This window comes from Prionailurus viverrinus, unplaced genomic scaffold (assembly GCF_022837055.1).
Source record: "Prionailurus viverrinus isolate Anna unplaced genomic scaffold, UM_Priviv_1.0 scaffold_35, whole genome shotgun sequence".
Taxonomy (NCBI): Eukaryota; Metazoa; Chordata; class Mammalia; order Carnivora; family Felidae; genus Prionailurus; species Prionailurus viverrinus.
The window spans coordinates 7128903-7199651 of record NW_025927605.1 but is presented as its reverse complement, the minus strand read 5'-3'; the positions used below and the strand labels follow the sequence as shown (position 1 = coordinate 7199651).

The 70749-nt window shown below is 48.1% G+C and overlaps 1 protein-coding gene across 5 annotated transcripts; it reads right to left on the bottom strand.

Annotated features, from left to right (window-relative positions):
- Positions 1 to 40828: 40828 nt before the first annotated feature.
- Positions 40829 to 69289, bottom strand: CALCOCO2 (calcium binding and coiled-coil domain 2). Of its 5 annotated transcripts, XM_047845873.1 has the most exons (16): positions 69206 to 69230; positions 67967 to 68059; positions 60221 to 60410; positions 55124 to 55226; positions 54831 to 54964; positions 52764 to 52889; positions 50390 to 50478; positions 49977 to 50046; positions 48913 to 49035; positions 48543 to 48632; positions 47152 to 47310; positions 46779 to 46841; positions 45893 to 45988; positions 43686 to 43821; positions 42382 to 42410; positions 40829 to 41853 (listed from the first exon to the last, which is right to left on the bottom strand). In XM_047845873.1, exons 3-16 carry the CDS (start codon positions 60398 to 60400, stop codon positions 41677 to 41679), a joined length of 1575 nt encoding a protein of 524 aa, XP_047701829.1. In that variant the 5' UTR covers positions 60401 to 60410; positions 67967 to 68059; positions 69206 to 69230; the 3' UTR covers positions 40829 to 41676. The 5 variants fall into 5 exon arrangements, 4 of the variants coding, with proteins under 4 accessions (XP_047701829.1, XP_047701830.1, XP_047701831.1 ...); XM_047845874.1 differs by lacking the exon at positions 67967 to 68059 and having other exon boundaries at positions 69206 to 69289; XM_047845875.1 differs by lacking the exons at positions 67967 to 68059; positions 69206 to 69230 and adding an exon at positions 68763 to 68875.
- Positions 69290 to 70749: the final 1460 nt, after the last annotated feature.

The following is a 70749-nucleotide window of genomic DNA, read 5'->3' as shown; positions in this document are numbered from 1 at the left end:
TTTTTAAAAAACACCAAAAAAAAAAAAAAAAAAAAAGTTGCTGGGAAACCTCAAATCCGGACCTGGCATTTTGGGGTTAGACTAGCTGTCTTGAAGGAGGCCAAAAAACTGTGGGAACCCTGAGAGGATTGCTGTGTAGACAGACATGCTGTTGATATAGTGGCAAAGAGCAAACTTGTGGATAACAAGCCAGGAGATCTCTCTTTCCAAAGGCATTTCTGAGTCTTCAAACCCACCTTCTCTCAAGATCTTCCCTCTTCCCCCTCAAGCCCAGTTCCTCCCTCGTTAGGAATTCAATTTTTCAGCCTGGACGAATAATACCAGTTTCTGCCCTAGACAAGCACGAAACCAGCAGGAAAATAAGTACGCAAACAGGCAATTAAGATCAAGAGCGTCTTAATGGGCATCACAAGGAAACTACCCACAAAATCCAAAGAAGGGAGAGACTAACTTCATCTGGCCAGAACCAAGGAAGGTCTTGGTTGAAGAAAAGAAAAAAAAAAAAAAAAAAAAAGATTTCTGGGCTGAGTTCTTTGAATAAATACAAGTTAGATATGTCAGGGGAGAGGGTGAGAATGTACAAGGTTATTCCAGGCAGAGTGAACAACACGTAGAAAAACACGGGGAGGGGCGCCTGGGTGGCGCAGTCGGTTAAGCGTCTGACTTCAGCCAGGTCACGATCTCGCGGTCCGTGAGTTCGAGCCCCGCGTCGGGCTCTGGGCTGATGGCTCAGAGCCTGGAGCCTGTTTCCGATTCTGTGTCTCCCTCTGTCTCTGCCCCTCCCCCGTTCATGCTCTGTCTCTCTCTGTCCCAAAAATAAATAAACGTTGAAAAAAAATTTAAAAAAAAAAAACAAAACACGGGGAGAGTTGGGGCAGCCGGTCTGAGACCAGTCAGCCACGGCCAGAACATAGTGCAAACACGCCTGCGACATTTCGACTTCTGGCACCGTGGCTGGATGAAATATTCTGAAAATCCTCCTGCCACACCTATAGATGCTACCTGAGGATGAAATAGAACAAATATATTTTTAACGTGCATGGCCTTGCTTTTGACGGCTAAAGTAAAATGCGTCCTCTATCATATCAAATTACCAATTTTCCACAGTCCGAAAAAACCAAAAAAAACACCTCCTCTCCCAAATGACCCTGCTGGTGATGATATATTCTGTGACGGCAATAGGAACAAATATAAAAGGAGGGGTTTTTCGGGGGGAGGGGGAAGGATGACTCATGGTGATAAATGCTAGCTTTTAAATGCATAGCTGGGCTCACAAGAAAGTAAGGAAAGTCTGTAGGGACCCAAAACAAAGCAGGAACGTAAAACCATAGCAGTAAACATGTAATGTTAAAGTGAAGCAGCCATGGCTGGGGATATGGTGCAGTAGAGAAAGAGGTGTCAGTCGCAGGAATTAAGTGGCTTGAGTTTGAATCCTCCAAGGGGACAGAAGAGTTTGGTGCCTGCGTGAGAAAGGGGGTTGGAATTGAAATTTCCAAATAAAGCTAAGACCCTCAAAAGGCTACACCCTTTGAAGGGTGGACTTAAAACACACACACACACACACACACAACACACACACACACCCAGAGAGGTAACAAGGAAGATTTTCTACCTGCTTCTGGCTCTGGGTGAAAACACACACACACACACACACACACACACACACACGGGCACCTGGATGGCTCGGTCAGTTAAGGGTCTGATTTCAGCTCAGGTCATGATCTCACGGCTTGTGAGTTCGAGCCCTGCGTTGGGCTCTGTGCTGACCGCTCAGAGCCTGGAGCCTGCTTCAGGTACTGTGTCCCTCTCTCTCTGCCTCTCCCCCACTCATGCTGTCCCTCTCTCTCTCTGTCTCAAAAATAAAGTCATTAAAAAAGAAAATAAAACACACAGAAAACTTTCCCGAGAATTTGTAACTACAAGATGATTTTTTGTGTTGATTTTGAATTCAAGCCTATACCCTGTTGGGTGCCTGGCTGGCTCAGTGGATAGAGTGTGTGAATCTTTTTTTTTTTAAGTTTATCTTGGTAGAGAGACACACACACAGGAGGGGCAGAGAGAGAGGGAGGGAGAGAGAATCCCAAGCAGGCTCTGCGTTGTCAGCACAGAGCCTGATGTGGGGCTCAAAATCATGAGCTGTGAGATTGACCTGAGCCGAAACCAAGAGTCAGTCAATGCCTAACTGACTGAGCCCCCCAGGAGCCCCGAGCATGTGACTCTTAATCTTGGGGTCGTGAGTTCAAGCCCCATGTTGGGTGTAGAGATTACATAAACAAACAAACAAACAAACAAATAAATGCACAATTAAAAAAAATTAATACCCTGTTGTCTAGGAACGTCCAAGATAAGGAATTGGCATTAAAAGTGGTTCTGGGGGTGCCTGGGTGGCTCAACCAGTTGAGTGACGACTTTGGCTCAGGTCATGATCTCACGGTTAGTGAGTTTGAGCCCCGCATTGGGCTCGCTGCTCTCAGCGCAGAGCCCGCTTTGGATCCTTTGTCTCCCTCTCTCTCTGCCCCTTCCTTGCTCAAGCATACACGCACATGCTCTCTCTCTCTCTCTTTCTCTCTCAAAAATAAATAAAACATTAAAAAAAAAAAGTAGTCTGGACCAGGGATGCCCTTGGGCTGAAACAGTGTAAAACTTCTCTGAACCCATGCAAGATTCCCACAATAACTGAAAAGTGATCTGCATAAAGAAATAATTCACAATGAGCAAGGATGAACAAACGTAGCAAACAGCAAGAATTTCGGATAACATAATTTTTCAGATGACAACTCAACTATAAAAGAGGCAGTAAGGTACAGTGGTTTGAGGTATAGGTTCTAAAGTAGCCCTGCCTAGATTATACTCCAAGTGCTGTATTTACTATCCGGGTGACCTTGGGTAAGTTAGATTAGCTTCTCTGTGCCTCCATTTCCTTATTCAGGGATGTTATGAAAAGAAATGAGTTAATAATATTGTCTAATACAGTGCTTGGCATATAGTGTCACTGATGCCTTTGTTGTTTAAAATTAAGTATGTTTACATACTTTTAAATGCTTTTTAAAGTACTCAGAACAGGGGCGCCTGGGTGGCGCAGTTGGTTAAGCGTCCGACTTCAGCCAGGTCACGATCTCGCGGTCCGTGAGTTCGAGCCCAGCGTCAGGCTCTGGGCAGATGGCTCGGAGCCTGGAGCCTGTTTCCAATTCTGTGTCTCCCTCTGTCTCTGCCCCTCCCCCGTTCATGCTCTGTCTCTCTCTGTCCCAAAAATAAAAAACGTTGAAAAAAAAAAGTAGTCAGAACATAAGGAATAATAATAACAAAGAGATCAAAATGGTATAAAAAAGAACTCACAGATTTGAAAAAGAAATAAATAGAACTTTAAAAACTACAGAGGTGCCTGGCTGGCTCAGCCAGTGGAGTGTGTGACTCTTGATCTTGGGTTTGTGAGTTCGAGCCCCACATCAGATACAGAGATTGCCTAAAACAAATTCTTAAAAAAAAAAAAGAAAAAAGAAAAATTCAGCAATTGAAAAAAAAAATGGATAGGTTAAACAAGAGATTAATAACAGCTGAAGGAAAAATTAGCAAATTGGAAAATAGATCTGAGGAAAATGTTCAGAATGAACCACAGAGAAATAAAAGAACAAAAATATGAAAAAGAGTTTAAGAAACATGAAGGGCCAAATGAGAGCTAACATTCACCTAATTAGAATATTAGAAGGAAAGAATAGAGAGAATGGGAAAGAGACAATATTTTAAAATATTGTGGCTGAGAAATTTTCAGACTGATGAAATACATGAATCCTGTGGTTAAGGAATCTCAACAAATCCCAAATAGGATAAGTATAAAAAAAGAAAAATCCACACCTATTCTCATTTTAGTGAAACTACAGGCCACTCTACAAAGAGAAGATATTAAATCTTCGATTAAATCCTTACCACAGAAGGAGGAAGAAACTTATTTAGAATGGAAAATTTCACCGAGAAGGTAACATGTGAACAAAGATTTGAAGGAGAAGAGTAAGATATAAGGATATCTGGGGGACAAGTCTTCCAAAAAACAAGTGCAACAGCCCTGTGGTTAAAGACTCCGTGCTTTCTAGCCTGAACAGCTGGGGTGATGGATTTGCCATCAAATGGGGTAAGTTTTGACTGTGATCAGAGCATTTGTTTTTTTGAAAGCAGGATAGGATCTCCATTTTACCCTATTAAGTTTGAGGTAATGATTCCAGTGAAGACGAGTAGACTTTTGACTATATGAGTCTGGAATCCTGAAGGAGTCTGGGTTTGAAATATCGATCTGGGAGTCATCAGTAAATAGTTGGCATTTAACACCCTGAGACTGGATGAGATCATCAAAGAAAGAATGTATCGCACCTGGAAGTATCTTAGCGAAACTGTGAAAAGACCTAGACAAAGAGAGAATCTTGAAAACAGCAAGAGGAAAGCAACTCATCATGGGTAAGAGTCCCCAATAAGATTTACAGCTGATTTCTCACCTGAAACTATTGAGGCCAGAAGACAGTGGGATGACATATTCAAAGCACTGAAAGAAAAGGACCGTCAGCCAAGAATTCTATATCTAGCAAAACTATCCTTCAACAACCATAGGAGAAATTGAGGCATTCCCAGATAAACAAAAATTGAGTCAATTGATCACTAGCAGAACTGCCCTACAAGCAATATTATAGGGAATCCTTCCGGCTGAAATGGTAGGACACTAGACAGTAACCCAGATCCACAGGAAGGAATAGAGAGTTCTAGCAAATGTCAACACACTAGTAAATATAAAAGACAATATAAATATGTTTTTGTTTATAACTCTTTTCTCTTCTATCTGATTTAAAAGGCAATTACATAAAGCAATAATTATAAAGCTGTGTTAGCGGGGTTTATAATATCTAAAGATGTAATTTGTATAACAATAATAGTAAAAAGGAGAGTGGAGGGAATGAAGCTATATTTGAGTAAAGGTTTTGTATACAATCGAAATTAAGTTTGTATTAATATGAACTATATTGCTTTTTTTTAATTTTTAAAGAATGTTTAGTTTTGAATGAGTGTGAGAGAATGCAAGCAGGGGGAGGGGCAGAGAGAGAGGGGGGACAGAGGATCCAAAGCAGGCTCTGCTCATAGCAGAGCCCAACATGGGGCTTGAGCTCCGAACCACAAGACCATGACCTGAGTCGAAGTTGGACACTTAACCTACTGAGCCACCCAGGCGCCCCTGGAGTAGACTATTTTAAACGTTTATTTATTTTTGGGACAGAGAGAGACAGAGCATGAACGGGGGAGGGGCAGAGAGAGAGGGAGACACAGCATCTGAAACAGGCTCCAGGCTCCGAGCCATCAGCCCAGAGCCCGACGCGGGGCTCGAACTCACGGACCGCGAGATCGTGACCTGGCTGAAGTCGGACGCTTAACCGACTGCGCCACCCAGGCGCCCCTGGAGTAGACTATTTTAAATTAAGCTGTTAATTGTAATCCCTAGGGCAGCCACTAAGTAATAACTCAAAAAATACAGTATAAGAAACAAGAGAAATGGGGCGCCTGGGTGGCGCAGTCGGTTAAGCGTCCGACTTCAGCCAGGTCACGATCTTGCGGTCTGTGAGTTCGAGCCCCGCGTCGGGCTCTGGGCTGACGGCTCAGAGCCTGGAGCCTGTTTCCGATTCTGTGTCTCCCTCTCTCTCTGCCCTTCCCCCGTTCATGCTCTGTCTCTCTCTGTCCCAAAAATAAATAAACGTTGAAAAAAAAAATTAAAAAAAAAAAAAAAAAAAGAAACAAGAGAATTACAATGATATACGAGAGGGGTGCCTGGGTGGCTCAGTTGGTTAAGTGTCTGACTCCTAGTTTTGGCTCAGGTCATAAGCTCATGGTTTGTGAGTTTGAGCCCTAAATTGGGCTCTGCACTGGTGGCTAGGAGCCTGCTTGAGATTCTCTCTCTCTCTATCTCTCTCTCTCCCCCTCCCCTGCTCTCACTGTCTCTCTCTCTCTTTCTCTCTCAACATGAACGATAAACTTAAAAAATAAAATAAAATAAAATCACATACTAGAAATATCTACTTGACACACACACACACAAATCACAAATATGTGGGAATTAAACACATGCTCCTAAATAACCAATGTATCAAAGAAGAAATCATGAGGGAAATTAAAAACTACCGTAAGATGAATGAAAATGAAAACATAATGTACCAAATTTTATAGGATGCAGCTTAAGGCTGTACTTATGGGTAACTTTATACCTGTAAACACCTATATTTAAAAAAGAGGCAAGATCTCCAACCAATAACCTGCTCTTCCACCTTAAGAAACTAGAAAAGAGAAGAAAACTAAACCCAGAGCAGGCAGAAGGAAGGAAATAATAAAGATAACATGAAAATAAATGAAATGGGAAATAGACGGTAAATAAAATCAACAAAACTAAAAATTGATTCTTTGACGAGATTGACAATATAGAAATAAAATGGATTATAAGGAAATACTATGAACAGTTATATTCCAACAAATTACAGGACTTAGATGACATGGGCAAATTCCTAGAAAGACACAAACTACTGAAACTGACTTAAGAAGAAATAGAAAATCTCAACAGATCTATAACAAGAGAGCGAATCCATAATTTAAAAACTCCCCAAAAGAGCAGCTCAGGTCCAGATGGCTTCACCAGTGAATTCTACCAAACACTTAAAGAACTAATATTAATTCTCTACAAACTCTTTATGTATGTATTTTTATTTATTAAAATTTTTTTTTAACGTTTATTCATTTTTGAGAGACAGAGAGCAGCAGGGGTGGGGCAGAGAGAGAGGGAGACACAGAATTTCAAGCAGGCTCCAGGCTCTGAGCTGTCAGCACAGAGCCCAACATGGGGCTTGAACTCACAGAATGTGAGATCAGACCTGAGCCGAAGTCGGATGCTCAACTGGCTGAGCCACCCAGGCGCCCCTAATGTTTATTTATTTTTGAGAGAGAGAGAGAGAGAGAGAGAGAGAGAGAGAATGAGTGGAGTAGGGGCAGAGAAAGAGGGAGACAGAGGATCCACTCTGACAGCAGAGAATTGGATGTGGAGCTTGAACTCATGAACTGTGAGTTCATGACTTGAGCCCAAATCAAGCGTTGGATGTTTCACCCACTGAGCCACCCGGGTGCCCACAAACTCCTTTTTTAAAGTAAGCTCTCGGGGCAACTGGGTGGCTCAGTCGGTTGAGCGTCTGACTTCAGCTCAGGTCACGATCTCGCGGTCCGTGAGTTCGAGCCCCACGTCAGGCTCTGGGCTGATGGCCCAGAGCCTGGAGCCTGCTTCCGATTCTGTGTCTCCCTCTCTCTCTGCCCCTCCCCCGTTCATGCTGTGTCTCTCTCTGTCTCAAAAATAAATAAAAAAGTTTAAAAAAAAAAAAAAAAAAAATTTAAAGTAAGCTCTCTGCCCAACATGGGGCTCGAGCTCATGACCCCAAGATCAAGAGTTACATGCTCTACAGACTGAGCCAGCCAGGGCACCCTTCCTTTACAAACTCTTTAAAAATTTTTTTTTTCAACGTTTATTTATTTTTGGGACAGAGAGAGACAGAGCATGAACGGGGGATGGGCAGAGAGAGAGGGAGACACAGAATCGGAAACAGGCTCCAGGCTCCGAGCCATCAGCCCAGAGCCCGACGCGGGGCTCGAACTCACAGACCGCGAGATCGTGACCTGGCTGAAGTCGGACGCTTAACCGACTGCGCCACCCAGGCGCCCCCAAACTCTTTAAAATATAGAAGAGCTTAAGAAGCAGCACTTCACAATCGTTCTATGAAACCGGTATTACCCTGATTCCAAAACCAGATAAAAAGATCACAAGAGAAGAAAACTACACACCAAATATCTTTTGGATGCAAGGGGCCTCAACAAAATACTAACAAACCATATCCAGCAACATTTAAACAGGATTATATGCCATAAGTGAATGGGTTTTACACTAGAAATGTAAGGTTGGTCTAAGGTACAAAAACAACGTAGGGGCGCCTGGGTGGCTCAGTCAGTGAAATGTCCGACTTTGGCTCAGGTCATGATGTCACAGCTCGTGAGTTTGAGCCTCGCATCAGGCTCTGTGCTGACAGCTCGGAACCTGGAGCCTGCTTCGGATTCTGTGTCTCCCTCTCTCTCTGCCCCTCCCTCACTCGTGGTCTCTTTCTCTCCCTCTCAAAAATAAATAAAACATTTAAAAAACCCCCAACAATGCGTATAGCATGTTAATAAAGATCAAAAACCCCACAACCATCTCCATAGATACAGAAGAAGCATTGACAAAATGCAACATACTTCCACGATAAACACATTCAGTAAACTAGAATAGAAGGGAATTTCATCAGCTTGATAAAGCCTATCTATGAAAAACTCACAGCCAACATCATACTTAATGGTGAAGGACTGGTGCTTTCCCCCCAAGAACGGAAACAGGACAAAGATTTCTGCTTTCACCACTTCTATTCAATATTATGGTTGGAGGGTATAGCCAGGGAAATTAGGAATGAAAAAGAAATAAAAGACATTCATATGAGGAAGGAAGAAGTGGGGCACCTGGGTGGCTCAGTAGGTTAAGCGTCCGACTTCAGCTCAGGTCATGGTCTCTTGGTTCATGGTTTCAAGCCCCACGTTGGGCTCTCTGAGGTTAGCGCAGAGCCTGCTTCAGATCCTCTGTCTCCGTCTCTCTGCCCACCCCACCCCCTCCCCGGTCCCTCACGCTCTCTTTCTGTGTCTCAAAAATAAATAAGCATTAAAATAAAACAAACAAACAACAAAAAAAAAGTAAAAAGTAAAACTATCTCTATTTGCAAATGACTTATCTATCATCTATCTATCTATCTATCTATCTACCTATCTGATCTCTGCATCCAACACGGGGCTCGAACTCACGACCCTGAGATCAAGAGTCACACACTTTCTGGACTGAGCTGACCAGGCACCCTGACATGATCTTTTATTTTTATTTTTCATAAACTTTTTTTTCAGTGCTAAAAGGTGTTACTGAGCCACCTAGGAGCCCCTGACATGGTCTTTTATATTCTTTTTTTTTTTTTTTAATTTTTTTTTCAACTTTTTTTATTTATTTTTGGGACAGAGAGAGACAGAGCATGAACGGGGGAGGGGCAGAGAGAGAGGGAGACACAGAATCGGAAACAGGCTCCAGGCTCCGAGCCATTGGCCCAGAGCCTGACGCGGGGCTCGAACTCCCGGACCGCAAGATCGTGACCTGGCTGAAGTCCGACGCCCAACCGACTGTGCCACCCAGGCGCCCCGGTCTTTTATATTCTTGAAGAATTCTCCTGAATCTACTAGAATAAGTTCAGCAAGGTGGCAGAACACAAGATAAATATACAAAAATTAATTGTCTTTCCATACACTAGCAATGAACAATCTAAAAAATGAAATTAAGAAAACAATTGCATTTGTAATAGCATCCAAAAGAATAAAGTTACTGAGAATAAACTTAACAAATTAAGTATAAGACTTGTACACTGAAAAGTACAAAAGTTATTGAAAGAAATTAGAAATAAATTAAAGACTTACATAAGTGGAAAGGTATTCCAGGCTTATGGGATTGGAAAACTTAACACTGTTAAGAGGACAATGCTCCCAAGTTGATTTACAGATTCAGCGCGATCCCTATCCAAATCCCAGCTGACTTCTTTGCAGAAATTGAAGAGTTGATGCCAAAATTCGAATGCAAATGCAAGGCACCCACAACAGCAAAAACAATCTTGAAAAAGAAGAACAAAGGTGGAAGACTCATACCTCCTAATTTAAAAAGTTACTACAGGGGCGCCTGGGTGGCTCAGTCGGTTAAGCGGCCGACTTCAGCTCAGGTCAAGGTCTCGCGGTCCGTGAGCTCAAGCCCCGCATCCGGCTCTGGGCTGATGGCTCAGAGCCTGGAGCCTGCTTCCGATTCTGTGTCTCCCTCTCTCTCTGCCCCTTCCCCATTCATGCTCTGTCTCTCTGTCTCAAAAACAAATAAACGTTAAAAAAAAAATTAAAAAGTTACTACAAACTACAATACTCAGGACAGTATGGTACTAACATAAGGATAGATGACAGATCAATGTAAAAGAAGAGTCCAGAACTAAATCCTTACATTTACAGTCGATTCATTTTCAACAAGGGTTCGAAGACAACTCAATGGAGGAAAGAATACCAGTGTCAACAAACAGTGCTGGGGAAACAATATCCACATCCTAAAGGATAAAGCTGGACCCCTACCTCCCACCGGCTACAAAAATTAGTTCAAAATGCAGAACAGATCTAAACGTAACAGCTAAAACCGCAATAATTCTGAGAATAAGAAAAATAGGTATAAATCTTCCTGACCTTGGGTACACCATATTTTCTTAGGACACCAAAAACACCAGTGACAAAAGAAAAAGTTAGATAAATTGGATGTAATTAACATTAAAACCTTTTGTGTTTCAAAGGATACCGTCAAGACAGCGAGAGGACAACCCGGGGCGCCCAGCTGGCCCAGACAGTAGAGCATGTGGTTCTTGATCTCGGGGTGGTGAGTTCGAGCCACATTGGGCATAGAGCTCACACACACACACACACACACACACACACAAATGATGGTGAGAGGACAACCCACAGAGTGCAAGAAAATGTTTGCAAGTCATATATGTTTGATAAGGGACTTATGTCAAAATATATGAACAACTCTTATAACTCAGTAATAAAAACGAAGCCAAATTAAACATAGGCAAAAGAAGCGCACCTGGGTGCCTCAGTCGGTTAAGCATCCAATGCTCGATTTGGGCTCAGGCCATGATCTCACAGTTTGTGAGCTTGAGACCTGCATCAGGCTCTGTGCTGACAGGGCAGAGCCTGCTTGGGATTCTCTCTGTCTCTCTCTTTCTGGCCCCCCCCCCACCCCCCATTCTCTCTCTCTCAAAATAAATAAATAAACATTAAAAAAAGAAACTATTTTAAAAAATAGGCAAAAGATCTGAAGAGACATCTTCCCTTCAAAAACATACGCATGGGGGCTCCTGAGTGGCTCAGTCGGTTAAGCATCCGATTTCAGCTCAGGTCATGATCTCACAGTTTGTGAGTTTGAGCCTCGCATCAGGCTCTGTGCTGACAGCTCGGAACCTGGAGCCTGCTTCTGATTCTGTGTCTCATTCTCTCTCTGCCCCTCCCTCACTTGTGCTCTGTCTCTCTAAAATAAATAAAAAATGTAAAAAAAAAAACCAACCCATATGCATGGCCAATAAGCACACGAGAAGGTGCTCTCAGTCGTTAGCCATTAGGGAAATGCAAATCAAAACTACCGTCAGGGGCGCCTGGATGGCTGTCAGTTGGGTGTCCGACGTTGCCTCAGGTCACGATCTCCCCGCCCGTGGGTTCAAGCCCCATATTGGGTTCTGTGCTGACCGCTCGGAGCCTGGAGCCTGCTTCAGATTCTAGGTCTCCCTCTCTCTCTGCCCCTCGCCCACGCACGCTCTGTCTCTCAAAAAGAAAAAGAAACATTAAACAGGTTTAAACAAATAAAAAATTAAATTTAAAAATAAATAAGTAGGGGCGCCTGGGTGGCGCAGTCGGTTAAGCGACCGACTTCAGCCAGGTCACGATCTCGCGGTCCGGGAGTTCGAGCCCCGCGTTGGGCTCTGGGCTGATGGCTCGGAGCCTGGAGCCTGTTTCCGATTCTGTGTCTCCCTCTCTCTCTGCCCCCCTCCGTTCATGCTCTGTCTCTCTCTGTCCCAAAAATAAATAAACATTGAAAAAAAAATTAAAATAAATAAATAAGTAAACAAATAGCATGCATATTTGAAAAAAATATATATACTCTTTGATCAAGGTTGAAAAAAGAATGAGTGTAGACTGAGAAATTCATGGCGGGAGCTTGAGCCACTCCAGTATCGAGAGTCCAGAGAAATGAGAACTTACAAAGACGAAGGACAAGGAACGGCTAGTGAAGTAGAATAATTAAAGCAAAGCGTTGTCTTGAAAGTCAAACGAAGAAAGGGTTTCAAGGAGGGAGTGATCAAACTAGGTGGGTTCTAGACTTGACTTTTTTTTTTTTTTTAATTTCAGTAGGCGTCACACCCAAGCACCGAGGCCGTGCCGAGCTTGAACTCTGAGATCAAGACATGCGCTGAGATCAAGAGTGGGATGCTTAACCCGCTAAACTACCCAGACACCCCTAGACTTGACTTCCTAGACTTGACTTCTGAATGTAGCAGCCTACAGGCCGTTGGTGAATTTTGCAAGAGAAATTCAGCGGATCCCCGGGTGTGAAAGCTGACGGGGGGCGGGGGGGGGTGGTGGTGGTGGTTTAAGAACATAGTGCTTTGTCACCGTTTCATCTGGCTATTTAACTAAAACTTGCTTTGAAAATTGGCAATGAAAGAAAAATAAATGCGCATTTATCTTGTCTTTCAAGTAGGAAATGTATTTTAGGAGAGTCAAACAGACCAGCTGATAAGGAAAAACTTTATTGAATAACCTAGAACTTGAACATCATCACTTTGCAAATTCTCTGAAATTAAGATTCAAGCAAGGATTGGTGTGAAACCATCGGGAGAACCGGAAGACAGGAAATCGAACATTCACGTAGTGCCAAAGCCACAACATAATGATAGATTACTTTCCAGGCACAAGAGGGGAGTGTTATTTACAAGGGACAGATTATGCTGTCCTCACCTTGACCCTGGGTCCAACAGTGTTGTCATAAGTGGTGTCCCCAGAGGCTGTGTGAGATGAGACTCAGTATGGGGTATACGTCATTGATCATGTATCTACTCAGAGTCATTTATCTGGAAACCGTTAAGTCTTTACCTCTAACTTTCGGTTTATAAGAAATCCGGGTGATAGAGGAAGAGTCGAAAAGTACCAGAAGACAGGACCTGTGGGCTAATGCCTTCAACAAGTTAGTGTCCTGAAAAAGGGAGATTGTGCTGGTAGAGCAGATGCAACGTGTGGCCATGGTTTGAATCCTGATATGGACACACCAGGTATAAGAGGCGTTTTGCGGGCTGCCTGGGGGGCTCAGTTGAGTGTCCGACTTCAGCTCAGGTCATGATCTCTCAGTTCGTGAGTTCAAGCCCCACGTCAGGCTCGCTGCTGTCAGCACGGAGTCCGCTTCAGATACTCTGTCCTCCTCTCTCTGCCCCTCCTCTGCTCTGTCTCTAAAATAAACATGGAGGGGCGCCTGGGTGGCTCGGTCAGTTAAGCATCCGACTTCGGCTCAGGTCATGATCTCACGGTCTGTGGGTTCGAGCCCCGCGTTGGGCTCTGTGCTGACAGCTCAGAGCCTGGAGCCTGTTTCAGATTCTGTGTCTCCCTCTCTCTGTGACCCTCCCCTGTTCATGCTCTGTCTCTCTCTGTCTCAAAAATAAATAAACGTTAAAAAAAAAAAATTAAAAAAAAAATAAATAAACATGGAAAAGAAATCTTTGAAAAAATTTTTTAAAAATAAAAGGCGTTTGGGGGATTATTGGAAACTTTTTATTATGGTTTAGCTATGAGGTGGGATGAAAAGTTTTTGATTTGGAAAGGCAGAGATGACTGATTAATAAAAAAAGAGGTTATAAAATAGTATGTATGGTATGATCTCATGTTGATTAACAAACCCATACATTAAAAAAATATATATGTATCTAAAAGATCCAGGTATACTGGAGTACCAAATGATTAACACGGGTACTCCCAGTGTGGTTAGAATATGTTTCCATTTTGTACTATTATTACTTTTTGAAGTGTATTCATCCATTTTTGAGCGAGAGTGGCAGGGGCAGACAGAGAAGGGGAGAGAGAGAAAATCCCCTTCTCTCTGTTAGGGCGGAGTCCAGACTGGGGTCGTGGGGCTCGATCTCATGAACCGTGAGATCATGACCCTAGGCAAAACCAAGAGTTGGACGCCCAACCCACGGAGCCACCCAGGTGTCCTCCATTTTATTATTTTTGCTTACCTATATTTTCTAATTTTCTGCAATGCTCATGTGCGTCTTTTGAAATAGGAGCAGGTTATTTTAAAACATAACACTGAACATAAAACACCAAAAAAATTGAAAATGAGGGGCGCCTGGGTGGCGCAGTTGGTTAAGCGTCCGACTTCAACCAGGTCACGATCTCGCAGTCCGTGAGTTGGAGCCCCGCGTCAGGCTCTGGGCTGATGGCTCGGAGCCTGGGGCCTGTTTCCAATTCTGTGTCTCCCTCTCTCTCTGCCCCTCCCCCGTTCATGCTCTGTCTCTCTCTGTCCCAAAAATAAATAAACGTTGAAAAAAAAAATTAAAAAAAAAAAAAAAGAAAATGAGAAAAATAAGTGAATGGGGAGAGAGGACTACATACCCTTTTTTTTACCGGAAAAGGGAAGAGAGAAATGAGGCTGCAGCTAGTGGAAGAAGTGAGGCCAACTGAATTTTTCTTTAAGATAGAAAAAATAGGGGCGCCTGGGTGGCGCAGTCGGTTAAGCGTCCGACTTCAGCCAGGTCACGATCTCGCGGTCCGTGAGTTCGAGCCCCGCTTTGGGCTCTGGGCTGATGGCTCAGAGCCTGGAGCCTGTTTTCCGATTCTGTGTCTCCCTCTCTCTCTGCCCCTCCCCCGTTCATGCTCTGTCTCTCTCTGTCCCAAAAATAAATAAACGTTGAAAAAAAAAAAAAATTTAAAGATAGAAAAAATAGCAGGGACGCCCGGGTGGCTCAGTCGGTTAAGCGTCCGGTTTCGGCTCAGGTCATGATCTCACGGTTCGTGGCTTCGAGCCCTGCGTCGGCCTCTGTGCTGACAGCTCAGAGCCTGGAACCACCTTCAGATTCTGTGTTTCCCTCTCTCTCTGCCCCTCCCCTACTCGCACTCTGTCTCTCTCTCTCTCTTAAAAATAAAGATTAAAAAAAATTTTTTTTAAAGATAGAAAAAATAGCACCATGACTTTATGCTGATTGGAATAAACCAACAGAGATGCAAAAAAAAAAAAAAAAAAAAATTGATGATAGGGGCACCTGGGTGGCTCAGTCAGTTAAGCGTCCGATTCTTGATTTCAGCTCAGGTCACGAACTCATGGTTTGTGAGTTCGAGCCCCGCATGGGGCTCTGCGCTGACCGTGTGAAGTCTGCTTGGGATTCCCTCACCCTCTCCCTCTGCCCCTCCCCAGCTCACAGTCTTTCTCTCTCTCTTTCTCTCAAAATAAATAAACAAACATTTAAAAGAGAAAACAAACTGTATGCATCTAATAATATGCAGGTAATGTGACCACTGACAGAATTATAGGGAGAAGCTCAGAAATTCATCAGTACGGTGGGGGGCTTACCACGTCTCTGTAATAGACACATCTAACAGACCCGTAATCAACTAAGGATAAGAAGGTTTGAATGCACGATTAACTGCCTTCAGTTATTCAATTTACAAAGAACTCTGCCCTCAGTGATCAGAGAGCATGCATTCTTTGCGAGCACGTGTGGAAAACTTATAAAATTCGACCCCCTACTGAGCCACAAAATAAGCTTCCATAAAATACCAAAGAGTCAATATCACACAGACCACATTCTCAGACCACAGTGTAATTAAATAAGAGGTCAAGACATTAAAATCTATGCATGTAGACATTAAAAAAAAAACCCGCCACTCTCAAATATGACTTGGAGTCATACCAAGAATTAAAGGGTAGCATCTAGAAAAGGGTAAGAGAACACCCATAACCAGGACGACACCCCCAACGGGCTCCACTCTATTCCAGGCCGTGTTGTCTAGGGCGTGTGTGCATTTTTGTGCGAACACACACACACATCTTTCTCCCAGTATAGCTTGAGATGAGGCCACTGAGCATGACCCCCATCCCCTCAAGGACAACTGCAACTTATCATTTTCCCAAAGTTACAATCATCCACATCCAGGTAATTTGCAAAGCAACACCGTGAGGCAGCTATGCCCCCAGGAAAACTTTGCCCCTCCCTTAACGACCCTAGAAGAATCTAAACTGGGGATCTTTCCCAGGATCAGGGCTATTAGCAGAGATGAATGTTATCTGAGGAACCCATCTGTCTGGCAGGGCAAACATTTGTTTACCAAGCATTTACCTTTCTTTACCTTCCCGGGAAGTCCCAGATCCTCACCCCTTCCCCTTGGTTTGCAGTGACATATATACCTCACTTTGCCTGACTTTCTTTGGAATCTCCATGTCTGTGTGGATTCCCCACGCATACCCTGCCAAACTTGATTTTCTCCTGTTAATCTGTCTCATGTCAATTTGATTCTTAGTCCAGCTAGAGGGACGCTTGAAGGGGACAAGAATTCTTGTTCTTGGACATTCACTCGGGCTTCCTTCTGTGCAGTGAGGCTCTCCCCTGGTGTGAGGATCAGGACAGACTCATGGACACTTGGTTCATTTGTGCAGCCATAGTGCCAAGACCTTTTGGAGCACCTGGCTTTATTGTATTTTGTTTTAGCCACAACTTACCTCTTCATCAGTCATTACCTGTGCGGAGACTTATTCCGAGTTCCAGCCCAGTTCCTCCCTCTCTTACGATTTAAAAAAGGTCAGATGGTACAATCTATGTCTAAATCAGTTTTGCATCTCCGGAGCGCCTGGGTGGCTCAGTCGGTTGAGCGTCCGACTTCGGCTCAGATCATGGTCTCACGGACCGTGGGTTCCAGCCCCGCGTCGGGCTCTGTGCTGACAGCTCGGAGTCTGGAACCTGCTTCCGGTTCTGTGTCTCCCTCTCTCTCTGCCCGCTCGTGCCCTCTCTCTCAAAAATAAATAAAAACATTACAAAAAAACTTTTTAACTCAGTTTTGCCTCTCCCAGCATGTGGCTGATGAAGATACGTTCATCTGATTTTTTTGTAAAGAATTTACTGTGTTAAAATCCATGTAACATAAAATTTACCACGTTGGGGCGCCTGGTGGCTCAGTCAGTTAAACGTCTGACTCTTGATTTCGGCTGAGGTCATGATCTCATGGTTGTGAGATTGAGCCCCACGTGGGGCTCTTCCTGGAGTGTAGAGTCTGCTTGGGATTCTCTCTCTTTCTCTCTCTTTCTCTCTCTCTCTCTTTCTCTGCCCCTCCTGTGGCTGCATCTTTCTCTCTCAAAATAAAATAAAACTTAAAAAAGTTTACCATCTTACAGGGCGCCTGGGTGGCGCAGTCGGTTAAGCGTCCAACTTCAGCCAGGTCACGATCTCGAGGTCCATGAGTTCGAGCCCCGAGTCAGGCTCTGGGCTGATGGCTCGGAGCCTGGAGCCTGTTTCCAATTCTGTGTCTCCTTCTTTCTCCCCCCTCCCCCGTTCATGCTCTGTCTCTCTCTGTCCCAAAAGTAAATAAAAAAACGTTGAAAAAAAAAAAAAGTTTACCATCTTAACCATTTTTTAGTGTATTTATTTATTTTGAGAGAGAGAATAACAGCTACCCTTAAGGAAAGCGTTTCGTGGGAAAGGTCTATGAAAGCACCGTGCTTGGCCATTGGTCCAGAGGCTGTGCTGTATCTTGCTGAACGAGTCCATACAGGCAAATGACAGAACCAGCAAATCTCACGGGTGCCGTCGTGTAACTAACTCTCTGGGCAGTGGAGTGAATTCCTCGGTCCCTGTGATCTACCTGCTTGGATGATTGCTCTTGTACAGCCGGCGTCCTTCAAGGCTGTCCCAAAGAAGATCAGTGGGTAGGGGCTCCTACGTAAACATTGGTTTACGGGGATTTGTTCCGACTGAGCCCTCCATATCCTAGTATTGCCGGTACCCTTTTGACGTGGATGGAGCCTTCCAGAAACATTGGTTTAGGAAGATCTCAGGTCTCTATTTGCCAGAATGATATATTTTTTCTGGTGCTACAATTCGCATAGAAACCTTGCTGGCCCGAGCATCCTATTTGTGGGTGTCTGATATGAAGCCCAAACCAGAAATCTTATCTTTCTTTGACTATTCCCAGGCCTGGTAAAGAGTCAGGACTAGGCTTGCCTCGGGTGCTCTGCTCATCTATTTCAATTCCTCTCCAGTTAAGGGTCTTGGCGCCAGGGCGTGAACGGTGAGTAGTGGGGGGTGGGAGGGCCTGATGGGAGCACTGCTCCTCCAATCGGCCTTGGAAGGTTAACCCTGCGCTTTTGCATTCCACAGCTCTGTGGCCTTTAAAATTTTTTAAGTGTTTATTTATTTTTTTTTTTTTTGAGAGAGAGAGACAAAGCATGAGCAGGGGAGGGGCAGAGAGAGAGAGAGAGAGAGAGAGGGAGACACAGAATCCAAAGCAGGCTCCAGGCTCTGAGCTGTCAGCATAGACCCCAAGGCGGGGCTCGAATTCATGAACCGCGAGATCGTGAGCTGAGCCGAAGTCGGACGCTTAACCGACTGAACCACCCAGGCGCCCCTCTGTGGGCTTTTAAAAAGGAGGCAATTTCAGGAGCGCCTGGTTAGCTCAGTTGGCTAAGCGTCCAACTCTGGATTTCTGCTCAGCTCGTGATCTCCTGGTTCATGGGATCGAGCCCCATGTTGGGCTCCGTGCTCACAGCGCCGTTAGTACGGAGCCTGCTTGGGATTCACTCTCTCTGTCTTTCTATTCCTCTGCCTCTCTCTGCCCTGCTTGCTCTCTCTCCAAATAAATAAACTAAACTAAAAAAAAAAAAAAAAAAAAAAGACTAAAAGGGAGGCAATTTCACATCTGTCCAGCAGAGGGGGCTCAATGGAAGATACTTCAGAGAGACCTGAGGTTTGGGGTTTTTTTTTGCTTTTTTGTTTTTTTAATACTTATTTATTTATTTTTGAGAGCAAGAGATGGAGAGCGAGAGGGAGAGGATCCCAAGCAGGCTCTGAGCTGTCAGCTCAGGTCCGGACATGGGGCTTGATCCCACAAACTGTGAGATCATGACCTGAACCCAAACCAAGAGTCCACTGCTTAACTAACCGAGCCACCCAGGCGCTCCTGTTTCTATTTCTTTTTTTTTTTTTAATTTTTAAAAAATCTTTATTATTTCTTTTTGAGAGAGAGAGAGAGAGCGAGCAGGGGAGGGGCAGAGAGAGAGGGAGACACACAATCCGAAGCAGGCTCCGGGCTCTGAGCTGTCAGCATAGACCCCGAGGTGGGGCTGGAACCCATGAACCATGAGATCATGACCTGACCGAAGTTGGACGCTTCACCGACTGAACCACCCAGGCGCACCCCACCCCTCTGCCACCCCACCATTTCCATTTCTTCAACAAAGCTGGTTTCTCTAACACCCTACATTCAATCCCAGGAAACCAGGCTGGTTCTGCCTCCAGACTACATCCAGGGTCTGGCTACTTCTCCACACCAACAGGGCTACTGCTCTGGCCCCAGCCTCCTCCATTTTCTCTTCTGGATCACTGCAGACAACCCCTAACACTTGCTCTGCTTTTCCTTGGTTCCTTATCATAAATCCCCCACCCCCACCAGCAGCCCCAGAGATCCTTTCAAGATACAGGTTCATTATGTCACTCCTCTGCTCAAAATCCCACGATGGCGGGGCGCCTGGGTGGCGCAGTCAGTTAAGCGGCCGACTTCAGCCGGGTCACGATCTCGCGGTCCGTGAGTTCGAGCCCCGCGTCAGGCTCTGGGCTGATGGCTCGGAGCCTGGAGCCTGTTTCCGATTCTGTGTCTCCCTCTCTCTCTGCCCCTCCCCTGTTCATGCTCTGTCTCTCTCTGTCCCAAAAAAAAAAAAAAAAAAAAAAAAAATCCCACGATGGCTTCCCATTTCTTTCAGAACTTGGTCGGCCATGACCTGCCTGACCTCTCCTACGACTCTCCCCCTAGCGCTTCCCTCCTGTTGCTTGACCATCCTGGGCACGTTCTTGCTCTGCCCCGTTATGTCCACGGAGCTCGCTGCCTGTTTTCCGCGTCTCTGTTCCAAGCTTGCCTTTTCCATGACTCTTGCCCTGAGCATCCCACTGAAAATTGCAACCCTTACTTCCCAATCTCCCCAAACTCCTTACCTGGTTCCGTTAGTTCCTTTATAGGACTCAGCACCTTCCGACACACTGTTTTATTCTGACCGCAACGAATTGTAGCCGTCGTGGTAACAAACAGCGAGTTGTTTGTGCTGTTTCCTGTTTATCGCCTCTCACCTTCCTACGGTTGGAGCTCCTCGAGGGCGGGGACCTTGGTGTGCCTGTTGGGTTCACGGCGCCGTTCAAAGGAAAACCACAGGCCCAAAATGGCGTTCCTTGGGCCAAGCCGAGTCACCAACCCAGGCCTTCATACTTAGTCTCGTGGCAGCTCCAACCTCCCTCAGAAATGTCAGTCAGGAATTTTCTGATAGCACCCATGAGGTCATCTGGTACGGGCGGGCCTTCCCCATCCCCCAGAGGAAGAGAAAGTCATGTGCATAAGACCCTTTTCGCTTCCCACGCTTCCCAGTGAGGGAAAGTGACCTTGCCCTGGAAAAGCCCTTTTTTTTTTTGATTTTGCTTGTACCTTCCTCGCCCCGCCCTCCTTCTATAAAGACCTTCGATTTTGTACCGCTGTTTGGAGTGGCCCCCTCCTGGCGAGGTGGATCCTGGCACAATCGTGAATCGTTTAACAAAGTCAACTAGACCTTCAAATTTACTTGGTTTATTTTATTTTATTTTTTGTTTATTTTATTAAAAAAACTGTAATGTTTATTTATTTTTGAGAGACAGAGAAAGGCAGAGCGTGAGTAGGGGAGGGGCAGAGGGAGCGGGAGAGAGAGAATCCCAAGCAGGCTCCACGCTGTCAACCCAGGGCCCAACGCAGGGCTCCATCCCCCGATCATGACCTGAGCTGAAATCAAGAATCAGACCCTCCACCGACTGAGCGGCCCAGGCACCCCAACGATTTAAAAAGTTTCTTTAAGATGTTTCTTTACTTTTGAGAGAGAGTGTGCATACAAGCAGGGGAGGGGCAGAGAGAGAGGGGGACGGACGATCCGAAGCAGGCTCTGTGCTGACAGCCGAGAACCCACACACCGTGAGATCATGACCTGAGCCAAACTCGGTCACTTAACCAACTGAGCCCCCCAGGTGTCCCAGGATTTTTTTTTTTTTAAGTAATCTCTACACCCAACACGGGGCTCGAACTTACAACCCCGAGATCAAGCGTCACATGCTCTGAGATCTGAGCCAGCCAGACGCCCCAACGTTTACAGTTTGTGACAAATAACTATGACTCCCAGCTGAGCCATGTAGTTTCTTAGGATGACATTTCTTTTCTCCTGCAATTTTCTGTGTTGCCTGGAATTAATCGTCTCACTTCTTCACTTGTTTCATTTTCTTTGTAGCTGCGACTAACCCTTCCCTCCCCTCCAATTGACTCTTCATCGTGTTTCTCCCCAAGGGCAAGGCTGTCCTCCCAGAAGCCCTTCACCTGCCTGCTGCATCTAGCCGGGGGCTCTGCTGTCGCACTGTCGTCTTCACTCTCCTGTGTCACTCTCCTGTGTGGAACGCCCCGCCCCCTGCTCCTCTTTGCGGCAGAGTATTTCCCTTACCCAAAAGGAAGGTTTTTACACGTACACACTCTTTTGCACTTTGCTTTTCTCACTGACTACGTCCTGGCCGTTGCTGTGTATCAGTTCAGCGCAAATGTCCTCTGTCTTTTGTTACCGCCGCACAGGACTCCACTGTTATGGATGTGCTGTGATTTCCCTGTTTTTGTTTTTGAGACAGAGAGAGAGAGCACGAGCAGGGGAGAGGGGCAGAGGGAGAGAGAGAGAATCTTTTTTTTTTTTTTCAACGTTTATTTATTTTTGGGACAGAGAGAGACAGAGCATGAATGGGGGAAGGGCAGAGAGAGAGGGAGACACAGAATCGGAAACAGGCTCCAGGCTCCGAGCCGTCAGCCCAGAGCCCGACGCGGGGCTCGAACTCACAGACCGCGAGATCGTGACCTGGCTGAAGTCGGCCGCTCAACCGACTGCGCCACCCAGGCGCCCCAGGGAGAGAGAGAGAATCTTAAGCAGGCTCCATGCCTAGAGCAGAGCCCGACTTGGAGCTCGATCCCACCACCGTGAGACCTTGACCTGAGCCGAAATCAAGAGCCCGATGCTTACCCGATTGAGACCCCCCGGGTGCCCCTGTTCTGTGATTTCTTTAGCCAGTCTCCCGCGTTTGGGCATTTACGTTGTTTCTAAAACTCTGCTACTATAAATGATGCCGGAAAGCCTCGTGTGTATGTTTTTTCCCATATTGTTGGCGAGGGTGATAGTCGGGGGAAATTCTAGAAGTGGGATTGCCAGGTCTTGTTTGTTGGGCATTTCCCAGTCCTCCAACACAGGGGCCGTTTTGGACTTCCAACAGCTAGGGGAAAACCTTACTCACTTCGGACCCCAAACGTGCTGGAATGTTCCCCACAGCAACCAATTCTCCAAGTCTCCGTTCACCGACGAAGGGTCCTACCACTCACTCACATCTGTTCTGACCCCCAACTCCCCAGTTGGTGCGGACCCCACGGGTTGAGGGCTCGGTCCCACAAAACTAGCCCCCCCCCTTCAGATACCCATCTCTAGTCCACGCCTCCCACCCTTCTGACCCAGCCAGCTGTGTATTGGGGGTTCCCGGGCCTCAGGTTTGATAATTTCCTAGAAGGGCTCATAGAACTCAGGGAAACACAACCCTTTGTACCGCTGGTTTATTATGAAGGATACAACGCAGGAACGGTTAGATGGGGGGGGGGGGGGTACGGGGCAAAGCATGTGGGAAGAGGGGTGAAGCTTCCGCACCCTCTCCAGGCTCAGCGGGCCCCTCCGTGTGTTCACCAACCTGGAAGTTCCCCAAACCCCTCTGCTTAGGGCTTTAATGCAGCTTCCGTTACATAGGCACCGTCCGTTAAATCGCGGGCCATTGGTGATTAATTTAATCCCCACACTAGGCTCTCTCCCCAGACGTAGGGGTGGGTGGGATTCCATCCCGAGGTTGGTCCCTCTGACAGTCAATCCCATCCTCCCAAGAGTCACCTCATCAGCATAAACTCAGCACAAACTCCTTTCACACCTCCCGCTCAGGACATTCCCAGGGTTTTAGGAGCTCAGGGTTCAGAACCTGCGGCAGAGACCAAATATACATTTCTCATTATGTCACAGCCGCCACGTGGGAGAGGACCTGTTTCCTTCCCGCAGAGCCTCGCCAACAGACTACGGGGTCAAGCCTTTGAATTTCTGCCAGTCTGATAAATGAGAACTATGATGACGGCGTGGGTTTCATTTGCATTTCTCAATGCGTGGATTGAACGTATTTTCAGATCTTTAAAGGCCATTTGCAGATCCTTTTCGGTGTGTGAGTCAAGCGTGTCCTCGTGCCTTTGTGCGCTTTTCTTTTCTTTTTTTTTTTTCGTTTTAATTTTAATTTTTAAAAATTTACATCCAAATTAGCATATCGTGCCACAATGATTTCAGGAGTAGATGCCTTAATGCCTCTTCCCCATGTAGCCCATCCCCCCTCCCACAGCCCCTCCAGGACCCCTCTGTCTGTTCTCCATCTTTATGAGTCTCTTCTGTTTTGTCCCCCTCCCTGTTTTTATATGATTTTTGCTTCCCTTCCCTTATGTTCCTCTGTTTTGTCTCTTAAAGTCCGCATACGGGTGAAGTTATATGATTTTTGTCTTTCTCTCACTGACTAATTTCGCTCAGCAGAATACCCTCCGGTTCCATCCACGCAGTTGCAAATGGCAAGATTTTATTCTTTTCCATTGCCGAGTGATACTCCATTGTATATATATACACCTTCTTTATCCATTCATCCATCGATGGACATTTGGGCTCTTTCCATACTTTGGCTATCGTGGATAGTGCTGCTATAAACATGGGGGTGCACGTGTCCCTTCGAAACAGCACGCCTGTATCCCTTGGGTAAATGCCTAGCAGTGCAATTGCTGGGTCGTAGGGTAGTTCTCTTTTTAGTTCTTTGAGGCACCTCCGTACTGTTTTCCAGAGTGGCTGCACCAGCTTGCATTCCCAGTGAGCTTTTCTTTTTTTTTCAACGTTTATTTTTTTTTTTTTATTTTTGGGACAGAGAGAGACAGAGCATGAACGGGGGAGGGGCAGAGAGAGAGAGAGGGAGACACAGAATCGGAAGCAGGCTCCAGGCTCCGAGCCATCAGCCCAGAGCCCGACGCGGGGCTCGAACTCCCGGACCGCGAGATCGTGACCTGGCTGAAGTCGGACCATTAACCGACTGCGCCACCCAGGCGCCCCCCCAGTGAGCTTTTCTAACAGGGAAGGATCGTGGCAGAAAAAGATGCTGTCTAGGGGCCCACGTACCCTAATGTTTATAGCAGCGCTTTCAACAATAGCCAAATTATGGAAAGAGCCTTAAATGTCCATCAAGTGATGAATGGAGAAAGAAAATGTGGTTTATATATACAATGGAGTACTACTTGGCAATGAGAAAGAATGAAATCCGGCCATGTGTAGCAACGTGGATGGAACCGGAGGGTATTATGCTAAGTGAAGTCAGTCAGAGAAGGACAGATATCATATGTTTTCACTCATATGTGGATCTTGAGAAACTTAACAGAAGACCATGGGGGGAGGGAAGGGGAAAAAAACAGTTACAAAGAGAGAGGGAGGGAGGCAAACTGTAAGAGATTCTTAAATACAGAGAACAAACTGAGGGTTGATGGGGATGGGGGAGAGAAAGGAAAGTGGGTGATGGGCATTGAGGAGGGCACTTGTTGGGATGAACACTGGGTGTTGTATGGAAGCCAATTTGGCAATAAATTACAGTAAAAAAAAAAAAAAAAAAAAAAGACGCTGTCTTTGTTAAAGGTGCAGGCTCAGTTGCTTTAACGAAGAGGCCCACAGCGTAGCAGTGTGGTCAGACCAAGATCATTTCTTTCTCTCTCTCTCCTTCTCAATCTGCCCCCTGATATATGAAATGACTAGTATGCTATTATTATAGAAAGGAAACTGGGGTAGAGAGCAGTCAGTTAATTTGTCTGGAATCTCCCGGCAATAATGAGGGAGCCAGGACAGCCTGTTTCTGAGCAATACTCTTTTTTTTTTTTTTTTAATTTTTTTTTTCAACGTTTATTTATTTTTGGGGACAGAGCGAGACAGAGCATGAACGGGGGAGGGGCAGAGAGAGAGAGAGGGAGACACAGCATCGGAAACAGGCTCCAGGCTCCGAGCCGTCCGCCCAGAGCCCGACGCGGGGCTCGAACCCACGGACCGCGAGATCGTGACCCGGCCGAAGTCGGCCGCTTCACCGACTGCGCCGCCCAGGCGCCCCTGAGCAATACTCGCAAGTCGCTATTTTATTCTGCTTTCTGGATCATGTTTGGGTATTTCGAGATCTTGTTTTGCTTCCTGAGACCAGAATTGCCTTTCTTCTACCACATAAATCTGTGTTTCAACTTTCAGACATATGACGCTCATACACTTTTGCGGAAATGTTGTCATGTTTCCCAGTAAAGGACTGCCTTCCCGCAGAGGCGCTGTCTTGTGGACCACTCGGTCACCTTCCAGTTCCCACACGGCCTGGCTGTTTGGTGGCTGAGACTCCTGTCCTCCTCCCTTCCCTGTGCGTCCTTATAATAACCCCCACTACCCAAATAACTTCAGTGTGGCTCAGGTCCTCGATACTTGCAAGATCCAGAGCTCGCCTCCTTGTGTGTGAGGCTGGGGGTCTGGCCTTTGTCTCGTGCGTGTTGATGTGCCATGAAGTGATCTGGGCTGGGGGAAGCCAGGAGCAGCCCCGTGACTCAGAAGCATCCTTAGGTAGCAGGCGGAGGAGAGGAGAAATAAGGAAGCCCATGCGAGACCTTAAGAGTGGGAGGAGGCAGCAGATTCTAGGGACGTTTGGGAATTTGGGAAGTGACAGGTCACAAGGAAGTGGAGAGAAGTCTAGGGTGGCCTTCGGGTTTCCTGGGTGGGTTGGATGGTGTCATCAGTCAAGTTAGAGAGAAGGGATGCCAGGGTGGAGCAGAGAAGACATTCTTTTTGGGGGTGCTGGATTTAGGCTCCTGAAGCACCTCTGGGTGCAGGTGTCTCATGGGCAGCTGTGTGTGAGCTTGTGAAGCTCAGACGAGAGAGGTCTAGAGGCAGATTTGGGAGGCATGGGGTATGGGGGAGAGCCACGACTAAGAAGTGGGAGTTAATGTGGAAGTTGAGAGGGTCAAGAATGGAATGGAGGGTCAAGAATGGAGGGGCGCGCGGGTGGCTTAGTCGGCGGTTCAGCCGGTTAAGCGTCTGACTCCTGGTTTCCGTTCAGGTCATGATCTTGCGGTTCATGGGATCGAGCCCCAAGTCGGGTGACAGCATGGAGGCTGCTTGAGATTCTCTCTCTCTGCCCCTCCTCAGCTCATACATGTGCACTTGCTCTCTCTCTCTCTCTCTCAAAATAAATAAATAAACATTAAAAAAAGAAAAAAGTGAACTCTTGGGACCTCATCAAAATAAAAAGCTTCTGGGGCACCTGGGTGGCTCAGTCGGTTAAGTGGCCGACTTTGGCTCAGGTCATGATTTCGCGGTCCGTGAGTTCGAGCCCCGCGTCGGGCTCTGTGCTGACCGCTCAGAGCCTGGAGCCTGTTTCAGATTCTGTGTCTACCTCTCTCTGACCCTCCCCCATTCATGCTCTGTCTCTCTCTGTCTCAAAAATAAACGTTAAAAAAAATAAAAAATAAATAAAAAATAAACAAAATAAAAAGCTTCTGCATAGCAAAGGAAACGATCAGCCGAACTAAAAGGCAACCAAAGGAATGGGAGAAGATATGTGCAAATGACATATCAGGTAAGGGTTAGTATCCAAAATCTATAAAGAATTTATCAAACTCAACACCCAAAAAACAAATAATCCGGTGGAGAAATGGGCAAAAGGCATGAACAGACACTTCTCCAAAGAAGACATCCAGATGACTAACAGACACATGAAAAGATGTTCAACGTCACTCATCATCAGGGAAAATACAAATCAAAACCACAATGAGATACCACCTCGCACCCGTCAGAATGGCTCACATTAACAACTCAGGCAACAACAGATGTTGGCGAGGATGCGAAGAAAGAGGATGCCTTTTGCATCGTTGGTGGCAATGCAAGCTGGGGCAGCCGCTCTGGAAAACAGTATGGAGGCTCCTCAAAAAACTAAAAATAGAACTACCCTACGACCCAGCAATTGCACTACTAGGCATTTATCCACGGGATACAGGTGTGCTGTTTCAAAGGGACACATGCACCCCCATGTTTATAGCAGCACTATCCACAATAGCCAAAGTATGGAAAGAGCCCAAATGTCCACCGGTGGATGAATAGATAAAGAAGATGTGGTATATATATATACACAATGGAATACTACTTGGCAGTGAAAAAGAATGAAATCTTGGCGTTTGCCACACGTGGATGGAACTAGAGTATGTTATGCTAAGCGAAATAAGTCAGAGAAAAACAAATATCTTGTGACTTCGCTCATGTGTGGAATTCAAGGTACACAACAGATGAACATAAGGGAAGGGAAGCAAAATTAATTTAAAAAAAAGAGAGAGAGGGAGACAAACCATACCTAAGAGACTCTGAAATACAGAGCATAAGCTGAGGGTTGTTGTGGGGGGGGGATGGGCTAAATGGGCCATTGGCGACAGGAGGGCCTTTGTTGGGATGAGCACTGGGTGTTATAAGTAAGTGATGAATCAGTAAATGCTATTCCTGAAAAGAAGAAGAAGAAGAAGAAGAAGAAGAAAGAAGAAGAAGAAGAAAAGTCGGTCAAGAATGGAATTGTGGGAGGGGCAATTGGGTGGCTCAGTCAGTTACGGATCCAACTCTTGATGTTGGCTCAGGTCGTGATCGCACAGTTCGTGAGCTCGAGTCCTGGGTTGAGCTCTGAGCCTGGGAGTCTGCTTGGGATTCTCTCTCTGCCCTTCCCCCCCCCCCCCCCTTGTTGTCTCTTTCTCTCTCAAAATAAATAAATGCACTTAAAAAAAAGGGTGGAATTGTGGGAACTCGCTGACCTTTACTGAGTTTCTGCCGGGTGCCAGGCACCAAGTTAAGGACGTCCTTTTTATGCCTTCATCTCCTTTAATCCTCAAACAACCCCAATCGGTGGTATTGTTATGATACGTGGCATTAATCATACCCCGATACGGGTGTTATTATCATAGTCCCCTTTTCAGGATGAGCACACGGGTTCTGCCTCATTAAGTGACTTGCTCGCGGTCTCGAAACAGCCTGGTGGCAGAACCGATCACCTGCCAGTCCGTTTGTACGTAGTTTACACACAAGTTACACTTAGGTGGGAGGTGCCCAGAGGGGCTCTGCTTTCCTGGTCTCACCCCTGCTCCCCCGGACCTCGCCCCTTCCGTTGGATCAGCGCTGTCCCTTTGAGACCCAGCTGCTGTGTCTAAGTATCTGATCTCATGGTCTTGGGTATGTCGGACTCCCCCGGACGTTGGGGCCGTTTGTGCGGCTGGGTCAGGCCTCCCTCTGGTTTGGCCAGAGCATCACATTTTTGTTTTTCGAATGGGAGTTTCCTCGCCATCTGCCCCACCTACCTCTCCAGATGGGTCTTGGGCTGTTCGCCCTTTGCTCATGCGCCCAGAATCCCTTTCCTCCCGGTGCTGCCTGGAAACCTCTTGCTCACCCTTCAAGGCCCAAGGTAAATGTCACCTCACCTGTGATGCCTTCCCCTGTGGTTCCAGACTTCTTCCCGTTCCCCCTGTGCTCCCACAGAACTCGGTGCGCACAGCTATTAGGGTAGTCATTGCCCCCAGCTGTAATTGCGTGTTATGTGTGTGCAGCAGCCGCTCCAAAATGGGGGTTGCCCATTTGTACCCTCTTTGTGTCACCCTTTGTTCCGAGAGCGCGTGCATGGTGTCTGGGACAGGCGGGGGCTCAGTCAATGCCAGTGAAGGAGCGGCGGGGTGGCTAATCGCCCAGGCAGGGGCCTCCCCACCTGCACCTTCCGGGCACAACCTCTAGAGGGCAGTCTCGCACCACGCGCCGCTTCTCCAGCTCCTGCCCGATGGCTGCCTTCCCGTCCTTGGCAACTGGACAGGCGCAGGTGCCCACCGCTTGTCCAAAGCCATCAGGCCACTTTGCTCTTACAAAAGACCTTTATAAGTACCTGTTTTCACTCACTGAGAGAAACCCAAAGGGTATCTTTGCTTTTATGAAAACAGCACTCGCCCAGCGTTAGTTTTGCGGTGAGCTGAGAAGTCTGTCGAGGCAGCGAGCACCCCCAGCAGCAGAGCGGCCCCGCCAAGCTCCCCGGTCCCTCCCAACCGCCCTCAGCGTCCCACCACCAAGCCTCCAGAGCTCTGCCCTGACTGTGGGCATCTGCGCTTTATCTCCATTTGTTTTGTGCCTCCGTTTGCAAGAAGTGCCCTAAGGTATCAGAAAGGCGGAAATTCTCCATATAAATTACTGCTAAGGGCGTCTTCCCTTTATGCCATTTTGGCTTACAGAAGGTTTCATAGGATCGTTCCACTTTTGGATAGTGGGGAGAAACCTGTAGATAGATAGATGACAGACAGATAGATAGATGATAGATAGACAGATAGATGATAGATAGATAGAGGATAGATAGATGATAGATAAATAGATACATAGATAGATAGATAGATAGATGATAGGTGAAAAGACCGATAAGGCGCATGTGGTCCAAATGGGCTCTGGAGTTGACAAGCTCTGGGACCCAGGATCTAACCAACCCGGTTTAGGCACTGACTAGGGGTAAAGCATGGGAAAATGCGATTGATTTCAAAATGAAAAGAGGAAATTGCAAAACGGAAACTCATAGTTAAGTAAATAAATGGCTGCCAAACAAATGGCCACAGAACACCAACCCATCAACTGCAACCCCACTTGCACAGAGTGTGGAGATAAACACATCTCACGTGGGATGTGTGAGGGCATCTTAATATTCTTGACATGAGGGAGGCGCTCCTGAAGTGTCAAGGGCCCTCCCTCCATGCCCTCGAAAAGGCCCCGGGGAGGGAGTAAACCCAACGGAGTGTTCTGCGGAGGCCCAGACTGCCCGCCAGAGGGCTCCGGGGGCTGCTCGTGAGCTCAGCCGCCGAGTGGCCGGCCGGGCCGGGGTCCCCTCTTCCTGCGAGGGCTCTACCGCCAAGCCCTGGAAGATAAGGGTCAGGAACAACGGCTGCCCCCCACTCCCATCTTGCTGGATTTTGAGGTAAGATTTAAGAGGGGTGGTATTTCCTGCACTTAAAAGTTCCTCCGCTGGGGAGATGCCGAACAGGAAGAGGTGCTGTCCCTTCAGCCTTCCAGGGGCAGAAGGGACAGGAGGCAAGAACAGAACTGAGGGTCTAGGAATTCGAGTCCGAACCGGTCGGCGTCGGGTAGGGGACACAGGTAGGCTTCTGGGAAGAGGCAGCATTTTGAGTGGGCCTTGCCGGCCGAGTCAGCATCCCACAGGCAGTAGGTGGGATGGAGCAGGACGGAGGGAGAGGGAAAGCCCAAGGCATGTCCTTCGGGCCTTACAGAATTCCTGCGGTGTTTTGGTCTCCAATTTATACACGAGGGGACTTCGTGTATTTTTGACAGAGAGAGCGGTAGCAGGGTGGCAGGGGAGGGGCAGAGAGGGAGGGAGACACGGAATCCGAAGCAGCGTCCAGGCTCTGGGCTCTCGGCACAGAGCCCGACGTGAGGCTTGAACTCGTGAACCGCAAGATCATGACCTGAGCCCAAGTGGGATGCGTAACTGACTGAGCCACCCAGGTGCCCCCACAAGGGCCACTTACTGAGCGTTCACCTCCAATGACACCCTGTGCTGAGTCCCTTACCCACATTGTCTCATTTAATCCTCTCAAGAACCCTAATGAGGGGGAGAGGTTACTGGATTCGTTTAACAGACAGGGAAACTGAAGTTCAGAGAGGTTAAGGAAGTTGCTGAAAGTCAGGATTCGAGGCTGACTTCAAACCCATGCTCTTTATGTTCTAAACTCATCGAGCTGAAGCAAAGACTGTCACGACCATTGCCAAAGGGGGACACCAAGGTGACTTGCCTAAGACTGTGGCCGGGAGGTCTGGTTCCAGGGTCTGGGCTCTGGACCACGAAGCTCTGCTGGCCCGAGTGCTCTCTGGAGACACAGGTATAGGGTTGTCAAAACTCAGGGCCAGTGACAGACCCCGTGGGGTAGAGAAGGGGCGGGACAGATGTGGCCGTGTGGGAGGCAGGGAGGGGAGGTAGGAGGGAGGGGAGGACAGACCGACCACAGGAGACACGAGGTGTTTTCCTCTGCGGTTTGCTGGCTAGGAATTCTATGCTGAGTTCCCATCAACACTACTGAATGCATAATTCCCCCCAAATATCTCTTCCTTAAAAGGTCTTTTGCTGGGGCATCTGGGTGGCTCCGTCCGTCCGTCCGTCGAATGTCTGACTTCTCCTTTCCGCTCAGGGCACGATCTCGAGGTTCGTGGGCTCGAGCCCCGCGTCAGGCTCTGTGGTGATGGCGTGCAGCCTGCTTGGGACCCTCTGTCTCCCTCTCTTTCTGCGCCTCTCCCCTGCTCTCTCTCTCGCTCTCAAAAAAAAAATAAAAATAAAAATAAACAAAGGCGTTTTGTTGAAGTGCTTTTTAATTAGCAAATACAGCCACGTTGAAATAGGGGCTCCTTTGTCTAGGGCCATACCACCCTAGATCTCGTCTGCCAGATCTCGTCTGAAACAGGGGCTCCTTTTTCCCTTGGGACCAGGGCTGCTGGTTCTCTGGAGCTTTCCTGAATGGCTCTCACGGTCCCCCAGTTCCGGTTAGGAAACCTCTTTGTTGAGAGGGCCGAGAGCAGGGCAGGGCTGTCCAGGGGCAGTGGCTGGTGTGGACGCGGTCAGAGATTGAATTGAGTGATGGGAAGGAAACCTTCCTTGGCTCTGGCTCTAAAATATGTTTGGGTTCTTTGGGACCCGTTGTAGGTTTCCTGGGTCAAAGGGGAATAAAGGCGGGTTTATGGAGGTGAAAACTGCAGGGAGACGCAAAGCGTTACTAGTTAAGCATGGGGGCTCTCAAGTTGGACTGTCTGAACTCAGATCCCAACTCCGTTACTGTATCACCTTGGGCAATTGACTCAACCTCTCTCAGCCTGGATGTCCCGTCTGTAAAATGGGTACATTAATGATCTCTTTAATCATTAATTGTTCATACGTTAACGATTCATGGTTTGTTGTGGGGATTGAAACGACCAAATACAAAGTGCTCAACACAGTGCTTACCATACACGCATTCGAAGCCTACAATTTTGCTCAAATCAAAAGGAAATATTATGCGGTAGATGGTGAACAACCACAAAAACAGCCCCATTGTGCGGGATGTATTAACAGAGACGGATGTCGGCTGCAGGAAGAATTTCCCAACAACAAAGGATGTGAAGCCGGGAGCAAACAGTAAAAGCTCCTTAGTTTCTTCCCAAGGGCGATTTTTCATCTCAGGGGTGGTCACTTCTGGAGGCTGGGGACTGGAGGGGTTGCCCTGGTGACGGGCGCTTCCTGAATCCGCGGCAGTTGATAAACAGACGCTCCGTTTGGCAATCGCCTGGGGTTTACACGCAGGAGACGGAGCGCTGGCTTTGCCAAGATGCCCATTTATAGCAGTTTCCTAGGCCCGAGTACGTTTCTGTTTTACAAGTACTCTTTGCCGCCCTGCCTAAGTCTCCCCACTGCTTAACAGTAACAGTTGATTTTCTGGGGCCGAGTGGAGGCTGTGAGCTGCAGAAACTCCCAGAAGGCAGATGGGAAGGAAGGGAGAGGTGGGGTTGGGTGGGACGGCAGGACGGGTCCCCCTGATGGGGATGGCGGACCCGGCTCTGGGCGGCTGTAGGAGGATTTGTCCTGACTTGAAGGTAGGCTGGAAAGCCTGGCAAAGAAAGAGTTACGGGGCGGGGAGGCGGGGGGAGAGACGTGGTGAGGGGAGCCCCCCCCCCACCGGCCAAGCAGTTCTTATCTTTGGGAAAGTTTCAGGGTCATTGTCATTTGCAGGGAATTTCCTGGACTATGAACTTTTATTGCAGAGAGGACGGAATGGCTGGTGAGAGGAAGTTAGGCTCAGCTCCACACCCAGCCCTCCCCCTCTCCCACAGCGGGGATTTGCTGTTTCCCCAAACAGGACAGTGTTACAAACCTAAACCCTGGTTCTAGCCCCACCCTCGGCCCCCCACTGTGTCACCTTCCCACCCACCCCCCCGCCCCCCAATCCTCATCCTCATTAAGCCTTGGTTCCCTCCGTTATAAGAAGGGATAGATAGAGGCATCTGGGCAGCTCAGTCGGTTGAGCGGTTGAGCGTTCAGACTCCTGATTTCCGCTCAGGTCGTGATCCCAGGGTCACGAGTTCGAGCCCAGCGTCTGGTTCTGCGCTGACCGCACAGAGCCTGCTTGGGATTCTCTTGCGCCCTCTCTCTCTCTCTCTCTGCCCCTCCCCTTCCCCCCTCTCAAAATAAATACACTCTAAAATAAGATAAAAAGGGCTTACAGGACTGACGTACAGGAAACACTCAATGTGTGTCGGTTTTAAATAATGTCATAATAATAAACGAGGCGTCCGGGGGTCACAGATTAGCACAGAGGGGAAAGAACAGACTGGCAGAGTCTGTCCCTGTTCTTGGAAGCTGATTAGAGCAATTGGAAAATGCCTTTGCCAGCCAATGTGGGGAGCAAAAACACAAATATTGGGAACGATTCCTAGTTAGGCTTTGCACTGTATTTCGTCACATTTCTGCATTGGTTTTTCTCTTCCTCATCTATTTTGAGATGCTGTTCAGATGAAGATGTGTCTCCCAGGGCTCCTTCATGGTGACGGTGGGAAGCAGCTAGTCGGGAAGCAGAGGGGGGCCAGCCAGACATTTGGCTAGACTCTGGGCCCACTGGCGGATACTGGGGGAATTGACCATTTACATCCAAAAGCACAGAGGGACCCGCAGGGATTGGATTGTGCGGGCTGAAGCCTGGGCAGGATCACTGAATTCAACACGAGGCGGCCAGCGTTGACCGGGTACCCGAGTGTTCAGCAATCTGAGCAGGCTTCCAGATGGAGGCGGTTCTCCTTGTAATTTAAGAGAGTTTATTAGCTCAGGCAGAAGCTAGAGGATTTAAAAAGGAAAAGAGGATACATGCTGAGCAGCATTGAGGAGGAAGCGCCTCTGCCCTGGGGGCTTGTAGAGAGCCTCTTTGGGGGGGGGCATGGGGGGGGGGGAGACCATGAGGCGGTCCGAAGTGGGAGGGCAGAGACAACACCTCCCTCCCGGACGGAGCAGATGTTGAGGATGGATGACAACGGATGTGAAATATTGACCCGGGGAAAAGCGCCTGGTGTTTGTCCAGGTCAAACAGGTGCAGCAGCTTCCGTGGGAGGAGGTGAGGAAAAGTGTCCCTGGTCAGGAGGGTCACACTCCCACAGGCTTGCAGGGGGCGGGGGGGGGGGGTGGTAGCCTCACCGAGGTCCAGAACTCAGGCCCCCCAGCTGGGGACAGGCCCTCAGGGAGGACTGGGAGAAAGATGCTTACGACGGGAATCAAGGCAGGTGCCTACTTGCATCCATGTGGACACACATGTGAATGAACGGTCTTTTTTTTTTTTTTTTTTAAGCTCATGGAAAAAACCGGATGGAAATGTGAGTGATTGTGTTTGCTTCATAGAACTATACTTGAACTTCTTAAAATGTGATTTGTTTTTTTATGTTTATTTATTAAACAATTTTTTTAAATGTTTATTTTATTTATTTATTTTTTTAACATTTATTTTTGAGACAGAGAGAGAGAGCATGAACGGGGGAGGGTCAGAGAGAGGGAGACACAGAATCTGAAACAGGCTCCAGGCTCTGAGCTGTCAGCACAGAGCCCGACGCGGGGCTTGAACTCACGGACCGTGAGATCATGACCTGAGCCGAGGTCGGCCACTTAACCGACTGAGCCACCCAGGCGCCCCTATTTTATTTTTGAGAGGGAGACAGAGTGCGAGCCGGGGAGGGGCAGAGACAGAGGGAGACGCAGAGTCGCAAGCAGGCTCCAGGCTCCGAGCGGTCAGCACAGAGCCCGACGCGGGGCTCGAACCCATGAACTGGGGGATCATGCCCTGAGCCGAAGTCAGACGCTCAACCGACTGCGCCACCCAGGCGGCCCAGAGCATATGTGGGTTTTTTAAACGGGAGAAAGTAGACGTGTTTGCATGTCTGTTCAATTCCCAGTCAAAGGTGTCTTTCCAGCCCTACCCTCCTAGTATTTGACCCTATTGGGTGAATTCCTTTTCTGAAGCTGTTTTCTCGCTGGCCTTTCAGCCTGCCACTTCTCTCCTGGCTTTTCTTCCCGTCTTGGATGACTGCCCACCCCCTATGGTTGATGTTTTTTGGGGTCCCCACTGTTTCCATCTCCCCTGCCCAGGCTAGTGCCCTCACCGTGCGGTTTCAGCGAGACTGCCCTATGTCAACAATGACTTTCGTCTCCGGCCCAGCCCTTTGCCGACACATTTCTCCCACTGCCTACTGACTGTCCCCACGGGTCCCTCAGAGTCAGCATGCTTAAAGCTGAAATTCCCAAGGGGCGCCTGGGTGGCGCAGTCGGTTAAGCGTCCGACTTCAGCCAGGTCACGATCTCGCGGTCCGGGAGTTCGAGCCCCGCGTCGGGCTCTGGGCTGATGGCTCAGAGCCTGGAGCCTGTTTCCGATTCTGTGTCTCCCTCTCTCTCTGCCCCTCCCCCGTTCATGCTCTGTCTCTCTCTGTCCCAAAAATAAATAAACGTTGAAAAAAAAAAAAAAAGCTGAAATTCCCTCCCCGCAAGCCCCTCTTTCTTCTGTGTTGTCTACCTTGGTGGCCTGGGTCAGAACCCTAGTATTTATCCTTCCCTACCGTCCGGGAGTGGGTTGAAAGGTGCCCCCTCCCCCGAAAAGAGATGTCCATGGCCCAGAACCTGTGACCGTTACCTTATATAGCTAGAGAGCACCGCCTTATATGACAAAAGATGTGATTATCTTTTATCTTGGATTATCCAGGTGCCCCCTAAATCCAGTGACAAGTGTCCTTAAGAGACGGGCAGAGAACACACACTGAGGAGGTATTGTGACCACGGAGGCAGAGATTGGAGTGAAACCACAAGTCAAGGAATGCCAGCAGCCACTGAAAGAACGGACTGTCTCCTACAGCCTCTGGGAGGAGCGTGGCCCTGCCCACACCACCTTGGGTTTGCACATCTGAGGGCTTCCAGAACCTGAACTGTGAGAGAATAACTTTCTGTTGCTTGAAGGCACCCGATTCGCGTTCATTTGTTACGGCGGCCCTAGCAAATTAATAGGCCCTCATTCCTTGGCATCTAATGGGTCACAAAAATCCTGCTGGTTTCAACTCCTTAAATAGCTCTAGTTTGGGGGGCGCCTGGGTGGCTCAGTGGGTTAAGCGTCTGATTTCATATCGGGTCATGATCTCGCCGTTTCTGAGTTCGAGCCCCGCGTCGGGCTCGGTGCGGACAGCTCGGAGCCTGGAGCCTGCTTCCGATTCTGTGTCTCCCTCTTTCTCTGCCCCTCCCCGCTTGTGCTCTGTCTCTGTCTCAAAAATAAATAAAACATTAAAAAAAAAATAGTTCTGTTTTTTTTTTTTTCCTCCCATGTCTATCTCCAATCTGGTCCAGGCCTTGGCTGCTCTCTTGAACCACTGCGGTGGGTGGTCTCCTTCAAAAATAGAGATTAAAAAGAATAATAAAAATTAAAAAAAAATAACAGAGTAGCTGAAAGACCCAGGCCTGCAGATAGCCACCATTCTACATTATGCGGTCCGGGCGGCAGAGTCAGCTTCTAGAATGAACGAGAAGTGTGGAGTCAGAGGCAGAGGAGCAGGATGAGCCGATAAGGGAAGTTAGTTCTGGGCCGCCTAGAGCTCCAGCCCCGGATGCTGGGAGTCCCGAAGCCTGGGATTCTGAGACACTCCTATACCCACCTTGCTCCCGTCTACCCTCACTCCTGCCTCCTGAGCTCCGATGAGCGTGTCAGACATGATCCACCTAGATTACAGTCTTCTGGGACAGAGGCTGGTCCCTTTTTATATTCTAGTGCTTTTGGTTCAGAGTCCTTTGCATTCTGGGCCCCTTCTCTGACTTCCCTTCTCCCTCCCCCTGTTTAGAGACCCTCAGAATACAATCTGGTTTTTGCCTGCCACTTCTGTCCCTCCACCTCTTAGGGGACATCACTAACTTAGGCTTCGATCACCCCTTCATGAACACTCTGGGCCCGCAGCCCTTACTTACGTCCTTACGTTGGTGCGATGGCTTCCCTTTTTTTCTATCCTGAAATTGCTTTCGGGGGTGGCCGTCTCTTTTCCCCGTCAGATTAGGAGACCCCCGAAACCTGAGACCCTCCGCCAGCAGTTGAAAGGGTTCCCCGAGGACAGAGGGAATGTCTTCATTAATCTCGTAGATACCTCAAGGGAAGAACTTTTCTATTTTTTAAAATCCTGGCCCTGTGCTAGTTTCTGCCCACCGTGGGTGCTCAATAAATGTTGATTGACTGAGTCAACAATAGACCGAGTCCCCAGAGTGCCATGTGCTTTCTTTCCACAGGGAGAAAGTAATAACATTAGGCAGAGCAGGCTGGATCCCTTAATATGATTATCTGAAATTTGTGGCTGGTGACTCTCTCCCCCAACTTTATTGGGGACATTCATCTCCACAGAATAGATATTCCCAGAGACCACTAATGCTGCCGGCCAAATGGTGGGCTACTATTAAATGCCCTGACCCCGTTCATCTTGATTCCATCACCACCAAAGCTGCCGCCTGCCTCCAGCCCAAGGTGGGGGGAGAACCCAATACCGTTGTGGCAGCGGGTGGTACCGAAATAAGCATACTTCGAACCAAGTTCAATAATGTGGACCCAGCTCCCTAGCTGTACTCAAGGTATTCTACTGTGAACCCGCGGATGACCTTCGCAAGCTTTTTAACCTTTGAAGAATACAACAGCTCAAGACAGAATTCGTAGAGCACACCATTCACCCATTTAGAGTGTGTAACTCAGGGGCGCCTGGGTGGCTCGGTCGGTGAAGCGTCCGACTTCGGCTCAGGTCATGATCTCACGGTTCGCGGGTTCGGGCCCCGCGTCGGGCTCTGGGCTGACCGCTCGGAGCCTGGAGCCTGCTTCGGATTCTGGGTCTCCCTCTCGCTCTCTCTGCCCCTCCCCTACTCTCATTCTGTCTTTCTCTCTCTCTTAAAAAATAAACATTAAAAAAAAAATAAAGTAATTCAATAAAATAAAGTATGTAATTATGCCACTATCTGCACAATAAATTGTATTATTTCAGAGAGAGGGAGAGAGTGCAGGGGAGACGGGCAGGAGGAGAGGGAGAGAAAGGATCCCAAGCAGGCTCCACACTCAGCACAGAGCCCGACGTGGGGGCTTGATCTCGTGACGCTGGGATCATGACCTGAGCTGAAATCAACAGCGGGACGCTCAACCGACTGAGCCACCCAGGCGCCCCTTAACTTTTATTTTATTTTAATTAATTAATTTTAATGTTTTATTTTTATGTTTGAGACAGAGACAGACAACATGAACGGGGGAGGGTCAGAGAGAGAGGGAGACACAGAATCCGAAGCAGGCTCCAGGCTCTGAGCTGTCAGCACAGAGCCCGACGCGGGGCTCGAACTCACGAACTGTGAGATGACGACCTGAGCTGAAGTGGGTCGCTCAACCGCCTGAGCCCCCACAGGCGCCCCTTAAATTTTATTTTTTTTTTTTTAATTTTTTTTTTTCAACGTTTATTTTTGGGACAGAGAGAGACAGAGCATGAACGGGGGAGGGGTAGAGAGAGGGAGACACAGAATCGGAAACAGGCTCCAGGCTCTGAGCCATCAGCCCAGAGCCTGATGCGGGGCTCGAACTCACGGACCCGTGATCGTGACCTGGCTGAAGTCGGACGCTTAACCGACTGCGCCACCCAGGCGCCCCTAAATTTTATTTTTAAGTAATCTCTATACTCAATGTGGGGCTCAAGCTTCCAACCCCGAGATCCAGAACCGCGTGCTTTACCGACTGAGCCAGCCAGGTGCCCCTCAATTCCTTTTTGCTCCCAAATAATATCTCCTCCTCTAGATAGGCCGTTATTTCACTCGCCCACTCATCAACCGATGGGCATTTGGGTTGTTTCCATGATGGGCAAGTTATTGCTCCACGTTTCAACTTCTTCCTCTACAAAAACGGGAGTTCAGAGCCGTTTCGGAGATTACTGAAAGCGTGCGTGGAATACACGAACGCGGCCCAAACGATAAAGCGCTACATGCAGGTAAAGACAATTATATTAATATTTATAGGAGGTCAACTAAGGAGAGCGCTGGGGCTCGCCTGACTTCCCCGAGTGTGCGGCCCCCTGTGGGTCACCTCAGGGGAATTAGGTGAGTGTCTCTTTGGGTTTGATCCCCAAGGAGAGTCCACTTTGCGTCTTTTTTTTTCTAGGCGGGGGACTGCAATCGCTCTCAGCCGGGGCGGCTCATCGCATTGCCATTTGTTGCTAGGAGACCAGCTTAGAGCGGGCTCGGCTCGGTGCCGTCCCCCGGCCACTGCAAGAAAACCACCCGAGATCATAGAAGGATATTTAAACATCAGGGCAGTTTCATTTCATCCCAGGGCACAGGGCTGAAGCTACAGGTGTTCTTAGGGCCCCAGGCTCTCGGACGGCCTTGCCAACACTCACGTCCCGGATTTTCACTAGCTTTCTCTTACCACGCTCTCGCACACACGTGTGCCGGGTGCCGGAAGCGTGCTAAATAGTGCAAAAACACCTTCGTAGTAAGACCAAGAGCAACTGAGTTAGGAGGGGAAACTGGTTGCCATGATGGGTACGACGCTTCTAAAACCCAGCTGGGCTCTAAATACCGTTTGCCCCCGGTAACTTCCTGCTATTTTTTTGCGGGGTCTTTTACGGCTCTAAAACGAGTGGGTGCAAGGGGGTGAGAGGGGAAAGGCTGGGGTAAGGCGTGGGTTATAGGAGAATGATTGTTTCCTTTCACCAGGAGCCGCCTGGAGCATAAGTTCGCCTTCAAATCCTTGGTAAGAGCAGCTGGGGATAACGAACAGTGGTTAAAGATGCTTTGTTTTACGTCCAGCAAAAAGGATCATTAGCACCTTTTTTTTTTTTTTTTTTTTTTTTTTTTTTTTTGGTATTCACCGATTGGGATCATGTGCACCACTGCTCTTCGCCATTCATGTGCTTAATTAAGAGCTGATGAGTGCAAACTAAAGGAAATTGCAGCTCTCCGCTGGACCTATCTGGGAAGCGGCAGAATTTCTGCAGCGAGGAAAGGGATCTGCCAGGAAAACGGTGTTACCACCTCCCCGTTACGTTTCTCTGCCGGAGTTCCTCTTAATGTCACACTGGAACCTTAAGGGGCGAAAGGCTGGGCGTCCAAGAGACAGCTCGTTGAAATGCTGATAGGGGAGGAGGAGAGGCAGGAGTACAGTTTCATGTTCGTTTTATCAAAGGAGAAATAAAGACAAGGAGCGGTGACCGGGGCAGTATAGCTGGTCTAGGGCCGAACTCCAATCGCGTCGGGAAAACCCCGGGAAGGAGGCTGGCTCAACCTTACTCGTGACATCATGTCTTACATCATTCTGAGGTTTTTGTACAAGTCTCTATGGTGACCCGCTGGTGGCCTGCCTGAGAGTCCTTTCCATTTGTTCCGTCCCTGGAGGGGGAGAGAAAATGGAATTGCTTTCTTGTAGTTCAATTAGGCAAATCTGGATGGAGGGACTAGAACCTGGTTCGCGAAGAGTGCCCGAGTCCACACCGTTCCCTTTCAAAAAGTGCACGGAAAGCCGGAACAAGAAGTCAGAGCCCTAGATTTCTCAAACTAATGCTCCGTCACCTTGCTCTCCGTCTCAAGACAAGGGCCGGGACGCTTTTGTTGACTAGTTCAGACAAATGAAGAGAAATCACTGCTGGGGCCTACAAGTCCCATAGGCCTCTTGGTCACCCTTTTCTCCTAAGCTTAGAAATAAAAGACCGCAAACTCAAATGACCAAATTGAAGTTACCCACGTCCCTGAAACAGAGGACTAGTTTATTTTTAGTATTAAAGAGATTAATAGCTCTCATTATTCTGACTTCTCCATATTCAAAACTCACCTGCTCAGAAAGTTGCAAACCCAGTTTCTAACAGGTCCTACTAATCATTACGAAAGGACTTACAACAATAAAAGTTACGTGCATAGGAAAGATCGAAGAGTAGAAAATGCCAAACAGAGGTATCCAGAGAGAAAGAAGGCCTGTGATTGAAATAATATTTTGTGTCCAGGGTTCAGGAATAAGATGCTTCTGCTGGGAGCTGTGAAACCTTTGGTCTCCAAATTGGATGACCGAGTTCTCTGCAGTGACATTTTTGCCCAGGTTAATGCCATCAGTGGGAGGAAGGGACCTGAGGAGGAGGAGGAGGAGGAGGAGGAGGAAGAAATTCTCAACCTCTGCTCAATCACCAGCCGCAGGCTTAAGACTCAGAACTGAGTGCAAAACCACTCAAGGCCTGACCTTGAAGGGCGCTGGGACAACTCGGAAAATGAATCACTTAGTGCTCGAGTCAAGCCGGTCAGTTCCGTCCCAGGGCCCTTGTGCTGGAGACCCTCGGAAGGCTGGGCACCAGAGGGGAGAGCAGGCCACGGCTAGTTATGGGATTTAAAAGGTAGTAGTAACCCACAAGGATGGAAGTAACAGCCCTCACCACATAATCAGCATGACTCCACCCTTAGGGCAGCAGGACTGAGTAAATCCCTAATAATTTCACGTTAGGCAGGGTCTTGGGTCATAACTCCAAGTAGAAGCTATAGGTTCTACTCTATCAAAATCTATGTACGGTATAGATCCAAGAGGCCGGAACACTTAGAGACTGTGGCAGAACACATGGTCTTCGAAGATCTGCTTCTCTTTTGCTGGGAAGGTCTTGTCACAAATCGGACAACTCAAACAGAGGGGCTGTGGGCGTTGCTGCTCCGAGGTGAAATCAAGAATGTCGCCAGCGAAGTCGGATTTGCAGGTGGGGCACTTCTTGACGGCGAGCTGGGAGGAAGGGCAAAGAGGTCAGCACAGAGGCAAGCTCTAGGTAACAGGGGCCACGTCCCGTGTTCTACTGGATTCTCAGCACGGAGCATAATGCTTGGCCCACGGCAGGTGCTCAGGAAACGGACGACGAACGAACCGATTCACGTTCGGAGGCCCTCCCTGGGGCTTTCTCTACCCCAGGGGTGAAAGGACCCACTAGTGCTAAAGCGGTCAAAGAGCTTCCAGCCCAGAAGGGACACGGGACATGCCCTGTGGCACCGGCTGCCTTGTTCGCATCTCCTCCCTGGTTCTGGTACCTCCGCTCACGGGTGGAGATCTACCCGCCAGAAAGCTGGCGGACGAACCGGGCTTTCTTCTCCCCGCCTCGACAGGCTCACTCGGCTTCGGGTTTTGACCCAATCGATCCAGCTGACTTCCGGAATTATCAAAACGAACCAGGCTCCCTACGCTTCTCCCATGAACTTGAGCAGGAAGGGACATTTCTCAAGGATTTGATGTGGGCACTCTCATGATTCACGTACTTACCAGGCTTGGGGCAGAACTTTCCTGGATACCTGAGGATAATAACAAAGATTTCATTCAGTGAAAGAAATACCATCCCCAGGTTCCCCGACCGTGATGCAGCAGCTGTTTTCTGTAACTCTCTTTGTCCCCCTCTCTCCCCACTGCGTCTCTTTCTCTCGCCCATGTACCATTAACTTCCGACAGAGGGGATCTAGGTCGACGATAAAGGGAAAAGAGGAAAAAATAATGAAGTGGCATTTGGGATAGCCATGCATATTGCTATACAGTCAGAAAAAACAGATAAACCTCAGTATGGGAAACACGAGATTTTAGTAAAAACAGCCACGATTTAGTAAGGAAACAACTTGAGGATGTATCTGAAGACTGAATCCGTGCAAACAGGTATTTTTAAATGTTTATTTATTTTTGGGACAGAGAGAGACAGAGCATGAACGGGGGAGGGGCAGAGAGAGAGGGAGACACAGAATCGGAAACAGGCTCCAGGCTCTGAGCCATCAGCCCAGAGCCTGACGCGGGGCTCGAACTCCCGGACCGCGAGATCGTGACCTGGCTGAAGTCGGACGCTTAACCGACTGCGCCACCCAGGCGCCCCGCAAACAGGTATTTTTAAAGGAAAGGCTTCGAGAACAGTTTTTAAAGAGGAAAACAAAGGTATACCCCTGCCTGCTGTAAAGATTTGACTGGGGCTCTTAAGAGCACACGACCGCTTTAAACTGCCCAAGAAAAGGCAAGGAGGTCTTCTCTTGCTTTTGGAGACAAAGGAGGAGAAGCTCCCTGTTCCCTCGTGCCTGGCAAGGGCACTCTGACCCCTCAGTCCTTGAGTGACAAGGCTGGTTTTCACCCCCGCTTCTGTCCTCCAAACCACCCCGGGGTCTCTGCGGTGCACGTTCCTGTTACCCTCGGTCAGGCCATCGAGGTGGCCGCCATAACTGCCCATTCCTGGGTGGCATACCCCACCTCGTGTGCTTCCATTTCCAAACCTTAATTAGCTTCCTCAGCTTTGTGTGTGTATATCTTCTACACAGAGACATTTCTCTGATTTATATATTTGGAATATAGCCACGGGACTCAATTTGTGTCTGCTGCCTCTAGGCGAATGATCTGATTTGCGTCTTCTAGATTCAGATTTATTTCTCAATTAACACTTCTCGCCTGGCAATCCTTCTATTGGGTCCTCAGCTTCTGCCCAGCAAGTCTTAACAAGGAGACTGGTCTTAATTAGCATCGCAGGCCAAAAAGAATTTTAGTGGGGGGAAAAGGATGCGGGCAGGGGCCTTCGGGCTCAAACGGCAGTTGTCTCTTACCGGAATAGGGGTTTCCATAGACGAGGGCCGGGTTTTGTCCTGCACCTCCTTGATCTGAAGTCGGCACTTGGTATGGCAAGGAGTCAAAATCCAGACCCATGTAACTCAGCAATCTGCTGTTCTCCCTCTTCAAAAGCTAGGGACAGAACGTTGGATAGAGAGACATATTGAAAGACGACGACAAAGAATGGCCACAAGCAAGTGGAGAGGGGACTGCCCGCTTGGCAAGGCTCGGGAAGGTGGGAAAGAGGTAGCTCTCGATGCACAGCGGGGCACTGGGGGGGGTCCCGGGAAACGATCATTTGTAATTCTTCTCCAGAGGAAGCAGCGGCCTCAACACACCGAAGATCTCAGTTCTTTAGACCTGAATTGAAATATACGCTGCATTTTGTTTAGATGAACTCAAAAACAGAATTTTAAGCCTCTAAATTACATACCAGCTGAGGTGGGGTACAAAAGTTGGGTGCCTACAGGAGGGCGGCAGGAGCTCTATTAAGGTTGGAGCTGTTGGATGCTATTGAGGGTAAAATGGTTCTTTTGGTCTCCGTCCCACCTTCCCAGAACGATTTTCTTACACAGTGTGAATACTCATCTGATAGGACTTTCCCGTCTTCATGTTTTATCCTTTCAGATGGATACACCAATAGAGAGAGAGAAAGAAGGACGGCAGGGAGGGAGGGAGGGAGGGAATAATGGGAAGAATGAGAGAGAAGCAGCTACGAGGAGGACAGACAGCGTTTAAAGCTCTTATAATTAGTAAACTGCCCCTTGACATCTTAAAAGGGCTTTACTATCGGTCCTTAACCAAACTTTCAAATATCAGATCTTGGGGTGCCTGGCTGGCTCAGTTGGAAGAGCACGGGACTCTTGATCTCAGGGTTGCGGGTTCGAGCCCCACAATGGGGGAAGAGATTACTTAAAAAAAAAAAAAATTAAAAGAAAAAAAAACCCAGATCTCTTTCCCTGTTGCAAATTGTGTGTCCTCCCTTCTTCCCATGAGCCTACATGGGAAAACAGAGACTGCAAAGTCAAGGTGTATTCATCTAAATCAAGAGGATGAGAATAACAAGACCGGAAACAGACTCCAAAGGTCCCTACAGTACCGAAAGGGGCATAAATGGCGTAATCAAAGCCAGAAAAGATCACTTGGAGGCACAGCCCAGGAGGGTTTCGGACAGGGGAAAGATGGAGAACCACGGGAGGTGTGGATCCAGGAGTAGAAGCCAGAATGCACGGACACCTTTGATGCAAGAGCAGGAAAGTGCCTTTGTGTGCAGCTTCTTTTTAAAAAAAAAAAAAGTTTTGGGGCGTCTGGGTGGCTCAGTCGGTTGAGCGTCCGACTTCGGCTCAGGTCATGATCTCGCGGTCCGTGAGTTCGAGCCCCGTGTCGGGCTCTGTGCTGATGGCTCAGAGCCTGGAGCCTGTTTTGGATTCTGTGTCTCCCTCTCTCCCTGCCCCTCCCCCGCTCATGCTCTGTCTCTCTCTCTCTCTCTGTCAAAAATAAACATTAAAAAAAATTTTTTTTAAATAAAAAAAAGTTTTAACTTACTGTGTTTAATAATCTCTACACCTAAGGCGGGGCTCGAACTCACAACCCCGAGATCACGAGTCCCATGCTCCTCCGACTGGGACATCCAGGCACCCCCAAGGGCAGTTTCTTTATTTAGGGCCATCATCCTCAATCAACAATAACTTGTGTTTAACTCACAGCAGAAAATAAATGTTGGTTGAATGAATGAATGAATGAATGAGGGCACGAATGAATGCACAGCATTTTCTTAAGGGCCCACCAAGGGTCCAGCGATAGTACAGACCATCACTTCTGCCCTGGTTTAGTGGCAGAAAAAAAGGAGAAAGTTGTGCTGAAGGAAAGGGGTCCCTTAACTAGCACAAAAAGGACGTAGGATATGATTCCCCAAAAACAATACCTACAATAGGTATGAAGTTAAGAGTAAAATTAATTTAGATCTTGATCAAGGCTGTTCCTTTCTTGTTGATTCCTGCCACACCAAGCAAGTTTCGGTTGGGGAACCAAGAGAGAGTTCATGGGAGGTGAGGAAACCAGATTAAATTTGCTCTCAGGAGCAATGGTCTCACCCACTGTCCCAGAAAGGGCTCTTTTATTTACCTCTTGGTCACCACATCTCCGGGTCACCCTGCTCCCTCCCCTTAAAACCTTGAGGTTTTCACCGTCCGTACACACTCACATCATTTTCTCTTTCCAATCTCTCTTTCTCTTTCTGCAGAGCATCATATATAATCTTGTTCTCACTCAGTTTTCTCGACAGGCCAGCGTTCTCGTCCTATCGATAATAAAAAACAATTAGGGTTAGGATCACATACTGTCATCTGGATCCCAAGTGGGGGAAAGCGAGGGGCCTGTAGAGGACCTGCTTTCCCAAACTGGTGGGACTCGGGGGGTGGGGGGGGCAAGGGAGCTGGGGCGCAGAGGAGGAGACGCAGGCGGTGTCGACTTACAGAGAAGTGACTTAACAAGATGCTGGGAGGCCTGGGCCGGCATCGAGATGCCGATTTCTTTTGGGTTAGGGGCAGTGTAAGCGACCAAAGATGGAAAGGGCGGTAAGCTTGGGAAGAGCCTCCAGACGGACTTATCAGGATTAGGGCTAAATGGAACCTTGTTCGACCGCACCCAGCCACGGAAATGAGCATCTCTGTCTCGAATGAACATCTCACTCAAGGCGGCGCGGGGCGCTTAGGCTGGCGAGGCCCCCTCCCAGGGAGGACGGGCCTCTGGGCTCAAGTAACACGGAGGACGAAGGAACCCTGGAAGGCATTCCTCCGCGGCCACCGGGAACCCAGGCTGAGGTCCTGGGCTTCCCAGGATGATGACCTATGTTGGAACACCCCACAACGGGTAGGCTTGCTCCCACCTCCTGCCTCCACACACACACACATGCACACGCCTCACAAAGACACTTAAGCTAGTCCTATCAGTTGCGTTTTTGTTTCTGTTTTTGGGTTTTTTTTTTTTCCAAGATTTTTTTATTTGAATGCTGGTGCCCGGACTGCCGTGTGCTTCTAGCCAGCCCTGAGGTAGTAATGCGGGAGGGACTACCCGACGACAGTGCTCACTGCTGGCTCCTGGCTCCCCATCCCCATGGGCTCTTGCTGGCTCTTCTGGTCCTGCTTCACTTCCTCAAAAGGCAGAAATAAGAAAGGACTATCTGAGTCTACGCAGACACCTGCTCGGTGGTTACAAAATCCTTCCCTGAGATCTGTGGCCTGTGGCTGAGCTGGGGGCCGAGATTTCGGGGGGGGGGGGGCCAGACTGGTTTCTGGCCGTCCACGCCTCTTTTTAGCAGGAGATTTTTTTTTTTTTTTTTTTTTTTTTTTAGAAATGTCTCTCCTGAACAAGGATGGACAGTCCTCTGGGCTCTGGGCTTGGTCTAAGCACCACAAACCTTCACACCCCTTGCTGCCTGGGCCCCTTATTTCCGTCACCTACCAGTGCAGCAGCCCTGAGTTGCCTGATCTGTTTGTGGAGGCGTTGACACTCTCTGTACTTCTCTAAGAAACAGGCTTTCCCGGCCTCTACCTTTGCCTGGAGGCGCTCCACCTCTTGTACTAACTGCTCCTCCACTGCCGTTGTCTTGTTCCTAGGCTCCTGAAGCATAAGATACACGGTCCTCATAGTTAGGGTTCCTTGGGATAGGTGGGGAATGAAGAATGGAGCGCCTGGGTCTTGGAAAACACTCCACGAAAACCCAGGGAACCCACACCCGCCACAAGGACCTTCAGACCCCTGAATGGCCACAGGTCGTTTAAACGAGCAATTCCTGGGGCGCCTGGGTGGCTCAGTCGGTTGGGCGTCCGACTTCGGCTCAGGTCATGATCTCGCGGTCCGTGAGTTCGAGCCCCGCGTCGGGCTCTGTGCTCGGAGCCTGGAGCCTGCTTTATATTCTGTGTCTCCTCCTCTCTCTGCCCCTCCCATGCTCATGCTCTGTCTCTCTCTCTGTCTCTCAATAATAAATAAGCGTTAAAAAAATTTTTTTTAAGTGGGAAATAGTCCCATGTTTAGTGGTTGGTCACCAATTCAATTTCTGAAAAACATCAGTGTGGCCAAATAAAACATTTCTCTGGGCGGCCGATTTGGTTCGGGAACAGAGTTCAGAGAACTCTGTTTTCCTCCTTAGCATGCGAAAATATATGGTCTCTCATATATACTGGGACTCCATAGTTGACCGAGTAATGACTGAGTGAATGCATGATGCCTGTGTGATAGGATTTATAAACCCAGCAGCTGGATACCCTCCAGACATCAGGATTTCTCATACCCTTCTATCAATTCAGAAAATGGGGCTTCTTGGTACCTGTCATCACCACGAGGCCTCTTTTCCAACATTCTATTCTACTATAGGAAAAGATCAGACGGTTAGGCTTTCATTACTATATTATTATAGCTCAGAATGATTTAGAATGCTAATTGCTAATATTATAGTAGTTACAACAAAATCTGTTTTGACTGCTGCCATATTCTCTAACCGTACAGCTTAGCGCTACAATTGTCAATTTGTCTGCCCCCCATAAGAACTCTTTAAGGAGGGAGTCGGGTTACTCTGGGTCGTAACCTAGTCCAAGGTTGTGTTTACCACAACCTGTCATGTGGTCACTTCCGGTATCGCTCTGCCATTCACCACGAGGCAGAAACGGCCACCTCTCTGAGACATTTTGTAAACGACAGATTCTCTGTCCTCTTCTGGGTCGAGAGCAAAACGTCCGGAGGCGAGAGCGCTATCCCCGTCTGTCTTTTTTATCCTTTCCGTCACCTGAAAACAGACCCTTCCCCTTCCTTCCCGTAGGCTCCCTCCCCCAAAAGCCACCCGAAGACAGACATGCCTTTAACGCTTGCTGTTTCTTCAGGGTGGTTGTTTCTTCCTGCTTCAGCATCTCCTCTACTGTCTGCTCCAGCTTCTTCTGGCGCTCCTTCTGCACGGAAATAGATTTCAGTTCCGCCGCTGCGGAAACACGGGCGCACGCGCACTGGGGAAGGGCCCGCTGAGCTGATGAGCGAGCCAGGATGCAGAGACAGAGGTGAGTCTGCCCTTGCTGGCTTCTGAGAACAGCCACGGGGCCCCTCATTTCAGGTGGCTTCCTCTGAGGCCTTTCCCGGAGCCGGCGATAACCCAGGGACACGACAGAGTAAAGAAAGAACAGCATACGCTTTCCCGCGAGGGCCTAAAAATGTTAGTTTCGTCCGTGACTCTACCTGCTGGGTTAGAGTGAGAAGAAGCTGGCTGTTTTCCTTGTTCAGACGCTCCAACTGCTCTTGTTTATCTTGATCTCCCTGAACGAGCTTCTCCATTTCCTTCTCTCGAGTTGACAGCTGGGCCTAAAGCAAGATGAGTGAATATAACCAAGATATGAAGGGACCACTGAAGAGGGAGACCGTGCCATTTAATGAATGCTAACACAAAGGGGTGTGTGTTCCGTAGCAACTCCCAACTGCCAGCCAGACACCCCTGGAACGTTTTCTCTTCAGCTCTGCCTTACACCCTCAGTAGCCGAGACTCGAATGGGGACAATTCAACCAGCCGCTCTGTAAGGTACAGCTTCCTCAAAACAAGAGTGATTCAGCTGCTATCTGCTTTACGTTCTAGGCTTTTGAGAAAGACTTGGCTTGCATGGATTTGACAGCTAAAAGAAAAAAGTCTGGAAACCCCTGGGAGAGCTGACAGTCCCCCATCTTTAAAAAAAGATTTTTTTTTTTTTTTTTTACATTTGTTTATTTTTGAGAGACAGAAAGAGCACAAGAGGGGAAGGGGCAGAGAGAGAAGGAGACACAGAATCCGAAGCAGGCTCCAGGCTCCGAGCTGTCAGCACAGAGCCCGACGCGGGGCTCGAACCCACAAACTGCGAGATCATGACCCGAGCCGAAGTTGGATGCTTAACCGACTAAGCCGCCCAGGCACCCCCCAGTTTTTTTTTTAACGTTTATTTTTGAGACAGAGAGAGAGAGAGAGGGAGAGCACACGCGAGCAGGGGAGGGGCAGAAAGAGAGGGAGACACAGAATCTGAAGCAGGCTCCAGGCTCTGAGCTGTCAGCACAGAGGCCGAAGCGGGGCTCGAACCCACGAACTGTGAGATCATGACCTGAGCTGAAGCTGGACGCTTAATTGACTGAGCCGTCCAGGTGTGCCTAGTCTGATGTTTTGAAAGGCACGCTTCGGGCACTCACTACGGTGCAACGTAGCTTTCTCTCTCTGGGCCACCAGGCAGGCGTGGTGGCAAGGGGAGGACAACGCACTCCGGCAAAGGTCCGGCATCACCTACCTGGAGCTGCTCCACCCTGACTCCCATCTTCTCGTTTTCTGAGGACATCTTCTGGTTTTGTTCTTTCAGTCTGCGGAGGTGAAAAACACGCTGATTGCGGGTCAGATCCCCCAGGCCTTCAATGATTTAAGGCCGCCTTGGCCCTAGGGCCGCGGAGTGAGTTTAAAACCCACTCCTCTTCCGTCCTGTTTCGGCTTCCTGACCTCCAACTGCCCGCATTCGACAACTTCACGTTAATACTGGACTTCAGGTCGTGTCTCCTTACCATTCAGATCCTAACTGTCCAACCTAGAATCATTCCTATCACTGTCCTGATGGCAGGACTGTTTTCTAGGGAGTTCTGGAGAACTGATCAGAGCCCGGCCAAGGGTGTCTACAACACGCAGCTCCTCCCGGCCGGGAACCACACTTACTGAAGCAGCTCCGTCTCCCAGCCGTCCTTCTGTGCCTTTGCTTCCTGTTCCAGCTTCTGAGCGGTGCTCTTTAGAGTTTCTAGCTCCTCCTGCAGAACGTCAAAGGAACCGACCATTTCTAAGCCATTTTTTAGTATCTCCGGCATCCAACAAATATTCACAGAACACTTACTACGTGTTAGGCACTTGCTATGTGTCATGACACAGCAGTGAATGAAACGTCCGAGTAAGGGGATTTCCGTATTAACATGTTCTCAATCTGTTCTTTCCCCAAAACGTACGCACCTTAACTTCTCTTCCCCTGGAGCTTGTATCTGTCCATTAATTCATTAAGCAAATGTTCAGTGACTGCCTAGGAAGCACTGTTCCTGCACTGCGGACACAGCAGTGGGTGAAATAAAGTGGCTTTTCTCTTTGAAAGGTGCTATCCAATACATTCATGAATGCTGCGCACGTAATTAAAAGTCAAGTAGCCACATTCAAAAAAGTAAAAAGAAACAGATACAATTAATTTTATTAACGGCATACTTAACCCAACAGGTCTAAAATATTGTTTCAATATGTAAATAAAAAGGAAATATTTGACTTTTTTTTCATACGGAGCCTTCAAAATCTGTTACATACTTTATGCTGCCGGAGTATCACAATATGCCCTGTTTCAAGTGTTCAATAGCCACCTGCGGCTAGTGGCCACCGTACTGGTCCCAGCCATTTGTTTTTTCTTCCCCAACTTCATTTTGCACTGAAGCCAAGCCAGCGTATCAATAATAACTCGCTGCTTTTATTTTTTTAATTAATTTTTTGACTCGCTGCTTTTAGCTCCAAGACTTACAAATGCATAGTCTTTTAAAAAATAATTTATGTTTATTATCTATTTTTGAGAAAGAGAGGCAGACAGAGCAGGAGCAGGGGAGGGGCAGCGAGAGAGGACGACACTGAATCTGAAGCAGGCTCCAGGCTCTGAGCTGTCAGCACAGAGCCCGACACGGGGCTTGAACCCATGAACGGAGATCATGACCTGAGCTGAAGTCGGACACTTAACTGACTGAGCCACCCAGGCGGCCCATTTTTTTTTTTTTTAATGTTTTATTCACTTATTTTGAGAGAGTGTGAGTGCATGCAAGTGGGGGAGGGGCAGAGAAAAAAAGAAAGAGAGAGAGAGAAAGAGAGAAGAATCCCAAGCAGAGACTCTTCTAACAGCACAGAGCCCAGTGCGGGGCTCGATCTCACGAACTGTGAGATCATGACCTGAGCCGAAATCAAGAATTGGACGCTTAACTGACTGATCCACACTCACACGCCCCTGAGCTGCCGGGTCATTTTAAGGAGTAAATGAAGCGATCCGCTTAATTACAGTGGCACACAGTAGGTGCTGAATATTGGCTTGTGTTATCATTACAACTAGTAGCAAGTAGGTAGGTGAGCTAACCCAAGAACCCAGACCTTCTGATTCCTTGGCTAGAACCTGGCAGGTGAGCTCCTGGCCAGACACTGATGGTCGAAAGAGAGCTTGTGAATTATATACCTACGCCACCCCTGTTACCTCACTGCCTACGATTGGCCAGATCTGTATCTTGGACCTGTCATCCACACTTCTATACCAGCCCAGGGCCGAGGACATCATGGGCACTTGTGTGACAGCGAGGTATAAAGAACAGTCTGTCTGGGAGCGAAGAGAAGTGGGTCCTAACCCAGTGGGATCACTAATTTGACCTCTTCCTCTCTCCTTTGGGCCTCGGGTTCCTCACCTGTAGATCAAGGGCTCTACAGATGGTGACTGCCAACGTCTGCGTGTTCTGGAAACTTCTAAGGCATGACCTCAGGGTAATTAGTTTATAGTCTTTAGAGGAGATTCTCCTCTTTAGCTCCTTGCGGGCTCAACTCGCATTCACCACCTGCTGTTTTGAAGGATGTTTCAAAAGAGAAGCAGCAAGGACTTAGGAGAACTTGCAACCTTGCCTTCCTCCCCTCTCCTCCCTCGATGTCCGGACCTAGCTAATCAGAGGAAATACTTTATATTCTCCGTACGAACTGGGAAGACGTCACACCGCCTGAGTTTGAATCCTGGCTCCAACCATCACTGATTAGCTGCAGGAGGGAGCACTTGCCCTTCAGGCCTCAGGTTACTCCTCTGTAAACTCGGGGTAGTAACAGTACCTATATTCCAGAGTTGCAATAAAGTAATCCACAGAAAACTTTCAACGCTGTGCCGATTCAAAAATACGAGTGTGAGGGAGTACGATCACAGGCCAGAGAGAAAGTGGTGCTGGAGAAGAGACACCACCCGCTTCTGACCTCCGTCCTCCAGGTTCGTTACACGTTTTGCTTGTTTGTTGAGTTGGTGTGCGGGTTCGTGGTGAACCAGCGGCCATACCTGCGTCTTGTGGAGCTCAGCCTGCGTGTCTGAGTTCTGCTTCTGGAGGCTGACACAGGTGTCCTTCAGCTCCTGGTTTTCTTTGCGAAGCTCCTTATTGCGCTGCTCGAGTTCCTCCACCTCACCCTACGAAAGAGCATTCGGTCAATTCGCATTCGACCTTTTGTAGCTCGACGGATAGTCAAGGGCCTCTGGCGCAACGTTCCCACAGGCTGGGATGCTGAGGGTCGGCCGGCTTCCCACTCACCATTAGGACATCTGTGAACCTCGAATGGGAACACCTCCTCAGTTGGGAGGGGAAGGGGGCCGTGTAGGCATGTCTGGATAATTGCAACACGGAGCCCGCCGTCACCAAGAAAGGCAGGCAAACAAAATGAAGACCGTAAAAAGCGAAAAAGTGGCTCATCTTTCTGGGGTGGAGGGTTGGCTCCGACCGCATCCCCGTGTTTGTCTCTGCGTGCCTTTCCCACTGCCATCACTGCTCTCCGTGGCCACTCTGCAAAGGTGACAGGCTGGGCTTCCCTTGGTGGGCTCCTTGGGAATGTGTGAGGGGACGAGAGAATAATGGCAGTGACCCAGCAGGGACTGGGGACCCAGTCAGGAAGCCCAGAGAGAGGGAGATTAAACAAACAGGTGTCAAGACCCACTAACAACACGTGTGAATCCGTCTCAAGGCTGGGACAGGATATGGGGTGCGAAGAATCCATATCAATAAAGATGCCATCTCAGTAACTGGTTTATGTTTACGTTCCGCTGACCCCATGGGTGAAGATACGCTTGACCACTCCTCCGCCTGAGTGTGTCCCAGCCCATCCAATGTGACGTCACCGGACTAAGAGATATGGAGACCAACACAAGGACTTGGAGAGGTCTCCCCAGAATTATTAAAAGTCTGGACTAGATCTATTAGGAAAGGTACATGGACTGTAAGGTGCTTGCCCAAGAAACTGCTCAAGAAAGTTTAGGATTGTAACCAAGACACATGGGGTTGGAAAGTGGTTAAGGCTTCAGTAAGAACACAAGTTAAATACGTTTCAAGAGTTTATTTTTAAGTGAGAAGCGATTCACTGTAATGACTTTTGAAAATATTTTTTTATGAACCCCAAAATATATTTCTACTTAAAAAAAAAAAACGTTAAAAGGGGGAATGACAGAAGAATGTGGATTCTTCTCGCAAATGCTTAGTATCGTTTGTCTCTCCTATTGGACGAGCTTCGGGACAGTAAGTGATTTAAATCATTCTTCCCTGCCCGCCACGGGGCTGGATGGAAAGAGGGCATCCTATGAAATAAGTGGGTGAGTAAATGAATCTAATACTCATGTGCACCTGGCCCTGGGCCAGAACTAAGAGACACAAAGAATATTTGGTGTGTGCCTCCTCAGAGGAGCAGATACATTTACTGTGGTGCTAAGATGTGATGACAAAAATTAAGCGATTGGAAAAGTGAAGGGAGTAACTGAACGCCAACGGAGTTACAGAAGTTTTAGAGAAAGGAGAAATCACTTCTTGTGATTCTGTTCAATGTTTCTACGTCATTCCTGAGTAGGTTTGAGTGGGTACAGGATACATTTCTCCCAACAGCATCTGTTAAGGCATTCAGTAAAGGCTTATTTTTTTGATTCAAATTCTACCCTATCCTGAAATTACGATTTTTTTTTTTTTTTTAATTAAAGTAGGCTCCACGCTCAACGTGGGGCTTGAACTCCTGACCCTGAGATCAAGAGTCACTTGCTCCAGGGGCTCCTGGGTGGCTCAGTCGGTTAAGCCTCCGACTTCGGCTCAGGTCACGATCTCACTGTTTGTGAGTTCGAGCCCCGTGTCGGGCTCTGTGCTGCCGACCGCTCGGAGCCTGGAGCCTGCTTCGGATTCTGTGTCTCTCGCTCTCTCTCTCTCTCTGCACCTCCCCTGCTCACGCTCTGTCTCTATCTCAAAAATAAATAAAACATTAAAAAAAATTAAAAACAACAAAAAAAAGAGTCACATGCTCCACAGCTGAGCCAGCCAGGTGTCCTGTGAAATCGCTACTCTCAATGGCGGGAAGGGCTCGAGGTGAGATGTTTACAGACCTGAGTGGTAACAACCAGGATGTCCTCTTCATTTCCTGGACGGAACTGGAAAGGGATACTTGCTCCCCGGACCACGCCGTCCTGATCCACATAGCAGAACTGGTAATACTCATCATCCTTGGGCAGGTAATAAGCTGAAAACGCAACATGATTTTTAATCCAAAATTAGGTCTGGTAAGAAAGCTGAAAATCTGGAAGTCTTTTTATCTGCCCCAGAAAGCTTAGTTAAGCTCAAGGGAATCCGTGTTGGCCGCGGTCTTCAACACCTTTGATCCGGTATTTATTTTCCTTACCTTTGAACTGGACCTCCTGCTGTTTGGCTGAGTCGCTGTTTAGGTCAACGGGCAAAGAAACCCACATGAAGGTGTAATACTCCCGGGTCGTCTTCCAACCCACCTGCAATGACAAAAGGTTCTCGTTCAGCATCTCAAACTGCTCAGGGGAGAGTCCTGATTTGGGCTATGTCTTCTCAAAATACACTTGCTTTTGATTTATGTTGAAAGTAAAATGAATTCTGTATGATAAGATCCACCCACCATTGGATCAGATCTTTTTACTAGTAAGTTTTTTTAATATTTATTTTTGAGAGAGAGAGAGAGTGTGCGAGCGGGGGGGAGGGGCAGAGAGAGAGGGAGACACAGAATCCGAAGCAGGCTCCAGGCTCCAAGCTGTCGGCACAAAGCCCGACGCGGGGCTCGAACCCACGAACCGTGAGATCATGACCTGAGCCCAAGTCGGACGCTTAACCGACTGGGCCACCCAGGCGTCCCCAGATCTTGCTTTTTGACTCAGGACAACTATATGTGGTACAAGGTCTGACACAACTAGAAACTGGCCTGCACGCCCGCACAGTCCAGAATACCTATCTCAGAAGGAAATGTAAACCGGCCGTTCCACACCCAGGACAAGAGTTCCAAAAATTATTAACACCAAGTCAGACAGAGAACGGTGAGTGACTGGGGAAAATCTGGGGTTGTGACTCTTGATCCCGCTGTCTTCTTACAACGCTTCGTAGAACTTCTTAATCAGAAAGCCCTTCTGATCTGCCTTCTCCACTGGTCAGTCCTCTCCTGTGTCCAGTCCAGTCTCGTCACCCATACTGACCTGGTTAGACTAGCACATCTTTAACATGCACTTTTTGAATAATGTGCATGTTGCGGAGTAGAGGGGCCAAAGGGTTCTGAGGTGATGAGGCCCCAGGAAACTGAGCCCAGTCTATAGAATTTTCTTTCTTCAGTGTTTTCCTTAACACGTGCTTAAGGAAGGCCTTTTGGTGCTTCTGGTAGTCATAAAGGCCCCTTCCAGGTACTGAAAGCATTAAGTCATGATATACGGATACTGTAAAACATGCCTCAGAGCAGGAAGCCGGTTAAGTGGAAAATATTCTCAGTAAAGTCGAAGGAGGGTAAAAGATGGCTCAAATCATATCGAGACGGTAAGGGCACACCGGAGAATAGAAAGGGAGCCATTGTGTCTTCAAGGGGAGAACACTCAGCAAATGAGAAGCAAAATTACATCTATTGCCGTATTTTGACCCTGCCTGAGCCCAGTGGGAAGAAGAAGAACTAAAAATAAAATTCCATTTTTATATACGAAGGAATCAGTGCAGGGTTGAAAAGGCGACACTGAACGCTCATCAGAACGTACCGGGGCATGTTTTAGTGTCTCATTAACACGCACCCCATCGCTGGAAGCAGCCCGGAGCCAGCGCGGCCTGTGGTTGGTACAGGAAGCAGGAATTTTATGGAGTCTTCATTCATATCCTGGAGTTTCTTAATGCACTGTGACCAAAATATCTGGGAAGGCCTAAGAATTACTGCGGTCTTGGAACCAGGAGACAACTTCTGGCCGCCTGTGATTTCTGGCCTCGGGTCCCCCACCTGAGTCGCGCTGGTCCGGGCGCGCTTCTCGGACCTGGGCACAGGTAAATGCCCAGGTAAAGGACAGCCCGGAGCACAGGGCCACGCGCTGAAGGCAGGAAAGCTACCACCTGCTTGAGGCTCTATCGGTGTGGGCAGCTTTTGCTTTATTGAGAAGACGAAGCATAGCGGACGCTGAAAACCAGTTCGCGAGCGCCCGCGCCGTGCCAGGAAGGCCCGGGGTCAGGGCTGGGGAGGAGCTGAGGACTATGGTCGAGACTACGCCGCAAGAAGGCTCAGTCGGTGGAACATGCGACTCTTGACCCCGAGGTTGTGAGTCTGAGCCCATGCGGCGTGGGGTTTCCTTCAGAAAGACCTCGTTGCAAGAACAAACACCGGGAGGGCTTTCCGAGGGAGAGGTGAGAGATGACACTCTACAGGCAGCTCTTCGCTCTCTAATATACCTTCTGCTGTTCGTGTGAACTCAGCAGAATAGCGCAAAGGTTTAGGCGTCCAACACACTTGTTCCCCACTTACTCACTGGGAGACCTCAGGAAGGTCAGGGTCTTGAGTCTATTCATTTTATTCACCTGTGCACAAGAGGCAACACGCCCACCTGAGGGTGCAGCTGTGCTGTCAGGATCAAAGAGCACATGCACACGCATGCACACGCATGTGCCCCCATGCACGAGACCGCATCAGGGGCCCCTGGGGGGCTCAGCCGGTGTAGCGCCCAACTTCAGCTCAGGTCATGACCTCGCAGTCTGTGGCTTTGAGCCCCACGTTGGGCTCTGGGCTGACAACTCAGAGCCTGGAGCCTGCTTCGGATTCTGTGTCTCCCTCTCTCTCTCCCCTCCCCCCTCCCCCCGCTTGTGTGCTCCCTCCCTCTCAAAAATAAATAAACGTAAAAACAAAAAAACCTCATCAGAGACATAGCACACTCTATGTTCTCAAGAAATTTGTGTTCTCCTTATGAGCCTCACAGCTGTCTTTCCAGGGGCGCCTGGGTGGCTCAGTTGGTTAAGCATCTGACTTCAGCTCAGGCCATGATCTCATGGTCTGTGAGTTCGAGTCCCGCATCGGGTGAGCTCCACTTCTCTCTCTGCCCCTCATGGGATTCTCTCTCTCTTTCTCTCTCTCTGCCCTCGTTCACTTGCATTCCTGCTCTCTCTCAGTAATAATAAAAAAAAACCTTTCAGGCTCCCGGGTAGCTGTTCAAATCAACAGCTTTATGAACGATGAATATTAGAAGCCATTCTTTGATTAACCATGCTTTCTTCATGGAGTCATGGCAATACCTCTGAGATGCATGAAGCATTCCAAATATAGATGCATTAAAAATATGCCTTTAAACATTCGTTTTTAAAAAAGCATAAGATTTTCACTTGGCTTATGGTTAAGTCCTCACTGGAAGTTGCTAAGTGCTTGGGAAATATAATCAATCTAAGCAAAACAGAAGTATGACCCTGTTGCAAAAAAAGTTACAGATCGCATTTCAAAGGCTAATTTTTTTATTGCCGATGTCTGCATTGTCCAGTACGATAGCCACTAGCCACAGGAGGCCATTTAAATTTCAATTAATTAACTTTTTTTTTCAACTTTTTTTTTTTTTTTAATTTATTTTTGGGACAGAGAGAGACAGAGCATGAATGGGGGAGGGGCAGAGCGAGAGGGAGACACAGAATCGGAAACAGGCTCCAGGCTCCGAGCCATCAGCCCAGAGCCCGACGCGGGGCTCGAACTCCCGGACCGTGAGATCGTGACCTGAGCCGAAGTCGGACGCTCAACCGACTGCGCCACCCAGGCGCCCCTCAATTAATTAACTTTTAATGAATTCACTAGTCACATCTTAAGTGCTTGACAGCCACATGGGGCTAAAGGTCATTGTCCTAGACGGTGAACGTGTAGCTGAAGGTATAGCTCCCTTGTAGAAAGTTCTACTGGCCAGCTTTGCTACATACAGGGAAGAGAGAAACAACTACTAACTTCTTTTCAAAATGGGAAACACTGATGTGTCAGTTTTCTGAACATCCTGTATTTTTTTTTTGAAGTTTATTTATTTATTTTGAGAGAGAGAGAGAGAGAGAGCATAGGGGAAGGAGAAAGAGAGAGAAAGAGAGAGAGAGAGAGAGAGAGAGACTCCCAAGCAGGCCCTGCACTTTCAGTGTGGAGCCCGACTCGGGGCTCAAACTCACAAACCGTGAGCTCATGACCTGAGCTCAAGTCAAGAGCCGGACGCTCAACCAACTAAGCCACGCAGGCGCCTCCAGAACATCCTTGAGTCTAACAGCTCAATATCCTTCGGTCTCAGGAGGCACCATGATACTTGCCAGGGTCTCTCTGGTTGTCTACTATCCCTGCTTCTAAACACCAGCTTCCATGGCCCCATCAGTTAGCTTGGAATTCCAAACAATTAAGGAAAAGTGGCTCCACGCGGGATGCGAACAAGCGCCAGTTCCTTCCCTGTGTTGTCGAGAAGGATGTCTGATTTCAGGACGAACACTGGCAAACAGGCACATGACATACTGAGATGTCAAAACAAAGGTCACTGACGTTGGAGCTCAGCGGTGTAAATTACTTAAAATTTGACCTTTAGCTCCTGTCTCTGGATATAATAGGAAGATCTGTCATTATGATGTGTGTGTGTGTGTGTATGTGTGTGTGTGTGTGTGTGTGTATGTGATGTGAGAGACAGAGATACAGATGGGGGTGGGGAGAATGGGAGGCAGAGAGTGAGTGGACTATAATAAAAAAGTACCACTTCTGTACTTGAACCCGCAGGGTAATTAGACACTGGAAGAGGTCCCTGAGGGACCTCAGAAAAATTCCTCTCCCTGGAAATCTTTACAAAGAAGCAAGACGTATTTCTTCAGGAAGAAACTTCTCGGGTGCAGGATGTCAAACCGGGTAACTTCTCAACAACCTTTTCAGATCTGTAATACTCATATTAAAACACTCTACTAAGTTGGAAAGCAATATTTAAGGTCACGGAAATTACGTAAGGGGCCACTCATCCCAGTCAACTCACAGGTGGACATTTCAAAATAGAATTAATTTTAAAACATTTACATTTGGGGGCGCCTGGGTTGGTCAGTCGGTTAAGTGTCAGACTTCGGCTCGGGTCATGATCTCACGATCCATGACTTTGAGCCCCGCGTTGGGCTCTGAGCTGTCAGCACAGATCCTTTTCTGTCCCTCTCTCTCTCTGTCCCTCTCTCTCTCTCTCTCAAAAACAAATAAACATTTAAAAATAAATCAAGGGGCGCCTGGGTGGCTCAGTCGGTTAAGCGTTCGACTTCAGCTCAGGTCACAATCTCGCCGTCCGTGAGTTCGAGCCCCGCCTCGGGCTCTGGGCTGATGGCTCAGAGCCTGGAGCCTGCTTCCGATTCTGTGTCTCCCTCTCTCTCTCTGCCCCTCCCCCGTTCATGCTCTGTCTCTCTCTGTCTCAAAAATAAATAAAAACGTTAAAAAAAATTAAAAAAAATAAAAATAAATCAATAAAACATTTACATTTGGTTTTTGAGCACTTACTCTAAAGATGCCAATCCAATCCTTTCGACGGGGAATGAACTGTTGGGTGAGTGTATAATAGCATGTGACGTCCCCTCCAGGGACGTAGAACTTCTCCACGCTGTTAAAGATGACCTGAGAGAAATGACAATGATCCAGCAAGACAGCGGATGTGGGGGGATCTTCTACGGTTTCTTCCATGGTGGGCGTCCTGTTATGAGACAGGGGATAGAATACGGCTCAGAAACGGCTGTCTGAAATTTGTGAGAGATTTCTAGGAACATTCCATTCGAGGCAAGTCAGGAAAAGCAAAAGCCTGACAAGGGCTGAGATCATACAACTTGTTTTCTGTTTCACTTTGAGCCATTTTGCATTCAGAGCTTCCTATGCTAGAACTTCGTATGAATGTCTTTGATCTCCACCACCCTCACATACCTTTATTCCCTGCTCGTAGCTAGCTTGTTCTATTTTTTTTTTTAATTTTTACTTATTTTTGAGTGACAGAGAGCATGAGCGGTGGAGAGACAGAGGGAGGGAGCGAGACCCAGAATGTGAAACAGGCTGGAGGCGCTGAGCTGGGAGCACAGAGCCCGATGCGGGGCTTGAACCCCCAAACTACGAGATCATGACCTGAGCCGAAGTCAGATGCTCAGCCGACTGAGCCACCCAGGTGCCCCTAGCTTGTTCTACTTCTAAATGCCTTAAATAAGTAAGGCAGCCTAGAGGAAAATAACCTGAGCTGGGAACTATAAGACCTAGAGTTTAGATTTTTCATCGCAGCAAGTCCCGTGACTTCCAGAATGTCGGTTTCTCAAGCTGTCAGCTTCTCCATTCAGTTGCATTTATCCTATAATTAGTGAGTCTTTGCATGTATTCACTCTGCTAGGAGCTGGGCAGAGGTGCAGGAAGAAAGATAGGGTTGAGAGCAGGGGGTTATTTGACATGCAAGGGGACAAGCATGGGTTCTGAAATGAAGTTCAAATTCCAGCCTCGCCACCTATTAAATGCGTGAGCTTGAGCAATTCACTTCATCAGCTGGGCCCTAGGCCTGTTTCCTCACCTGTAAAACGGAGCTAATAACATCTACCTCACTGCCAAAGGGACAGAATCCGTGCAAAATGCTCTTGGGTTCAAATGAGGGAGATAAATAAACTTAACATTTTTGTTTAATGTTTATTTATTTTTGAGAGGGGGGGAGAGAGAATGAGTGGGGGGGGGGGGGGTTGTCAGAATCAGAAGCAGGCTCCAGGCTCTGAGCTGTCAGCACAGAGCCCGACGCAAGGCTCAAACTTGTGAATGAGATCATGACCTGAGCTGAAGTCGGACACTTAACCAACTGAGCCACCCAGATTCCCCAGGAGATAAATAAACTTAAAAAAAAAAAAAAGAAAAAAAAAAAAGGGACGGGGTGCCTGGGTGGCTCAGTTGGTGAAACATCTGACTCTCGATCACGATCGGCTCAGGTCACGATCTCATGGTTCGTGAGATCAAGCCCCGCATCAGGCTCTGTGCTGACAGTGTGGGGCCTGCTTGGGATTCTCTTCCTCCTACGCGTGCACACTCTCTATCTCAAAATAAATAAACTCAAAGCAAAACAAAACCAAACCCCACCCAAGTTATCTTAAAACAACAACAACAGGGGCGCCTGGGTGGCTTGTCGGTTAAGCGTCCGACTTCGGCTCGGGTCATGATCTCACAGTCGGTGGGTTCGAGCCCCGCGTCGGGCTCTGTGCTGACAGCTCGGAGCCCGGAGCCTGCTTCCGATTCTGTGTCTCCCTCTCTCTCTGGCCCTCCCCTGCCCATGTTCTGTCTCTCTCTGTCGCAAAAATAAATAAAAACATTAAAACAACAACAACAAAAAACAAGAGGGAGAGATGCCAATGGTTAGAGAGGAGAAGAAAGGCTTTGAGGAGTGAGCAGAGTCCTGGATGATCCCTCAAGGAAGATGAACGTTTTGACAAGCGGGTTTGGGGGCGAGAAAACTCCAGGTAAGTGAAATGGCACGCATAAAAGCAACGAAACAGAGGAAGGCTGCCCCCGTTTGGAGGACGGCAAGCGAGTTGGATCCCTATCTATAAAACGGGGGATAAAACCTGTAGATCACCTTCGCAGGTCACGGTACAGATAAAGATGTACTCAAGGATTGGAAAGTATTTGGGAAGTAAAACAGTATATAAAAGAAACAGAGTCTTTTGAATTGTTGAGACCGGCTATTTCCTGCCTCTCAAAAAGTCGCCTGCTCTTTCTTCTAAATGCCACCCTGGTCTAACATTTAGTGAGTCTACCCATGGTCCTCAACCCAGGGTTTCACTGGGCAATGGAAACATATTCAGCTGTACACAGCACATGAAGGAGAGCTGAGTCCACGGGAATGCAATACCTTACAAATTTGGCTGCTGGAACATGCTGGAAGATTGTATACACTCAACTTCTTTTTATTTATTTTAGTGTTTGTTCTTGAGAGAGAAAGAGAGAGAGCGCGCACGTGCAGGGGAGGGGCAGAGAGAGAGAGACAGAGACAGAGACAGAGACACAGAAACCAAAGCAGGCTCCAGGCTCTGAGAGGTCAGCACAGAGCCTGACGCGGGGCTTGAACTCACAGACCATGAGATCACGACCTGAGCCGAAGTCGGACGCTTAACTGACTGAGCCACCCAGGCGCCCCATATACGCACAATTTGTAAAAATAAGTAAAATAACCAAAAAACATAGCTCTTCTAGCCCTGCCTGACCCTATTTATTTCCTGGTTTTATTCTGGCCTCTAAGCAACGAGGCCCCTTCTTTCAACTCCTCCAGTAGGCAATTTTTCACAGAGAAGGCGAGAGGACTTCGATGGCACTGAACTGCCTAGTCTTGGGATTGAGCTAAGGAACTGAGACATGTATTGGCTTTCTGGTTTGTGACACAGTTTAGCCACATCCGCAACCTCAAACCTCAGATCAGTTTTTCTGAGGAAGGGGGAGGTCACGTCCCCGTCTAGGTCAGAACCGGTTCCTTTACGATAAGCGGCTGCCTGTGTGATCTCTTGGGTGCTACGGGAGGGTGGCCACGGAGGGCTTCTCTGCTTGTGGACCTCTCTCTTTCCTAGGGGTCTCGAGTCATACTGAGGTCAGCATATTCCCTCTGTCCTCGGCCTGGAACGTTTATCTGAGCTTGTAAAACGACCTAATCTGTGATCTGTGGATCATAAAGAACACGCGGGTAAGGGTGGCTTCAGGGCCTGTCTCTCAATTAACCTGAGCACCCAACTCCCTCTTCTTTTACTTCCTAACACTATCACCCCAATGTACATCACATAATGCCTAGCCCATAGCAATTGCTGATTAAGTATTCACTGAATAAATGAAATGCATGAGATTCACCAAAAAATGAAAGGAAGGCGCTTTGTAGGCAAACGATGGTGTGAATGACGGTGCGGCTCATTTTTTTGAGGCCCTGCTCTTAATTTTGTTGGAGACCCTTAGAGAGGCTGCTGTTTCTCAGCTTTCCCTTTTCTGAAACAGGGTGAAGAGATGATTATCTCCAAGTGCTATGTCAATTCTCGGTATGGCTGGTTCAGCTGGCCTAGCTGGTTCAAGAGCCAAAAAAACAAAAGGCACAGATTTGATTTCCTTCAGGACCCATAAAATTCACACTCCATTACCCACCTTCTACACGCTCAAACTCTGGCAAGCTGTTTTGCAAATGGATGTTACTCTGAAAGGCAAGACCAGCCAAGGGTAAGAGGGCTTCCTGCGATCTCTTTCTTTACTCGAGAAAACAATCAATCAATGAGCTCGTGAACAGAACACTGAAGAAAGGACAGCGCACGCACGCACACACACACACACACACACACACACACACGAGCTCATGTTCTGAGGCTTGAGCGTACAGCCCGTGGAAACTCTCTCTTAACATTCATCTGAACATCTAATCATCTGCCTGGAAAAGGCCAACAGTCTTGGTTCCTTGCTTATCAAAAATGTAAGACCCCGTGAAGTTTCCCATTTCAGAGATCTCATCACCTTCCCAAGATGACTCAGAGGGCACCTATGGCTCTCTAGGCATCTGGAACTCAGTTGTTCTCGAAATAGAAAACTCTCCTCCACCGAGACTGAGAAAGGGGTTGAGGAGGCAGGCAGACTGGAGAACAGCAATGGCTCTGTTGAGGCCAAAGCTGAGGACAGAAAAGGCCATGGGTAAATCTAGAGCATAACCATGCCAATCTGAACTGGGTCAGTAAAGAGGTCGCTCATTGAATTTTTCCTGGAAGGAAGGTATCTACCACTAATTTTTAAGGTCAGTGATTCTTTTTTTTTTTTTTAAGTTTATTTTGAGAGAGACAGAGACAGTGCGAGCAGGGGAGGAGCAGAGAGAGGGAAAGAGAGAATCTCAAGCAGGCTCTGCAGTGTCAGCACAGAGCCTGATGCCGGGGTCGAACCCACGAACCATGAGATCATGACCTGAGAGCTGGATGCTCAACCAACTGAGCCACCCAGGGGCCCCAAAGTCAGTGATCCTTGAACCCTTCCTCCAGCCCCCCCCCCCCCCCCCCCCCCAGTGATTAAGTTCCCTGGGAGAAATGGGCTCTGATAATGGCTGGGGAAATTACCTTTCTGACAAAGTAGTCCAGAAATGACTGTTTATAGAAGGGGCAGAGAGGATATGGAAGGAAAAGTGGAAGGATTTAAGCATCAACTTCCCCTTCTTTTTTTTTTTTTATTAAAAAAATTTTTTTTAAGTTTATTTATTTATTTATTTATTTTTCAATGTTTATTTATTTTTGGGACAGAGAGAGACAGAGCATGAACGGGGGAGGGGCAGAGAGAGAGGGAGACACAGAATCAGAAACAGGCTCCAGGCTCTGAGCCATCAGCCCAGAGCCCGACGTGGGGCTCGAACTCCCGGACCGCGAGATCGTGACCTGGCTGAAGTCGGACGCTTAACCGACTGCGCCACCCAGGTGCCCCAAGTTTATTTATTTTGAGAGAGAGAGAGAGAGAGAGAGACAGGGTGTCAGTGGAGGAGGGGCAGAGAGAGAGGGAGACACAGAATCGGAAGCAGGCTCCGGGCTCTGAGCTGTCAGCACAGAACCCAACACGGGGCTCAAACTCATGAACTGTGAGATCATGACCTGAGCCGAAGTCGGACGCTCAACCGACTGAGCCACCCAGGCGCCCCCGACTTCCCCTTCCTTAACCACTCTTCCCCCATAGAACCACCATCATGTCTAATGATGTCCACCATCATTTCTAATTCTGATCATATCCAGGGAGGGAAGGAGAAAAAACAAAAAAAAAACCATAAAAGTTAAACGTAGAAGCCTGGGGGGCGCCTGGGTGACTCAGATGGTTAAACATCCAACTCTGGATTTCAGCTCAGGTTGTGATCTTGTGGTTTTTGAGTTTGAGCCCCACCCCCATCAGGCTCTGGGGTGACAGCGAGAAACCTACTTGGGATTCTCTGTCTCTCCCTCTCTGTCTGCCCTTCCCCAGCTCGTTCTCTGTCAACGTAAACAAATAAACAAACAAAAATGTAGAAGCCTGGAGAGCTACTGAGTCATGAAAACGCAGTGGGATGAAATTAGGTCCCCTAGAAATCACGGGCTGGTGTTCCACTTAACTCCTTCTTCCTACCCTCACACCAAAGACTAGCCACATAAGGAGTGACCAAGGCCAAGAAGGGATGTCTACAAGCAAACGGTCGAGTATGGGAAGATAACGCAGAGATTCAACAAACCGTCAGAGGCACTTTACTTGGACTGTGATTTTTCAGCTCAGTTTCCGAAAGGATTAGGGTTCTCAGAGGATGTATGCAATAACAGGCAATGTATTTTCAAATGAGTCCCCTGAACTGGCTTCTGGCTTCTAAGAAAACCTGACACATTTTCATCTAATGAGCTTTTCAAGCCTAATCTACTACTCCCAGGACCGTTCCATGAGGGCATAGATTCTGTTGTGCTCTCCTGAAAAGGAACAGCTAATTCTACTTCGGCTCTCTCTGAGTGAATTCATAAAGGACACGGACATGCTTTTTAGCAGAAAAATCTAAAAATACTGCAAAGCTTCCTGGTTCAGATTCTAACAATGCAAATACTCAACCAAACCAACTCACCAGTTTTTCTAAAGATTCTCCCCGTGTATGCCTAACCAGGAAGAAGAAATAATCTTAAAAATAAAAATAACTAAAAAAAATAATAACCGAAGTTCTGTCATAGAGTATGCCCAACATTTTTGCATCAGCCTTTCATACCAGTGGGCACATGTTTAGAGAAATAAAGACTATCAGTAGTGTCTCTGGATTAGTGCCCAGAAGGAAACCAAATGTTTCCACAGCGAAGAGAGAAATGCAAACCAATTCTTCATTTGGGAACAGTAAAAACAAAGATAAGCAAAAAAACCAAACCACATTTACTCTAATTCCTTCATTCTGCTTATGCAACTTTCTAAACTAGTGGCAATTAGCAAAATGCATGAACGGATTTGAATCCCACTCCTCCCAGGCCCAAGAAGAGAGACGTACTCAAAACTACCCTTAGAGAACATGGACAGCGGCCACTCTGGGTGTAAGGATGGCCATGAGCAAAAGCAAAGACACACAGTCACTGGTCTTCAAACTATTGAGCCACTTGTTGGAATCCAAAATTTCCAAGTTCAGGGGCACCTGGGTGGCTCCACTGGTTAAGCATCTGACTCTTGACTTCGGCTCAGGTCATGATCTCATGGGGTTCCTGAGTTTGAGCCCCATGTCAGGCTCTATGCTGACAGCACGGAGCCTGCTTCAGATCTGTCTGTCTGTCTCTGCCCCCTGCCCGCTTGCATTCTCTCTCTCTCAAAATAAACGAACTTAAAAAAAAAAAAAAGACTATTAAAAAAACAAAACAAAATTTCCAAGATCATTCTAGTTCTTTTTTTTTTTTTTTTTAAGTTCGTTTATTTTGAGAAAGAGAGAGAGGGAAAAAGAGAGGACACACACATGTGTGCACCAGCAGGGGAGGGGCGGAAAGGAGAGACAGAATCCCAAGCAGGCTCCCGGCCAGCAGCACGGATCCCTATTCCGGGCTCGCGCTCATGAACCCTGAGATGAAGACCTGAGCCGAGATCAAGAGGCGGGCGCTTAACCGACTGAGCCACCCAGGCGCCCCCCATTCTAGTTCTTTACCTAAAATCTTTCAGAGTACCTTAGAAAACTTGTGGACCTCCAGGAGGCTTTTAATATTCCTCATTAACAACGGTTGGGATTGGCTGCCCAGCTTGTGCTAAGCAGGCCCTCTGCCACACCCCACACCAGCAGAGGCAACGTTACCAGGGAAGAAAAATCGTTCTGGGACAGGAGATGCAGGCAACCAGAAGAAACGGTTTGAGAGGCTCAAAGCCGTGTCCTCCACCTCTAACTTAACGAGATGATACACTTTTTCCTTGAAAGGGGTGACCGTGCTGACCCCTGAAATGACATGGGTGGGGACAGCGTTTCAAGTGTAGTGGGAAGGGAGCGAGGCTAGGAGCCAAGGGGCCTGGGTTCCTGTCCTAGCTCTGCGATCTTTAAATTTTTTTTTTCAACGTTTATTTGTTTTTGGGATAGAGAGAGACAGAGCATGAACGGGGGAGGGGCAGAGAGAGAGGGAGACACAGAATCGGAAACAGGCTCCAGGCTCTGAGCCATCAGCCCAGAGCCTGACGCGGGGCTCGAACTCACGGACCGCGAGATCGTGACCTGGCTGAAGTCGGACGCTTAACCGACTGCGCCACCCAGGCGCCCCTGCTCTGCGATCTTAACCAACTCACACTCCCTCCTTTTAGGCCTCAGGATCCTCATCAGTAAAACGCATGGATCAGGCTAGAAAACCTCTAAGAAACTTCCCAGCGATCATGGTGATCCTAAGTGAAAGAAAAAGAAAGCGAAAGAGGTCATCTACCCGGCCTCTCTTGTCATCCAAGGAAAGAAGGAACCATGGTATGATATCGACAAGCACAAAGTTTTTAAAGAGCCCTGGATGTACCACCTGACTTGAAACATAATACAGCTCGTCGACACTAAGTAACTCTCACTGTCTCTCTCGGGGTCCTTTCCACTCCACAGCTGTCATACCTGCTCAAGGGTCGAGTTTCAGGTTAGAGGCCCTTTGAAAATACCCGTGAAAGTGAGTCACCTGGATAGTTCCTAGTCAGGTACTCTCCGTAATCTACAAAGACCGACTGCATTAAAAGTCTTTTGCTTGAAACGGTTTTTGCCAACAGGGGAAGTTAAGTTATAATACATAGCATCTGTGTTATTCTACTCAGCTCCAGCAAAGGCCACTTGTTGGCTTGCATCAGGAACAAAGAATCCAAGTGATCCGGAAAAGTTAACACGCCTGGGAGGGGTTGAAATCCTAACGGGGAACATTAGCACCTACACTGAATTGGGGTGATGGTAGCGGTGAGGAGGGGCTACAGGAGATCAACCGTAAAAAAGCAGGTCACTACGCTCTTTCTTCTCGGCTGCCTAGAATATCTCCAATTACAGAAGGCCTCATCTGAAGGAAAGGGGCTTTGGGGATCACGGACAGGGAAACTGAGACCCAAAGAGAAAGTAACTTGCCTAGGGTGACCGGGCAGAGCGCCGCCGCCTCGAAGCAAACAGCGATGCTGATGTCGTCAAGGATAGGGATTAAGGAACTGCCAAGACCTCAGCCCACTGGGGGGTGGGGGGTGGGGTAGATGACGCTGTGACGTCAAGACCCTGACTCGCCGTCAGAGGGGTCCCTTCTGCTCAAGGAGCCTGCCACCCGGCCACAAGCACTGAAGCTCGGCCCTCCTCGGGAGAAAACTGCCCTCAACCCTCCAAGGCCACGGGAGGGGCTCCAGGGGCTCCATGACGCCACTCACACTTACTGTCACCCTAGAAAGATGGAAGCTGGTGAAAACCGAAACTAGCCACATCTCTGCCTGCCCAAGGTGCCTCCTCAGGAGTGGAAGTCTGAATTTGGGGAACCCGAAGGCCCAACTGCCCCTAATTGCCCTCCTTTCACTCCAGGGACTCACCGGGGGTAGCAGCCGGCGTCGGCACAACAGCAACAGGGCAGGGCAAGGGACAGGGGCGGGGCTAAAAACTCCTGGGACGGCAGATCCCGTCTGATCCCGCCCACCACGTCACAACGGCTACCAAGCTCCGCCCTCGCCGCGATGTTTGCTGGGACTTGTAGTGCTCGGGTGACTGAGCCCCAGGGGCGCTCTGCGGCTCTTTGTGCTTTTCGCCCACCCCAAACAGCATTCTCACCCCAAGGAGCCTATTTTTCCCTTAGAATGAGCTGTTTACTTACCTTTAAAAAAAAAGCCCAAAACTTTACTTCTTCCAGTCCTGAACGAGAAAGGGCCATCGAGAAGTCATCTTCATTTTTCTCCTGCCCCCACATCCCACTTCCCTAAGAGTCTTACAGATGAGACCCCCTTTGGCATTTAATCATGCCTCCCGCCTGCCCCTAAATAAAGGAGATCCAGCAATCTCCCTATGTGCCCCACTTCCTGTGTCTCATCATTCCCTTTCTATAATGAAATTATTTTTTAGTGTTAACTCTGTCAGGATAGTTCTTACTAAGCATAAACTCAGAATCCTGCAAAGTCAACTTGGAAATTCTCACCCTTGATAGCTGATCGACGGCCTGCCTTCAGCAAGAATTCTGCTAAGGCACTTCAACAGGAATCGCCTCCTACCCTTGATGTCTCCCTTTAGTAATTTTTCATGCACTTGTCCTTATCGTATGTGGAATTGAGCACCATATGTCTCCTCTATTGTAACGGTCCCTGTGGCAATAGTCCTGGATAATGTCTCTCTTACGGGTTTAACAAATGTCAGAATAATTATTTCTTTAACGCTGCACATACTTTTCTATGGACAGGTAAATTGAGAAGTGCCTCTTCTATAAGGAGTAGCATCCATCTAAATCTGGACAGAAACTTTTCTGTGCAGTCTAACGCGGGGGGATTTATGCCCCTGAAGCCACTTTACATTTCAGGTAGGGGCATGAACATTCCTTATTCTGTCTTCTCTCAAGACTGGTGGCATTCAACCGAGATGAATGCATGGTGGGGAATAATGAGTAAATCAGGGACTGGGGCTTCTTTTGAAAGTTCAAATCACCTTCTGAGTGACCAAAATTATGCTTTTCCATTTTTTTTTTTAACGTTTATTTATTTTTGAGACAGAGAGAGACAGAGCATGAACAGGGGAGGGTCAGCGAGAGGGAGACACAGAATCTGAAACAGGCTCCGGGCTCTGAGCTGTCAGCACAGGGGCCCGATGCAGGGCTCGAACTCACGGAGCGCGAGATCGTGACCTGAGCCGAAGTCGGCGCTCAACCGACTGAGCCACCCAGGCGCCCCTGCCTTTCCATTTTAAACTCTGCCTACAGGGATAAGTGCCCTCAGTATCCTGGATACATCTCCCTTAATCTTACTTAGTGGCTTTCTAAAAAGCCCTTGGAACTGAAATCTCCTACCCCTGCATACCTTAATGTCTATATTAACACAACTATTTCGTGACACTCTTGTGGGGAGGTTAAAAATGCAAATGAATCCATTGTGCATTT

Bases quoted from the DNA above. Each gene is read 5' to 3' on its own strand.
- CALCOCO2 (XM_047845874.1), bottom strand. From the start codon at position 60,400: ATGGAAGAAACCGTAGAAGATCCCCCCACATCCGCTGTCTTGCTGGAT. The intron at 55,227-60,220 runs GTAAGTGCTCAA...TTGTCATTGCAG, and splicing joins ATTGGATTGGCATCTTTAGA to GTGGGTTGGAAGACGACCCG. The intron at 43,822-45,892 runs GTGAGTGTGTAC...TTCTGTCCCTAG, and splicing joins GATTGGAAAGAGAAAATGAT to CTTTTGAAGAGGGAGAACAG.